This window comes from Brassica napus, unplaced genomic scaffold (assembly GCF_020379485.1).
Source record: "Brassica napus cultivar Da-Ae unplaced genomic scaffold, Da-Ae ScsIHWf_1271;HRSCAF=1816, whole genome shotgun sequence".
NCBI classification, from domain to species: domain Eukaryota; kingdom Viridiplantae; phylum Streptophyta; class Magnoliopsida; order Brassicales; family Brassicaceae; genus Brassica; species Brassica napus.
This window is the reverse complement of record NW_026014690.1, coordinates 309,426-381,514: the sequence shown is the minus strand read 5'-3', so window position 1 is coordinate 381,514 and position 72,089 is coordinate 309,426. Positions and strand designations below refer to the sequence as shown.

At 42.4% G+C, this 72,089-nt stretch overlaps 1 protein-coding gene across 1 annotated transcript; it reads right to left on the bottom strand.

Annotated features, from left to right (window-relative positions):
* Positions 1-22,786: 22,786 nt before the first annotated feature.
* On the bottom strand, positions 22,787-30,731 carry LOC125596742. Its single transcript, XM_048771789.1, has 2 exons — positions 30,635-30,731; positions 22,787-23,687 (listed from the first exon to the last, which is right to left on the bottom strand). The coding sequence occupies exon 2, from the start codon at positions 23,657-23,659 to the stop codon at positions 23,039-23,041; it is 621 nt and encodes a 206-aa protein (XP_048627746.1). The 5' UTR covers positions 23,660-23,687; positions 30,635-30,731; the 3' UTR covers positions 22,787-23,038.
* Positions 30,732-72,089: the final 41,358 nt, after the last annotated feature.

The window sequence follows — 72,089 nt, the reverse complement described above, 5'->3', positions numbered from 1 at the left end:
CTCAAAATTTTAATCTTAGCATGATAATGGTTAGTTACATAAGTTTGAAAGTTCCTAAATGCATCAAGTACCCTATCTTTGGTCTGAATTAAGGTTAACCAGGTGTATTTGGATTTTTCATCAATGAATGTGACAAAATACTTATAACTATCTCTAGATAAGCAAGGGGCAGTCCACACATCTGAGTGAATTAGATCAAAGCAATTATCATAAACGGTAGTAGACTTTTGAAACACAGTTCTACAATGCTTGCCTAAAATACAAGCTTCACAATCCTTGTTCTCAAACACAACACCTGGTACCATTAAGTTCAAAGCTTTAACATGAGGGTGTCCTACTCTAGCATGCCACAATGCATTTTTATTCAACAAAGAAGCAGAAGTAAACGAGCAACTATAATCAGGAACAGAAGTGAGTTCTTCAAGCATATAGAGATCTCCCTTAGTCACCCCTTTCCCAATCAATCTGCTGCTCTCAATATCCTGAAACTTCACATCATTAGGACTAAAGATAACATTGCATTGTAAATCATTAGTACATTTCTTCACTGATAATAGGTTTGATGTGAATTCAGGCATGTAAAAAGCTCTAGATTCTTTGTTAAACAGCTTAAGCTTTCCTATTCCTCTAATGGGTATCTTATCCCCATTTGCTATCATCACATGCCCATGTGTAGGTTCTATATCCTTAATCAAGTTTTCATCACTTATCATATGATGTGATGCACCAGAATCAACAATCAATGGTTTATTTACTCGTTTAGCATTATGGCATAGATTACTAAGTGATGGATGCATCTTATCAGTTCTAGCAATGTGAGTGTTGAGTTGAGTTGATTATATTGGTATGGAGAGAAGAGGAGTTGAAGAGGAGAAGAGATGGAGAAGCTTAGGGGGTTTGGGTGTGAATGGTACGGACGTCCGTACAAGGCCGTACATGGCCGTACCGTCCGTACCAAAGGCCTCGACCAAAACTTACCCAACTCGACCAAGTGAAACGGTAACAAGGGAGGGTTACCTTGGGGACTTAAGGAGAAGGGATTAGACCGTTGAGTGGATAAGGGAAGAGCGTGCCAGGCTGGAACAGGCTGTAAAGAGGCAAAGCGTGTGAGCCTTACCATCCAATCATCCGGAAAGCAACCTTGACTCTACATGCTTCAATAGTGCCCATTTCGCCTCTTGTAAACCCTAATGTCTTCTATATAAATATGTAACCTCACTCATTAATAAGATCAGCTAGTTCGAGTCTCTCTAATCTCTTAGACTATGGTTTTCTCTTAGACACTAAACGGCTCTTCCTAGTCTCTTAATCTTTCACAAACTTCTCTTAATCACTTCCTAAACACTCTCTTTACTCTAATCACTCTAAAGATCTCTTAATCTCATATGGTATCAGAGCCAGGTTCATTTGAATCTGGGGTTTGATCTTTAGAGAGTTACAAGCTGAACGTCTTTGAAGCTACACGCGAGTAGTCTTGAAGGTGTTGAAGCTGTGGTTCGTTCTAGTTGAAGCTGTGCTACGTTCTGTGGGTTTGCGTGATTCTAGACTCAAGGTTGGTGTGTACAAGATCCAAGATACAAGTTTTCAAGTCAAGCAAAGATGGAACAGGGGATGAACATGAGGATGAAGGTAGCGGTTACTTTCAAAGGTAGCAACTACCTTGTGTGGTCTCGGATGGTGAAGACTGCGGTGGGAAGTAAGGGTTTGTGGGGGCACATCACAACAGGGGAGGCTCCGAAACTCATTACTCAGGGAGGAGATCAAGAAGAGGTCTCCAATGAAGCGGCTGTGGAGAAATGGCAACAAGAAGACATGCTGGTGATGACGGTTCTACACGCATCCTTGGACCCAGCTATCTTGGATGCCTACAGCTACTGTGAATCAGCCAAGGAGCTGTGGGACACGCTGAAGAAGGTGTATGGGAACATTTCCAACCTCAGCCGTGTGTTTGAAGTGAAGCTAGCGATCAACCGTCTGGCACAAGAGGACATGGAGTTCACTAAGCACTTGGGGAGGTTCAGGTCCTTATGGTCAGAGCTGGAGATGCTGAGGCCGAGCACAACTGATCCAGATCAGTTGAATGAGAGGCGCGAGCAAGACAAGGTCTTTGGTCTGCTTCTCACACTGAACCCGGCCTACACCCAGCTCATCCAGCACATGTTAAGGTCAGACAAGCTTCCGGACCTTGAGGAGGTGTGTGCACAAATCCAAAGGGAGCAGGGATCTATGGGTTTGTTTGGAGGAAAGGGGGAGCTCTCTCTTGCCAATCAAGCAGCTCATGAGGATTCAACCGAGGCTCCACAAGCAAACAAGGCGGCTCACGGGAAGTACGAGGACAGGAAGTTCAATGGCAACTGTGATCATTGCAAGAAGCATGGTCATAAGAAGAGCCAATGCTGGATACTGCACCCACACCTCAAGCCGGCCAAGTTCATGAAGGAGCGTGAGGGAAGGGCAAATGTGACTGAAGGTTCAAGTGGAGCTGGCACCAGCAAGATCAGTGAAGTGGATGGGCTTGGAGGCAATGATGGGAATGGGAAGTCTCTGGTGGCTTACACAGGCGCTTCAAGCTCCCGCAGCAATGATGACTACATCAAGAGATCAGACCTTGATGCCCTCTTCAAAATGCTAAAGGAAAACGGTAACACTTACGGTTATTCCTTTGGAGCTTCTATGATTGCATATAAGGATGATCACTTGATTAGAGAACTAGTAGAACGGTTAGAAGCTAGGAATGGGTATAGACATGCTTACATTGCTAGAACTGATAAGATGCATCCATCACTTAGTAATCTATGCCATAATGCTAAACGAGTAAGTAAACCATTGATTGTTGATTCTGGTGCATCACATCATATGATAAGTGATGAAAACTTGATTAAGGATATAGAACCTACACATGGTCATGTGATGATAGCAAATGGGGATAAGATACCCATTAGAGGAATAGGAAAGCTTAAGCTGTTTAACAAAGAATCTAGAGCTTTTTACATGCCTGAATTCACATCAAACCTATTATCAGTGAAGAAATGTACTAATGATTTACAATGCAATGTTATCTTTAGTCCTAATGATGTGAAGTTTCAGGATATTGAGAGCAGCAGATTGATTGGGAAAGGGGTGACTAAGGGAGATCTCTATATGCTTGAAGAACTCACTTCTGTTCCTGATTATAGTTGCTCGTTTACTTCTGCTTCTTTGTTGAATAAAAATGCATTGTGGCATGCTAGAGTAGGACACCCTCATGTTAAAGCTTTGAACTTAATGGTACCAGGTGTTGTGTTTGAGAACAAGGATTGTGAAGCTTGTATTTTAGGCAAGCATTGTAGAACTGTGTTTCAAAAGTCTACTACCGTTTATGATAATTGCTTTGATCTAATTCACTCTGATGTGTGGACTGCCCCTTGCTTATCTAGAGATAGTTATAAGTACTTTGTCACATTCATTGATGAAAAATCCAAATACACCTGGTTAACCTTAATTCAGACCAAAGATAGGGTACTTGATGCATTTAGGAACTTTCAAACTTATGTAACTAACCATTATCATGCTAAGATTAAAATTTTGAGATCAGATAATGGAGGGGAGTACACGAGTCATGCATTCAAGCAACACCTATCACAACATGGGATCCTACATCAAACAAGCTGTCCTTATACTCCACAGCAAAATGGAGTAGCTGAGAGGAAGAATAGGCATCTCATGGAAGTGGCAAGGTCACTTATGTTTCAGAGTAATGTTCCAAAGAGATTTTGGAGTGATGCGGTTGCCACTGCTTGTTACCTAATAAACAGAACCCCAACCAAAGTTCTGAATGAGAAGGCTCCATTTGAAGTTCTGAACAGGTACAAGCCAGCTCTTGATTATTTGCGAGTCTTTGGGTGCCTATGCTTTGTACTCAAACCAGGAGAGATGATCAACAAGCTAGAAGCAAGGAGTACTAAGGCTGTGTTCATAGGATACTCAACTACACAGAAAGGATACAAATGCTATGATCCTATAGCAAGGAGAGTTCTTGTATCTAGAGATGTGAAGTTCTTGGAAGATAGAGGATACTATGAAGAAAAGAATCAAGAAGACCTGAAGGATTTAACATCAGACAAGGCCACCACCTTGCGGATCATTCTTGAAGGTCTTGGAATCAGTACATCCCAGGATCCAAGGAATCACGCAACTACACCTCCTGAAGTTGGTTCACCATCCCACCTTGATCATGAGGGAGGAGAGGAGCATGAGGAGCCTATGCAAGAGGCCAACCAAGATGAAGGAGGAGTAGAGAATGAAGGAGAAGAGAGCATAGGCTCGGATGGTCATGGACATGATCATGGTGTGACACAAACACCTTCTCAAAATGAAGTGGTAGAAGAACAACAGGAAGAAGAACCGGTTGTGCAGCCACTGAGAAGGAGTACAAGGATAAGGAAGGATCCTTCCAGTTGGGTAAACACGAGAGTGTACTACAATGCCCAAGCTGTGGAGCATCCTTCTCAAGCCGTGTGCTCCTTTACTCAATATCCAGAAGCACATTGCGCTTTCATGGTAAACTTGGATGAGAATCACATCCCAAGAAGCTATGAAGAAGCAATGAAAGATAAAGAATGGAAGGAATCAGTTGGAGATGAGGCAGGAGCAATGATCAAGAATGATACATGGTATGAAAGTGAGTTACCAAAAGGGAAGAAGGCTGTGACTAGTAGATGGATATTCACAATCAAGTACAAAGCGGATGGAAAGATTGAGAGGAAGAAGTCAAGGCTAGTTGCAAGAGGTTTCACTCAAACTTATGGAGAAGACTACATAGAAACCTTTGCACCAGTAGCTAAACTCCACACAATCCGGATTGTACTGAGCTTAGCTGTGAATCTTGGATGGGGGTTATGGCAAATGGATGTGAAGAATGCGTTTCTACAAGGTGAACTTGAGGATGAAGTGTATATGCATCCACCTCCAGGCCTTGAACACTTAGTGAAGAGTGGAAATGTGTTGAGGCTGAAGAAAGCCATCTATGGGCTGAAGCAATCACCAAGAGCTTGGTACAACAAGTTGAGTACTACTCTGAATGGCCGAGGCTTCAAGAAGTCTGAACTAGATCACACCCTCTTCACACTCACGACTCCCTCAGGTATGATTGCACTTCTTGTGTATGTTGATGATATCATTATCACAGGGAGTGATAAGGAAGGTATCATAGCAACCAAGGAGTTTCTTAAATCCATGTTTGAGATTAAAGACTTGGGAGAAATGAAATACTTTCTTGGAATTGAGATATGTAGATCCAAGGAAGGTTTGTTCATGTCCCAAAGGAAGTATACACTTGATCTTTTGAAAGGTGCAGGTGCTTATGGAGGCAAGACAGCAAGGATGCCTATGGAGGATGGCTACAAAGTCCCACGAGAGGGGGAGATTGAAGACAGCAAACCTTATCAGGATCCTAAACTCTATAGAAAACTAGTTGGCAAATTGATTTATCTCACTATAACTAGACCTGACATTTGTTTTGCTGTGAATCAGGTGAGTCAACACATGCAAGTACCTAAGGAACATCATTGGCACATGGTGGAAAGGATCTTGATGTATCTCAACGGCTCACCTGATCAAGGAGTATGGATGGGTTGCAATGGAAGCACTGAAGTGGTGGGATACTGTGATGCGGATTGGGCTGGTGATAGAGCAGACAGGAGATCAACCACAGGCTATTGCACATTCATTGGAGGCAACTTGGTGACTTGGAAGAGTAAGAAGCAGAAGGTGGTGTCTTGCTCAAGTGCAGAAGCTGAGTATAGAGCTATGCTGAAGCTCACCAACGAGTTAGTATGGATCAAAGGCATCTTGAAGCATTTGGAGATTGATCAAGCCACGCCAATGACCATGCATTGTGACAACCAAGCAGCTATCCACATAGCCTCCAACTCGGTGTTCCATGAGAGAACCAAGCACATTGAAGTTGATTGCCACAAGGTGAGGCAGATGATCATCTTAGGAGTCATCTTGCCATGCTACACAAGAAGTGAAGATCAGTTAGCGGATGTGTTCACCAAGGCTGCAAGGCAGAAGACAATGGAGTCCATTCACATACGGTTGGGCCTCATTGATCTTGGGAAGAGAAGGAGCTGATCCCCTTGGCTGTGAGGTCTTTACTCTTTTTCCCTTATCAAGGTTTTATCCCAATGGGTTTTCCTTGGTAAGGTTTTTAATGAGGAAGATCTCATAGCTATCCAAGCTTAGGCTTTCACAAAGCTAAGCTTGAGGGGGAGTGTTGAGTTGAGTTGATTATATTGGTATGGAGAGAAGAGGAGTTGAAGAGGAGAAGAGATGGAGAAGCTTAGGGGGTTTGGGTGTGAATGGTACGGACGTCCGTACAAGGCCGTACATGGCCGTACCGTCCGTACCAAAGGCCTCGACCAAAACTTACCCAACTCGACCAAGTGAAACGGTAACAAGGGAGGGTTACCTTGGGGACTTAAGGAGAAGGGATTAGACCGTTGAGTGGATAAGGGAAGAGCGTGCCAGGCTGGAACAGGCTGTAAAGAGGCAAAGCGTGTGAGCCTTACCATCCAATCATCCGGAAAGCAACCTTGACTCTACATGCTTCAATAGTGCCCATTTCGCCTCTTGTAAACCCTAATGTCTTCTATATAAATATGTAACCTCACTCATTAATAAGATCAGCTAGTTCGAGTCTCTCTAATCTCTTAGACTATGGTTTTCTCTTAGACACTAAACGGCTCTTCCTAGTCTCTTAATCTTTCACAAACTTCTCTTAATCACTTCCTAAACACTCTCTTTACTCTAATCACTCTAAAGATCTCTTAATCTCATAGTGAGCATGTCTATACCCATTCCTAGCTTCTAACCGTTCTACTAGTTCTCTAATCAAGTGATCATCCTTATATGCAATCATAGAAGCTCCAAAGGAATAACCGTAAGTGTTACCGTTTTCCTTTAGCATTTTGAAGAGGGCATCAAGGTCTGATCTCTTGATGTAGTCATCATTGCTGCGGGAGCTTGAGGCGCCTGTGTAAGCCACCAGAGACTTCCCATTCCCATCATTGCCTCCAAGCCCATCCACTTCACTGATCTTGCTGGTGCCAGCTCCACTTGAACCTTCAGTCACATTTGCCCTTCCCTCACGCTCCTTCATGAACTTGGCCGGCTTGAGGTGTGGGTGCAGTATCCAGCATTGGCTCTTCTTATGACCATGCTTCTTGCAATGATCACAGTTGCCATTGAACTTCCTGTCCTCGTACTTCCCGTGAGATGCCTTGTTTGCTTGTGGAGCCTCGGTTGAATCCTCATGAGCTGCTTGATTGGCAAGAGAGAGCTCCCCCTTTCCTCCAAACAAACCCATAGATCCCTGCTCCCTTTGGATTTGTGCACACACCTCCTCAAGGTCCGGAAGCTTGTCTGACCTTAACATGTGCTGGATGAGCTGGGTGTAGGCCGGGTTCAGTGTGAGAAGCAGACCAAAGACCTTGTCTTGCTCGCGCCTCTCATTCAACTGATCTGGATCAGTTGTGCTCGGCCTCAGCATCTCCAGCTCTGACCATAAGGACCTGAACCTCCCCAAGTGCTTAGTGAACTCCATGTCCTCTTGTGCAAGACGGTTGATCGCTAGCTTCACTTCAAACACACGGCTGAGGTTGGAAATGTTCCCATACACCTTCTTCAGCGTGTCCCACAGCTCCTTGGCTGATTCACAGTAGCTGTAGGCATCCAAGATAGCTGGGTCCAAGGATGCGTGTAGAACCGTCATCACCAGCATGTCTTCTTGTTGCCATTTCTCCACAGCCGCTTCATTGGAGACCTCTTCTTGATCTCCTCCCTGAGTAATGAGTTTCGGAGCCTCCCCTGTTGTGATGTGCCCCCACAAACCCTTACTTCCCACCGCAGTCTTCACCATCCGAGACCACACAAGGTAGTTGCTACCTTTGAAAGTAACCGCTACCTTCATCCTCATGTTCATCCCCTGTTCCATTTTTGCTTGACTTGAAAACTTGAATCTTGGATCTCGTACACACCAACCTTGAGTCTAGAATCACGCAAACCCACAGAACGCAGTACAGCTTCAACTAGAACGAACCACAGCTTCAACACCTTCAAGACTACTCGCGTGTAGCTTCAAAGACGTTTAGCTTGTAACTCTCTAAAGATCAAACCCCAGATTCAAATGAACCTGGCTCTGATACCATATGAGATTAAGAGATCTTTAGAGTGATTAGAATAAAGAGAGTGTTTAGGAAGTGATTAAGAGAAGTTTGTGAAAGATTAAGAGACTAGAAAGAGCCGTTTAGAGTCTAAGAGAAAACCATAGTCTAAGAGATTAGAGAGACTCGAACTGATTGATCTTATTAATGAGTGAGGTTACATATTTATATAGAAAGCATTAGGGTTTACAAGAGGCGAAATGGGCACTATTGAAGCATGTAGAGTCAAGGTTGCTTTCCGGATGATTGGATGGTAAGGCTCACACGCTTTGCCTCTTTACAGCCTGTTCCAGCCTGGCACGCTCTTCCCTTATCCACTCAACGGTCTGATCCCTTCTCCTTAAGTCCCCGAGGTAACACTCCCTTGTTACCGTTTCACTTGGTCGAGTTGGGTAAGTTTTGGTCGAGACCTTTGGTACGGACGGTACGGCCATGTACGGCCTTGTACGGACGTCCGTACCATTCACACCCAAACCCCCTAAGCTTCTCCATCTCTTCTCCTCTTCAACTCCTCTTCTCTCCATACCAATATAATCAACTCAACTCAACATTGTGAAGCTTGCATTTTAGGCAAGCATTGTAGAACTGTCTTTACCAAGTCTACTACTGTTTATGAAAAGTGTTTTGATCTTATTCATTCTGATGTTTGGACTGCACCTTGCCTATCTAGAGAAAACCATAAGTATTATGTAACTTTCATTGATGAAAAATCCAAATACACCTGGTTAACCTTAATTCCAACCAAAGATAGGGTACTTGATGCATTTAAAAATTTTCAATCCTATGTGACTAACCATTACAATGCCAAGATAAAGATTTTCAGGTCAGATAATGGAGGAGAGTACACGGGACAAGCATTCAAGCTACACCTAGCTCAGTATGGAATTCTTCATCAGACAAGCTGTCCCTATACACCACAACAGAATGGTGTGGCTGAGAGGAAGAACAGGCATTTGATGGAAGTCGCCAGGTCCATGATGTTTCAATCCAATGTGCCTAAGAAGTTTTGGAGTGATGCTGTTGCTACGGCGTGTTATCTCATCAACAGGACACCAACTCTGATTCTTCAAGGACAATCACCATTTGAGGTACTGAATCAGTACAAGCCTTCTCTCGAGCATATGAAGGTCTTTGGGTGTTTGTGTTTTGTGATGGTGCCTGGAGAGATAAGAAACAAGCTAGAAGCTAAGAGTTCAAAGGCAATGTTCATTGGATACTCATCAAGTCAGAAAGGATACAAGTGCTATGATCCTAACACAAGGAGAGTGTTAGTATCTAGAGAAGTGAAGTTTGTTGAAGAGAAAGGATATTATGAGGAACAGATTCAAGAAGACTTGAAGGATCTTACCTCTGATAGAGCTGAAACCTTGAGGATTATCCTAGAAGGCCTTGGAATCAACATGAATCAAGGACATCAAGGGGGGCGAAGCACTACCCCAGTCCCGGATCATCAGACTTCCAACCTTGAGCATGAGGGGGGGAATAAAACAAGAACTCCAAACCGTGAAGAAACAAGTAGAGAAGAGAGTTCTGGCTCTCATGATCAAGCTGTGGAATCAGATGATCAAGAAGAAGGAGCTGAAGAGAGTCAGCTAAGGGAAGAAGGAGCTGAAGCAAGTCAGCTAGGAGAAGAAAGATCTGAAACAAGTGTGCTGCCACAAGAAGAACAAGAGATGGCGCAAGAAGGGCCAGTATTGAGAAGAAGTACAAGGCTGAGAAAGGATCCTTCCAGTTGGGTAAACACAAGAGTGTACTACAATGCCCAAGCTGTGAAGCATCCTACTCAGGCCGTGTGTTCTTTTGCTCAATATCCAGAAGCACATTGCGCATTCATGGTAAACTTGGATGAGAATCACATTCCAAGAAGCTATGAAGAGGCAATGGAGGATAAGGAATGGAAGGAATCAGTAGGAGCCGAGGCAGGAGCTATGATAAAGAATGATACATGGTATGAGAGTGAACTACCAAAAGGGAAGAAAGCTGTGTCTAGTAGATGGATCTTTACAATCAAGTACAAGGCTGATGGGTCGATTGAGAGGAAGAAGACTAGACTAGTAGCAAGAGGGTTCACTCAGACATATGGAGAGGATTACATTGAAACATTTGCACCAGTGGCCAAGCTACACACCATTAGGATTGTTTTAAGCTTGGCTGTGAACCTTGGATGGGGATTGTGGCAAATGGATGTAAAGAACGCATTTCTACAAGGAGAACTTGAGGATGAAGTCTATATGTATCCTCCATCAGGCCTGGAACATTTAGTAAAGAGAGGGAATGTACTGAGGTTGAAGAAAGCTATTTATGGGTTGAAGCAATCACCAAGAGCTTGGTATAACAAGTTGAGCACAACCTTAAACAGCCGAGGCTTCAAGAAGTCAGAGTTGGATCACACTCTGTTTACACTCACGACACCCTCAGGTATGGTTGCTCTCCTTGTGTATGTGGATGATATCATTATCACAGGAAGTGATAAGGAAGGTATCAAAGCAACCAAGGAGTTTCTAAAGACTATGTTTGAAATCAAAGACTTGGGAGAAATGAAATACTTCCTTGGAATTGAGATTTGTAGATCCAAGGAAGGTTTGTTCATGTCCCAAAGAAAGTATACACTTGATCTTTTGAAAGATGCAGGTGCTTATGGAGGCAAGACAGCAAGGATGCCAATGGAGGATGGCTACAAAGTACCAAGAGAGGGGGAGATTGAAGACAGCAAGCCATTTCATGATCCTAAACTCTATAGAAAACTTGTTGGCAAATTGATTTATCTTACCATCACAAGACCTGATATATGCTTTGCTGTGAATCAGGTGAGTCAACACATGCAGCTTCCCAAGGAACATCATTGGCGTATGGTGGAGAGGCTGCTGATGTATCTAAATGGCTCGCCGGATCAAGGGGTTTGGATGGGATGCAATGGAAGCTCAGAAGTGGTGGGCTATTGTGATGCTGATTGGGCAGGAGATAGAGCTGATAGGAGATCAACTACCGGCTATTGCACTTTCATTGGAGGCAACTTGGTGACTTGGAAAAGCAAGAAGCAGAAGGTGGTGTCATGTTCAAGTGCTGAAGCTGAGTATAGAGCCATGCTGAAGCTGACAAACGAGTTGGTGTGGATCAAAGGCATCTTGAAGCACTTGGAGATTGATCAAGCCACTCCAATGACAATGCATTGTGACAACCAAGCTGCCATTCACATTGCATCCAACTCGGTGTTCCATGAGAGAACCAAGCACATTGAGGTTGATTGCCACAAGGTGAGACAGATGATTGTGCTTGGAGTGATCTTACCTTGCTATACGAGAAGTGAAGATCAGTTGGCTGATGTGTTCACCAAGGCGGCAAGACAAAAGACTATGGAGTCCATTCACATTAGATTGGGACTCATAGATCTTGGGAAGAGAAGGAGCTGATCCCCTTAGCTGTGAGATCTTTACTCTTTTTCCCTCATTAAGGTTTTATCCCAATGGGTTTTCCTTAGTGAGGTTTTTAATGAGGAAGATCTCATGGCTGTCCAAGCTTAGGCTTTCACAAAGCTAAGCTTGAGGGGGAGTGTTGAGAAGAGTGCACTATAATATGAAGAAGAAGTCCAAGAGGGTGTAGAAGTGTTGAGGAGTTAATAAGCAAGTAAGAGAAGGAGCATGTACGGACAGACAGTACGGATAGGGAGAGCAGTACGGACGCAGGCCGTACCAACGACCATCCGCAAGAAGTAACTCGGCCAAGGTGAAATGTAAACAGGCTGGAGTTACTTTACCTTACTTACCGTGAACCTGAAGTTGAGCTGAACATTAGAAGGATAAGGGAGGCGCGTCTGACAGCCTGTCATAGGCTGGAAAGGTAAAGGCATATTCAAAGATGCCTTACACATGTGGAGACTCTCATTGGAAGGATTCAAAAGAGCTCTTAGCTGGTTATTGACCTCACATGCTTTCTACTTTATGTAATCGAAACCCTAGTGTCTTAAGCTTCCTATATAAGTGTAAACTCTCTCATTATTAATGTTAAGCAAGTTATGAGTCTCTCTTAGTCTCTCTCTAGTTCGTTCTTAGACTCTTAATCTCATTTTATACTTTAATCTTCTCTAAATCTCTTCTAATCTTTCCTAAATACTCAGATCACTCTAAACATCACTAAAAGTGATAATAGCTTCTTCATCCTAACTCCTATGAGATTTATTCAACTTCCTAGTGATTCTCCATAACTTTATATAACAAAATCAAGCTTCTTACATCGTGATTCATCCTGGTTTGATTAGAATGACAAAGAAGCTGTCATATTCCCAAACAGGAAAAGTGGGATCACCTGATTTGAAAGTGGGATAGCTTCTTCATCCTAACTCCTATGAAATTTATTCAACTTCCTAGTGATTCTCCATTACTATATGTATCAAAATCAAGCTTCTTACATCGCGATTCATCCTGTTTTGATTAGAATGACAAGGAAGCTGTCATATTCCCAAACAGGAAAACTGGGATCACCTGATTTGAAAGTGGGATAGCTTCTTCATCCTAACTCCTATGAGATTTATTCAATTTCCTAGTGATTCTCCATTACTTTATGTGTCAAAATCAAGCTTTTTACATCGTGATTCATCTTGGTTTGATTAGAATGACAAGGAAGCTGTCATATTCCCAAACAGGAAAACTGGGATCACCTGATTTGAAAGTGGGATAGCTTCTTCATCCTAACTCCTATGAGATTTATTCAACTTCCTAATGGTTCTCCTCTACTTTATGTATCCAATTCAAGCTTCTTACATCATGATTCATCCTGGTTTGATTAGAATGACAAAGAAGCTGTCATATTCCCAAACAGGAAAATTGGGATCACCTGATTTGAAAGTGGGACAGCTTCTTCATCCTAACTCCTATGAAATTTATTCAACTTCCTATGATTTTTAAAGAGATCTCTACTCTGGTAGTATGTGTGTGTGTATAAGCTTCAATGAAGAATGATTAGAGCTTGTTCTAGGTGATATATAGAAAAGGATTAGTGAGAGTGTTTATGAGTATGTGAGAGACTTAAGAACAGAGATTAAGAGACTTAAGAGACTAGAGAGAAACTGAGAGAACAAGAGACTGAAGATTAGAGAAGGAGAAGGGAAACCCCCTTACTCACTTAGTCTTTACAAATCGACATCCTTAAGCCTTTATACTAGCATTACAACTTAGAAAACCCTAGCTAAGAGATAAGGTAATAAGGGTGGAGATCTTCTGGTTTGAATTGGATGCTTCAGATCACTCTTGGTGCTTTACTAGCTGTTTGTATGCGCCTGATTGGATGAGGGAAAGTATGGTGAGGAGAGCTTGTGTATCTGCCCTCTTAACTGTCCAGATACACAACCTTGCTTGCTCTTCCTTTCCAGCTGTAGCCAGCCTGTCGTGGACCATTCTAACCAATCCATACTTCCTATACTTGGCGCCAACTCTTGTTTGAATCTTCTTGCCACCAAAGCATCTTCTTGATTCCATTTGATGCTTCTTACTATCCCGGACTTTGCACATTCATATTAGAGCTTCTCCTTGGCTGTACGGACTTGCCATAACCGTACACCAATGCCCTATATTTGTACAGCCCTCAAATAGCTTCAAATGGTCGAGTCCATCAGTCTTGAGTTGATCATGTCCGTACAGGCCGTACCATCCGTACGGCCGTCCGTACCGGCCTCGCCCTTAAGCTCCCAAACTCCTCCAAAGATCTCCCAACACTGATTACTACTCTTCTTGATCACTATCTTATCTTTGTACTGACTTCACATCTCTTCTGAAGCTTCATAGAACTCTTCTTAACATCTTCTAGAGCTTGCCCTATTATTGTACAAGCTCCATCTTCTCTTCAGTTCAACACTCCCCCTCAAGCTTTGACTTTAGGAGAAAAACCTTACAAGGAAAACCCATTGGGACAAAACCTTGCAAGGGAAAAAGAGTAGAGCTCTTCAAAGCCTAGGGATTAGCCAGTGAGCTCTTGTGCCTTAGAACCAGTGTGGTTGGACACAAGAAGCTCTGGATCACGGCCTAACAGGTGCAGCAACACTTCACAGCTTTGCGCACACTTCACACTTCACACTTCAGCTTCACCTCTTCATGGAACCGGTTTGAAGTCTCCCCCTCTCAACTGACTTCACAGCCATCTTAGAGAAGCTAGGACACGACCAGATCATCTTCAAAACACTAGTGAGGCTGAAGCAATGGTACCTGATACATTATCCCAAAGGTGCATCAGTACCTATCAAAAACAAGAAAATGAATATCCTGCATCACACTTGATGCACACAATCTCACAATCATAATCATCTTAAGTATCTTTTCAAGCACAAGCAATGAATAAGATGAATGAAAAAGATTGAAAAGAGTTTTAAAAGTCTAAGGGAACTTCCCTTGTGTTTTTGTGAGTTTCCAAACTCTCTCAATGCACCATCTTCATGGCATCATCAACTTCTTGGAAAGGCAGAATGGATTCATCAGCTTCTCCTCAATCACCTCTCATTGAAGCTGCATTGATGGAGAGCCTTCTTCCTCACTTGCCAAGGCTGCTCTGAACAGCCTCTTGCCTAGACACGCCACTGACTTGGTCCGGTTGATGATCCTTGTAGAAGCCTTTGCAACGACTTGTTACTGACCATGGATCATATGCATTAAGACTCCCCCTCAAGCTTAGAACCTAGACTAGAAGGAGCTAAGCTTGTGATGATCCTAAGCATCTCCATGGTCTAATAACTATCATCTTTTTTTTTTTTTTTTTTATGATAGCTTTCTTCTTGTGAGTTTTCTCTCTTCCTTAACCAGGAATTAGGGTGTTTGAATCACCATAGAGAGTCTCACAAGACACATCTCTCATTGCATAATAACCCATGCTACACTTCCTGTAGACTAAGGACTGGATATGTCCAATGGTATTATGCAATGGCTATCTCTCATTGCATACTCAATCACACTACACTTCCTGTAGATTATGGACTAACATGTCCTAGTGATGATATGCAATGGCACAAGACCTTTGTCTCTACATTCTTGGTTGATGGCGAGTTACATACTTCCCTTGTGTACCTAACACCACCAAAACTCAATGCAAGATCAGATCATCCCATTGGGATCAAACCAAGATCATCCATCCTGTTTGATCACCAATGCCACAATAATATATGATACTTGAAACAAGCTAGACAATCAAGACAATCAAGCAAAGACAATCAATTCAGTTTTTTTTTTTTTTAAATGCAACAATAGATGAATGCATTAGGTTACACTAACTATATGAATGAAACAGATTCAATCCAAAATGGAACACAAGTCTAGATGATACTTCTGCAATTAAGGCGACAAGAGTGACACAATTCAAGCTTATGCTCACTAGTTTATCAAGGCCAATGATTCAAGTAGCTTAGACATACTTCTAAATGCTTATAAGACATCACTGATGGATTTAACTATGGCATAGCAACAATCAGAACAGATTGAGTCGAGACAAGCAGATTTCAATTTCTAACAATGACAATGCACGTTCTATACAGTTCTCTAAATGCAAAGCTTATATCAGGACATTTGCAATTTAGGCTCATTTTTAAATGCATTACTACATGAATGCACAATCTTAAAACATTAGCTATATGAATGCAACGGGTTCAATCCATGAGTAATATTAAAGCACTGCACAACAGTTTCAATCAGAACCAATGATGCAAGCAACTTAGACAATTTCTAATTGATGCAAGACTTTCATTGATGGATTAAACATAGGCAATAGCATCAGAGAACACTAGGTTTGAACTTAGACAGTATGAGATATGCTTATGTATGCAAAAGAACTTATCAATCATGATGCAAGCAGCAGAGACATTCTACTCAATTCTACAACACATTCATGATGATTCAAGCTATGACAACACTCAAGACAATGCAATAAACAAAACATGAGATTCTGGGACTCTAGACACCACTCACAGCACAATAAATAAAGACACAAGCTCTTATTAAGGGTTAAGAGGTTTGCTTACAAACAAGAGATCCGAGCTGATCTCTTGAACCTCCATGGGCACGGTTCGCTTGAACTTGGCAGGTTTGATGCTTGGATTCAGTATCCAACACCTTTCCTTGGTGTGCCCATCCCTCTTGCAATGCTCACTCTCCAAGCATCTCACACCAGAAGCTTATTGAGTAGCTTTCTTCTTCCCTCTACTTCGGCTGGATCACTCCTCACACCAGAAGCTTAAGACCGAGAATGAGCCTCAATGAACTTCAAGACCAGGAGCACATCACCCTAACAGCTGCGCTTAAATCACTGATCCATCCTTTTACTTTAAGCTTCAAGTACCCTCAGATCACCGGCCTTCCTCATGGCATAGGTGGTGACCTTCTTCTTCTTGTGTGCCTCGAACCAGGAGCTCAACAACCTCGTGGCCTGCGCTTCTTAAACCGGCTTCTACACACAAGAACCTTCCCATTGCTCCACACAATGGTTGGTCTTCCGCTTGTATGTCTTGAACCAGGAGCTCAACAACCTCGTGGCCTGCGCTTCTTAAACCAGCTTCTACACACAAGTATCTTCCCATTGCTCCACACAATGGTTCAAGTCTTCCTCTTGTCTTGGATAGGTGGTGAGCAGAGAACACTTCTTGTGAACCTGAAACACCACTCAAACTCCAGCAAGGATAAGACACAAGAGTATTGGGATCAATCCTTGATTAATCATCAGGTTTGATTCCCAATCTCACAAGCAATGCAACAGATAGACACAAGGCATTATCAAGTTCTATTCTTTGCAAGCTAGCTCTCTAAGAACAAGCAAGATCCTAACAGATTCAAGACAAGTTACTTAGGCACTTTTAAAAGCTTCTTTACTCAGCACTCTAGACATAAATCTAATGCTTCAATGTAAGACAGCCACAAGACTATATGCAACAGCTTTAAATTCAGTTTCAATCCATGTATGCAAGCAGATTCAGTTAATCACTCTAAGCATCACTATGAAACGAAGCTAAGCATATTAATCACATTCAGTCACCAAACAAAGCTCTTAAAGTATCCTGGGACAGATTCTTAAACATTTTAATTTATCAATCTTTAACAGTCCTCAGGTTTTCAATCACATCACACAATACAACCAGTCAACAACACAAGCTCATTATCAAGAGGGTTTTAAAATCGCTTACACAAGGAACCAGGTTGGTTCCTTAAACCTCCAAGGGGACTGGCCATGGCTTTTGTTGAATCTGAGAGTCTGGATAGTCACCCACCTCCTACTCCTTCAGTTCATGGCCACCTTCTTGTTTCTCCAACTCAAAGACTCCTCCTTTCTTCAAGTCTTCTAGGCGCCATCATCTTGACAGCTTTCATGATGAACCGGGTGAAGAAAGCTCTTGGAGGAGGCGCCTTGGATGAGGTTCGTGAGTCCTCTCCATACACTTCTGCTTCCAATGAGTCTCTCCATCAGTATAGACAGGAGAAAGGATAAGAGACACGCCCTTCAGTCTTCTTCTCATGGAGAAACTGAACTCGGATGGGAATGTCTTCAAGGGTTGGATTTGAGCTGAGGGTAGAGCTTGTGTTGTGCGGAAGCTACAGCTCAGGTTCTGATGAACCTGGCTCTGATACCATATGATTTTTAAAGAGATCTCTACTCTGGTAGTATGTGTGTGTGTATAAGCTTCAATGAAGAATGATTAGAGCTTGTTCTAGGTGATATATAGAAAAGGATTAGTGAGAGTGTTTATGAGTATGTGAGAGACTTAAGAACAGAGATTAAGAGACTTAAGAGACTAGAGAGAAACTGAGAGAACAAGAGACTGAAGATTAGAGAAGGAGAAGGGAAACCCCCTTACTCACTTAGTCTTTACAAATCGACATCCTTAAGCCTTTATACTAGCATTACAACTTAGAAAACCCTAGCTAAGAGATAAGGTAATAAGGGTGGAGATCTTCTGGTTTGAATTGGATGCTTCAGATCACTCTTGGTGCTTTACTAGCTGTTTGTATGCGCCTGATTGGATGAGGGAAAGTATGGTGAGGAGAGCTTGTGTATCTGCCCTCTTAACTGTCCAGATACACAACCTTGCTTGCTCTTCCTTTCCAGCTGTAGCCAGCCTGTCGTGGACCATTCTAACCAATCCATACTTCCCATACTTGGCGCCAACTCTTGTTTGAATCTTCTTGCCACCAAAGCATCTTCTTGATTCCATTTGATGCTTCTTACTATCCCGGACTTTGCACATTCATATTAGGGCTTCTCCTTGGCTGTACGGACTTGCCATAACCGTACACCAATGCCCTATATTTGTACAGCCCTCAAATAGCTTCAAATGGTCGAGTCCATCAGTCTTGAGTTGATCATGTCCGTACAGGCCGTACCATCCGTACGGCCGTCCGTACCGGCCTCGCCCTTAAGCTCCCAAACTCCTCCAAAGATCTCCCAACACTGATTACTACTCTTCTTGATCACTATCTTATCTTTGTACTGACTTCACATCTCTTCTGAAGCTTCATAGAACTCTTCTTAACATCTTCTAGAGCTTGCCCTATTATTGTACAAGCTCCATCTTCTCTTCAGTTCAACACTTCCTAATGATTCTCCATTACTTTATGTATCAAAATCAAGCTTCTTACGTCGCGATTCATCCTGGTTTGATTAGAATGACAAGGAAGCTGTCATATTCCCAAACAGGAAAACTGGGATCACCTGATTTGAAAGTGGGATAGCTTCTTCATCCTAACTCCTATGAGATTTATTCAACTTCCTAGTGATTCTCCATTACTTTATATATCAAAATCAAGCTTCTTATGACTTTAGAGAATATGAAAGGTATTGAGAAGTCTAAGAGAGATTCAAGAGAGATTATAGTGTTTAAGAGAAAGTGTATGAGATTATCATGATGAACTAGAGAGAGAGAGACTCATAAACTCGTGTATATTATTAATCAATCAGATTACAAGTTATATAGTAAGGGAGAGAGACACTAGGTTAAACATTAGGGAAAGCATAAGCATGTGGAGTCAAAGGGGAAGAGGAGCGTCCATTTGAAATGATCCAATGGGAGAGCTTACACGCTTTGGTATCTTGGCATCTAAGACCAAGATGCTGTTTGCTTTACAGCCTGGAACAGCTAGAGACGCGCTGGTCTTCTTCCCTCAACGGACTGATCAGGATAAGGCTGTAACAAGGTTAATCTCTCACGGTAACTCCACTTGGGTAACTTTAGGATGATCCTCTTTCCCTAAGTGTACGGCCTCACTTGTACGGCCTTGGCTTGTACGGACATCCCTCATGTACTGATTCCTTATTCAGAATCCTCTCATCCCTTCATGCCTTCACCTTGATGTCTCTTCTCTCCTTTTATTTAACACTCCCCCTCAAGCTTAGACTCTTGCAAAGCTAAGCTTGGAAAGGCCATGAGATCTTCCTCATTAAAAACCTCACCAAAGAAAACCCATTGGGACAAAACTTTGATGAGGGAAAAAGAGTGAAGAACTCATGGCTAAGGGGACTCAGCCACTTGGTGTGAGATCCAGGAGTCCTAGCCTGATGTGAATGGACTCCATGGTCTTCTGTCTCGCGGCTTTGGTAAAGACATCAGCTAACTGATCCTCACTCCTTGTATAGCATGGCAAGATTACTCCCAAGACAATCATCTGCCTCACCTTGTGACAATCAACTTCAATGTGCTTGGTTCTCTCATGGAAGACTGAGTTGGTTGCAATGTGTATAGCCGCTTGATTGTCACAATGCATAGTCATTGGAGTTGCTTGCTCTATCTCCAAATGCTTCAAGATCCCTTTGATCCATACCAACTCATTGGTAAGCTTCAGCATTGCTCTATACTCAGCTTCAGCACTTGAACAAGACACCACTTTCTGCTTCTTGCTCTTCCAAGTCACCAAGTTGCCTCCAATGAATGTACAGTAGCCAGTGGTTGATCTTCTGTCTGCTCTATCTCCAGCCCAATCCGCATCACAATATCCCACTACTTCAGTACTCTTGTTGCATCCCATCCAAACTCCAAGGCTTGATGTCCCGTTCAGATACAAGAGCAGTCTCTCCACCATGCGCCAGTGATGATCCTTTGGAACTTGCATATGCTGGCTCACTTGGTTCACAGCAAAGCAAATGTCTGGTCTTGTGATGGTGAGGTAGATGAGCTTCCCTACTAGCTTCCTGTATAGCTTTGGATCATGAAAGGCCTTGCTATCTTCAATCTCCCCCTCACGTGGAATCTTGTATCCATCTTCAAGAGGCATCTTTGCTGTCTTATCTCCTTGTATACCTGCATCTTTCAAAAGATCAAGTGTGTACTTCCTTTGGGAAATGAACAATCCTTCCTTAGATCTACACAACTCAATTCCAAGGAAGTATTTCATTTCTCCTAAGTCTTTGATTTCAAACACAGATTTCAAAAACTCCTTTGTGGCTTTTATACCAGCCTTATCACTACCTGTTATGATAATGTCATCAACATATACAAGTAGACAGATGATACCTGAGGGTGTAGTGAGAGTGAAGAGAGTGTGATCCAATTCAGACTTCTTGAACCCACGCCCATTTAAGGTAGTGCTCAGCTTGTTATACCATGCTCTAGGAGATTGCTTCAGCCCATAGATAGCCTTCTTGAGTCTCAATACATTTCCAGGTTTCACAAGGTGCTCTAGACCCGGTGGTGGATACATATACACTTCATCCTCTAGCTCTCCTTGAAGAAAGGCATTCTTCACATCCATCTGCCAAAGCTCCCACTCAAGATTCACAGCAAGAGATAGTACAATTCCTATGGTATGGAGTTTGGCAACAGGGGCAAAGGTATCAATGTAGTCTTCCCCATATGTTTGAGTGTATCCTCTAGCCACCAGTCTTGTCTTCTTCCTCTCAATAGTTCCATCAGGTAGATACTTGATAGTGAATATCCACTTGCTTGTTACTGCCTTCTTCCCTCTTGGTAACTCACTTTCAAACCAAGTGTCATTCTTTATCATAGCATTTGCTTCATCACCCACTGATTCTTTCCAATCTTCATGTAACATTGCTTCTTCATATGATCTTGGTACACTGCTCTCATCTAAGCTTGTAATGAATGCACAATGTTCCTTTGGGTAGCTCGCAAATGAGCACACAGCCTGAGAGGGATGCTTCACAGCTTGAGCATTGTAGTACACTCTCGTGTTTACCCAGTTGGAAGCATCTCTCTTCAGCCGTGTGCTTCTCCTTAATGGGGCTTGTTCCACCTCCACCACCGTAGGCTGCACCACCGTAGGCTGAACTGCTTCTCTTTCTACTTCATTTGGTTCAATTGGTTCCACATGATCTTCTTGTATGGATTCTTCCTCTCTTTGTATCACACCTTGACCATGACTATCTGAGTCTTGATCCTCATGATCTTCAGGCTCAGCCTCATTTCCCCCCTCATGATCATGGTGTGATGGTTCTTCAGCTTCATTCTCCTTTGATGGTTGCTGATCCTGGGACATGTTGATTCCAAGTCCTTCCAGTACACGCCTAAGACTTGTAGCTCGATCAGATGGTTGAGACAAATCTTCAAGATCTTCCCACTTTCTATCTCCATAAAAGCTCTTATCCTCCAAGAACTTCACATCTCTAGACACAAGAACTCTCCTGGCTTCTGAATCATAGCATTTGTATCCCTTTTGTGACGTTGAGTAGCCAATGAACATGGCTCTTGTGCTCTTTGCTTCTAGCTTATTCCTTAGCTCCCCGGGTACAAGTACAAAGCACACGCATCCAAAGACTCTTAAGTGATCCAGCACAGGTTTGCTTCTGTTTAAAACTTCATAAGGAGCTTGATCTTCCAGGATCTTGGTTGGTATCCTATTGATTAGATAACAAGCCGAGATCACAGCATCACTCCAGAATCTCTTAGGCACACTTGTATGAAACATCATAGACCTTGCCACCTCCATTAGGTGTCTATTCTTTCTCTCAGCTACACCGTTCTGTTGAGGAGTGTATGGACAACTTGTCTGATATAGAATCCCATGTTGAGCTAGGTGACTCTTGAATGCATTGCCAGTATATTCTCCACCATTATCAGACCTGAAAATCTTAATCTTGGCATTATACTGGTTAGATACATAAGATTGGAAGTTTTTAAATGCATCAAGAACCCTATCCTTTGTTTTAATGAGTGTTATCCAGGTGTATTTAGATTTCTCATCTATAAATGTGACAAAGTACTTGTAATTATCTCTAGATAAGCAGGGAGCAGTCCATACATCAGAGTGAACAAGATCAAAACACTTATCATAGATAGTAGTAGATCTTTTAAAGACAGTCTTACAATGTTTTCCCAAAATACAAGCCTCACAATCATTATTTTTAAACATGACACCTGGAAACATTAAGCTTAAGGCTCTAACATGTGGATGTCCTAGCCTAGAATGCCATAATGCACCTTTACTTAAAACAGAACTCAGCAAACAACTAGAAATGGGGTTAATGTCTTCAAGTACATAAAGATCCCCCTTGGTTACTCCTTGTCCGATCAACTTATTGCTCTCAATATCCTGAAATGTCACATTGTTAGGACTAAAAATAACATTGCATTGTAGATCATTGGTACATCTTTTAACAGATAAGAGATTAGAAGTAAAATCAGGCATGTAAAATGCTTTAGAGTTCTTATCAAATAGCTTTAAGTCTCCTACACCTTTAATGGGAATTCTATCTCCATTTGCAATCATTACATGACCATGAGCAGGTTCTATGTTTTTGATCAAGCTATCATCACTAATCATGTGATGAGATGCACCAGAGTCAACAATCAATGGTTTTATGCCTCTAGCAAGATGAGTTCTAGGTGATTCATTTCTCAGTTTTAATTTCTCAATGATATCTATTTACCTATTCTCATTCCTAGGCATCATATGAGCAGTATAAGAGTAACCAAGAGTGTTTCCGAATGTACCAGACTCCTTAAGAGCTTTGATGAGGGCATCAATGTCAGATTTGCGGATCACTTCATGCTCCAAACTCTTTGCGGCCGTGTAGTGAGTTGCCATTGCCTTGCCTGCGCTTTCACCCACTTGTGCACTTGAGCCTGCTCCTGATGGACCGGCTTCACTTGCTTCAGTAGACAGGTTAGCTCTGGCTTCTCGATCCTTGTTGAACTTGGCCGGCTTGAGATGGGGATGAAGGATCCAGCACTGGCTCCTCTTGTGTCCCGGCTTCTTGCAGTGATCACAGTTGCCTCCAAACCTCCTCTCATCACCATACTTCCTCTCATCAGTCTTGTATGCTGCACGGTTAGCTTGCGCTCCTTCCTCAGCCTTGTTGGCTAGAGCTAAGTCTCCCTTGCTTCCGAAGAGACCAAGAGATCCTTCCTCCTTCTGGAGCTGCGCACACACTTCCTCCATGGATGGAAGACTTGGCATCCTCAACATGTGTTTGATCACATCATTGAACGGAGGATCCAAAGTCAACAGCAATCCAAACACCTGATCCTGCTCCCTCCTCTCCATGAGTAGCTCTTGATCAGCCGTGCTTGGCCTCTGATGAGGACATTCAACCAGAGCCGGAACCAGACTTAACTGAACCTGATATCCAGGACATGATCAGCAACATAACCAAATCAGAGCCAGTCCAAGAAGTGCCAGTACCAACCGTATTCAAGGGAGCTATCACTAGACAAAGAGCTAAGGTTCTTCAACATAAATTTAATGAGAGCATGATACTTGCTTCTGATCTTGGACAGGTTAAACTGGCTGATGAACCAAGCTTGAAGCAAGATGAACTAAAGGGTGCAGAACCGGTTAAGGAGAAGCAAGCATCAAGTGAGGATATGTGGCCACTCATCCCGGAGCAATGCCACACCAACCTGATGATCATTACCATGGAAGATCAACTTGCCTAGCAAGTCTCTTGGACGAATCTAGCAGCTAGGCCAAGCTCTTTGTGTGTGCTCTTTTTCCCTTACTCTTGGTTTTGTCCCAAATGGGTTTTCCAGGGAAGGTTTTTAACGAGGCCACAACTTGCTTCACACTTATCCTAAGTGCCAAGTTCGATCCAAGGCTAAGAAGCCTCATGACCTTATTTCATGTTTTACATTATAGTTTGTTTCCTTATTTGTACTTTCGTGACTTAAGTGGAGCCTGTTCCCTTAGTCCTATTTATATGTTTTCGCAAGCCCACTTTTGGGGCAGACTTTGAATAATCATAAACTTTTCTTCTAAAGAAAACCCTAGAGCTCTCAAGCTAGAACTCGCCTCCTTCTCTTTGCCTTGTGAGACCAGCACCTCCACGGCCTAGAGGAACCTTGTGTTGTATCACGAGCCTCCCATCTCTCGTGTGGTGCACTTCATCCCATCATACAGTTCCAGTTCAGATCCCTTGGTTGATTAGATCAGTCCATCCGGATCACCCTTGTGTTAGATCGGCTCCTTCTCTCTCTTGCTTGGGAACGTACAGCCTTTGATAGCTTAGGCTTGTATCATTTCTGGTATCAGAGCTGAAGTTCCTTCAGCATCAGGTTATATCTATCCTTGTCTCTTTTATTTGCATCCGATTTGTGATCCATTGTTTCTGCTTTCATGAAATCATAAACCAAATAAAGAGATCGCGTTTCATTGTTGCACTTAGTTGTTTTCTTCACATCTTGCTTGCATCCGATTGTTACATCCTGTCCTGCTTAGTTTTAATCTTCATAAAGTCAAAAAAAAAAATAAAAACGTGTTGCTAGGATTGCATATTTTGGTTTCCAATTGTTTGATCGACAGGTTTATTCGGTTTCCATATTTGCAAAGAGTTTTCAAATTATTTCCTTCCCGGTCGATCACTTTCTCCAAGTCTTTCCAATTCTAATTCTACTACAGCTTTTATTAGTGTTTTTGCCTATTCGAATTTATAAAAAAAAAAAAAAAGGAAATTTGTATCTTTTCTTTCTTGTTTTCTTTCTTATTTACCTATTGAAAAGCTAAGGCATCTCTTGTTTATCTTGCAAGGTACAACTCAACCGCATACATGGGAGAAGCGAGTGAGCAAGCTACCATGATGCAAGTCCTCAACGCTTTGAGAGAAGAGATGAGGGTTATGCGGCAAGACCTTGGGGAAAGGATGACTAGAGTTGAGCAAAGGCCTCCTCCTTTGCAACCAGTACGGAACGTTGATAGGTTCTTGAACCCAAACAACAGAAGATATGGAGTGCCCGTCCATGACAACCCGGAGACTAGCACCCGGAACCAGCAGACTGATGAAGACACGGGGCAGCAGCACGGTCCAATACCAAACCAGAGAGCAGGGTTGCAACCAGATGACTATGGTGAAGAAGAAGAGGAGGAAGGGTTTGCACCTCAACCCAGAGCTCCACGCAGGCAAAACCGGCACCAAGGATTTGAAGAAGAGGAACTCCTACCTCAACACAGAGCCCCACGCCAACAAAACTATAACCAAGGGCCTGAGCACATCAAGATGAATGCTCCCGGCTATGCGGGAAAGGTTGATCCAGAAGCTTACCTAGACTGGGAGAAAAGGATGGATCACATTTTTGCCTACTATAACCACCCTGGTCCTAAAAGAGTTGCTTTGGCAGTAGCTCAGCTCACGGACAATGCACTTTCCTGGTGGGATAGATTGTGCTCTGATAGGAGAAGGAACGGCCTGAGGCAACTAGACTCTTGGCTAGACATGAAAGATGCGATGAAGCAACGGTTTGTGCCTCAACACTTTCACAGAGACTTGCAAAGGAAGTTGCGGGCACTCAAGCAAGGCAGCAAGTCAGTGGAAGAGTACTATGAAGAGTTTGAGAAACTAAGAAATCGTTTGGACCTTAATGAAGATGAGGAAGCTACCATGGCTCAGTTCCTTGATGGTTTACAGGAGAGGTTAAGCTGCAAGGTGGAGAGACATGTATATGCTGACATGAAGGACCTGTTCCATCTAGCTATCCAAGCTGAACAACACATCAAGAAGAAGAGCTCCAAGGGCAAGTCTCAAGTTTCTTGGAATTCAAGCAATAGCAACTACAACAAGTCGGTGGACAAAGGAAAAGGGGTTGAAGGAGACAGCCGGCCTAAGCCTCGCACCACCGAACCCACGAAGGACAACAAAACCGAGCCAGCCAAAACTACCAACCCCCAACGTGCCAGAGACATCACCTGTTTCAAATGTAGAGGCCGAGGGCACATGGCAAGAGAGTGCCCAAACCAGAGGGTTATGCTACTCACCGATGATGGCTATGAATCTCGTGATGAAGGAGACGTACCTGAGATTCAAGAAGAGTATGGAGAAGTTGAATATGCTGATGTGGGAGAGAACTTGATGATCCGACGTGTGCTTAGCGTCTTAGTTCAACCCGCCGAGACGATCCAAAGAGAAAACATATTCCACAGCCGTTGCACCATAAAAGGCAAGGTATGTAACCTTATTATAGATGGTGGGTCTTGTACCAATGCTGCTAGCGCTTACATGGTAGAAAAACTTGGTTTAGAAAAGACAAAGCATCCGCATCCATATAGGCTAAGGTGGTTAGATGATAAGGTTGAGCTTAAAATTAAGGAACAAGTGAGCATTCCATTTAGCATTGGTAAGTATCAAGATGAAGTAGTTTGTGACGTAGTCCCTATGCAAGCTGGACATGTATTGCTAGGAAGACCATGGCAGTGGGATAGAGAAACTAAGCATGATGGTAGAACTAATATGTATACATTCATGCATGATAAGCGTAAGATAAGCTTAGCGCCTCTCACTCCAACACAAGTTCATGAAATTCATTTGCAAATGGTTAAGGAAAAGGAAAAGTCTGTTAAATCAAACTTTCTTATCCGTTCTAGCTGTATAAGAAAGGCTGCTACTACCAAACACACAATGCTACTAATGATCTTTAAGGAGCTTTTGAGTGCAGGTTCTGATGAGTTAACTCTTCATCCAGAGATTACTAAGCTTCTTGACATGTTCAAAGATGTGTTTCCAGAGGAGATTCCGCACGGTTTACCCCCACTCCGAGGCATTGAGCACCAGATAGATTTTGTGCCAGGAGCTGCCCTGCCAAACAAACCGGCTTATAGGGTGAACCCGGAAGAGACTAAGGAGTTGGAGAGACAAGTACAGGACCTATTAGACAAAGGATACGTGAGGGAGAGTCTCAGTCCTTGCGCTGTGCCTGTCTTACTTGTACCAAAGAAGGACGGGACATGGAGAATGTGTGTAGACTGCCGAGCCATCAACAACATCACCATCAAGTATAGACACCCCATCCCACGGCTTGATGACATGTTAGATGAGCTAAGCGGAGCCACCATCTTCTCCAAGATTGATCTTAAGAGTGGATACCATCAGGTAAGAATGAAAGAGGGAGATGAGTGGAAGACAGCTTTTAAAACAAAGCAAGGTCTATATGAATGGTTGGTGATGCCATTTGGACTTAGCAATGCTCCTAGTACTTTCATGCGTCTCATGAACCACATCCTTAGGCCATACATCAGTAAGTTTGTTGTGGTTTATTTTGATGACATTTTAATTTACAGTACTAGTTTACTTGATCATGTGACACATCTTGAGCAAGTACTAGAGACACTTCGACAAGAAGGGCTTTATGCAAACCTCAAGAAGTGCACATTCTGCACTGATAAACTTGTCTTCCTAGGTTTTGTTGTGAGTTCACAGGGCTTACAGGTTGATGAAGAGAAGGTTAAGGCCATTCAAGAGTGGCCGACTCCAACAAACATCAGCCAAGTTAGAAGTTTCCATGGCCTAGCTAGCTTCTACAGGCGGTTTGTCAAGGATTTCAGTAGTATAGCTGCACCCCTTACTGCTGTGGTGAAGAAGAGTATTGGGTTCATTTGGGAAAAAGCTCAACAGGAAGCTTTTCAAACCTTGAAGTATCGCCTGACCCATGCACCAGTACTGGTCTTACCCGACTTCAATAAGACCTTTGAAGTAGAATGTGATGCATCAGGGATTGGGATAGGGGCAGTTCTTATTCAAGAAGGAAAACCCGTGGCTTACTTCAGTGAGAAGCTTGGTGGAGCAGCTCTTAATTATCCGACCTATGATAAAGAGTTGTATGCCTTGGTGAGAGCTTTGGAGACATGGCAGCACTACCTGCTGTCTAAAGAATTCGTGGTACACACTGACCATGAAACCCTTAAACATCTAAGAGGGCAAACCAATCTCAAAAGGAGGCATGCTCGCTGGTTAGAGTTTATTGAGACATTTCCCTACATTATCAAGTATAAGAAGGGCAAGGAGAACATTGTAGCAGATGCCCTCTCCAGGAGATATGCTTTGATTGCCACCATGGAAGCAAAGGTGTTGGGATTTGAGTTCATCAAAAGTTTGTACGGAGAAGATCCGGATCTTGCTGCTATCTACTCAAGTTGCACCAAAGGACCACAAGGAAAGTTCTACTTGCATGAGGGATTTCTTTTCAAGGGCAGGAGATTATGCATTCCTCAATGCTCCTTGAGAGATCTAATCACTAGAGAGGCTCACGGAGGAGGGCTCATGGGTCACTTTGGAGTAGATAAGACACTTGCTGTGGTCAGGGAACATTTCTATTGGCCGCATCTTAAGAAATCAGTAGAATCTCATTGCGCCAGATGTGTGACTTGCAAGAAGGCTAAGTCTAGAGTCCAGCCTCATGGCCTTTACATGCCACTGCCGATTCCTACAGCTCCTTGGGTAGACATCTCCATGGATTTTGTCCTAGGATTACCAAAAATTCATCACAAGGATTCAATCTTTGTTGTCGTGGACAGATTCTCCAAAATGGCACACTTCATACCTTGTGCCAAGGTGAATGATGCGTCCAAAACTGCTGATCTGTTCTTTAAGGAGGTGGTGCGCTTACATGGGGTGCCAAGGACTATTGTATCTGACCGAGACACCAAGTTCCTCAGCCACTTTTGGAGAACACTATGGAAGAAGTTGGGTACAAAGTTGCTATTCTCTACTACTTGCCATCCCCAAACTGATGGGCAGACTGAAGTTGTCAATAGGACGCTCTCTACGCTGCTTAGGGCAACCATTGGGAAGAACATGAAGAATTGGGTTGATTGTATTCCATTCATCGAATTTGCATACAACCGAGCTCAGCATTCAGCCACTAAGATGTCCCCCTTTGAGGCAGCCTATGGGTTCAACCCGAAAACCCCTTTGGATCTTAAACCATTACCTCCAGCTGAAGTTGTCAGTCTTACCGGGGAAGCTAAAGCTGCTTATGTCAAAGAACTCCATCAGAAGGTTCAAGAGAATTTAGAGAAGAGGACTGAGCAGTACACTAAACATGCCAACAAGGGCCGCAAGGACATTGTATTTGAACCAGGGGAGTGGGTTTGGTTACACATGCGGCAAGAAAGGTTTCCTAACCAGAGAAGTTCCAAGCTGAAGCCAAGAGGGGACGGCCCATTTCAAGTTGTTGAGAGGATCAACAACAATGCCTACCGTCTTGATCTGCCAGGTGAGTTGAATGTGTCTTCTACTTTCAATGTTACTGATCTATCTCCTTGTTTTGCAGATGAACCAGTTTTGAGGTCAAAACCTTTTGAAGAGGGAGGGAATGATGAGGACATTCAACCAGAGCCGGAACCAGACTTAACTGAACCTGATATCCAGGACATGATCAGCAACATAACCAAATCAGAGACAGTCCAAGAAGTGCCAGTACCAACCGTATTCAAGGGAGCTATCACTAGACAAAGAGCTAAGGTACTTCAACATAAATTTAATGAGAGCATGATACTTGCTTCTGATCTTGGACAGGTTAAACTGGCTGATGAACCAAGCTTGAAGCAAGATGAACTAAAGGGTGCAGAACCGGTTAAGGAGAAGCAAGCATCAAGTGAGGATATGTGGCCATTCATCCCGGAGCAATGCCACACCAACCTGATGATCATTACCATGGAAGATCAACTTGCCTAGCAAGTCTCTTGGACGAATCTAGCAACTAGGCCAAGCTCTTTGTGTGTGCTCTTTTTCCCTTACTCTTGGTTTTGTCCCAAATGGGTTTTCCAGGGAAGGTTTTTAACGAGGCCACAACTTGCTTCACACTTATCCTAAGTGCCAAGTTCGATCCAAGGCTAAGAAGCCTCATGACCTTATTTCATGTTTTACATTATAGTTTGTTTCCTTATTTGTACTTTCGTGACTTAAGTGGAGCCTGTTCCCTTAGTCCTATTTATATGTTTTCGCAAGCCCACTTTTGGGGCAGACTTTGAATAATCATAAACTTTTCTTCTAAAGAAAACCCTAGAGCTCTCAAGCTAGAACTCGCCTCCTTCTCTTTGCCTTGTGAGACCAGCACCTCCACGGCCTAGAGGAACCTTGTGTTGTATCACGAGCCTCCCATCTCTCGTGTGGTGCACTTCATCCCATCATACAGTTCCAGTTCAGATCCCTTGGTTGATTAGATCAGTCCATCCGGATCACCCTTGTGTTAGATCGGCTCCTTCTCTCTCTTGCTTGGGAACGTACAGCCTTTGATAGCTTAGGCTTGTATCAGCCTCAATGATTCAAGCTCAGACCACAAGGATCTATACTTGCCCAAATGCTTGGTGAACTCCTCTCCATCTTGTACCAGTGTGTTGATAGCTTTCTTGATCTCATACACACGGTTCAGATTGGTAACGTTCCCAAAAGTCTTTTGGAGTACCTCCCACAGGTGTTTTGGAGTCTCACAGTAGCTGTAGGCTTCCAAGAGATGTTCTTCAAGAGATCCTTGCAGCACAGATAGCACCATCAAGTCATCTTGAATCCACTTCTTTCCATCAGCAACCGCGAGCTCTCTTCCACCTTCTTCCTCACTGGCCACTGGTGCTGGAGCTTCATCTGTGATGTGACCCCATAACCCTAGCCTCCCAATGGCTGTCTTCACAAGCCTAGACCACAACAGGTAGTTTCCCCCACCCTTGAGTGAAATCGGAACCGTAATCACCTTGTTTCCTCCCATCTTGATTTGCTTGGACTTGGTTTAGAATCTCACAAGAAAGAACTTTTATCTGAAGCTGAAGAACACACGATCTCAATACCACAGCCAACCTGGCTCTGATACCATATGACTTTAGAGAATATGAAAGGTATTGAGAAGTCTAAGAGAGATTCAAGAGAGATTAGAGTGTTTAAGAGAAAGTGTATGAGATTATCATGATGAACTAGAGAGAGAGAGACTCATAAACTCGTGTATATTATTAATCAATCAGATTACAAGTTATATAGTAAGGGAGAGAGACACTAGGTTAAACATTAGGGAAAGCATAAGCATGTGGAGTCAAAGGGGAAGAGGAGCGTCCATTTGAAATGATCCAATGGGAGAGCTTACACGCTTTGGTATCTTGGCATCTAAGACCAAGATGCTGTTTGCTTTACAGCCTGGAACAGCTAGAGACGCGCTGGTCTTCTTCCCTCAACGGACTGATCAGGATAAGGCTGTAACAAGGTTAATCTCTCACGGTAACTCCACTTGGGTAACTTTAGGATGATCCTATTAGATTTTGTGATTTAAAGAGTGATTAAGTTTAATCTGAGAATTAAAGAGATTAGAGATTAAGAACAAGAGAGAGACTAGAGAGAGAGACTCAAAACTCCATTAATTAATACTGATGAGGGTTTACAAGTATATAAAGAGAGAGCAACAAGGGATTTCGAAATGTATAAGCATGTGTAGTCAAAGGACAGGCTGGAACTCCTTTTGAATCACTTGGCTGTGCTTTCTCACATGCTTGCACTAGTAGAAAAGCATCCTCTCCTTTCCAGCATCATACAGGCTGTCAAAGGCTCCCTTATCCTTCCTTATCCTCTTTGGTCGAGTTTACTCTCTTCCCTTCACTAAGTTACCTTCTCATGCCATCAGATAACTTCCCAAGTTGTTACTGTGGTTAAACTAAAGTTACCACAGTAAAACTCCAAAGTTACTGTCTACTCCAACTCTCTTCCTCTCTCAATATATCAACCATTTATTCTCTCATCTCAACACTCCCCCTCAAGCTTGACCATGTGGAACAAGTCAAGCTTGGAAGGACCATGAGATCTCCCTCATTAAAACCTCATTAAGGAAAACCCATTGGGACAAAACCTTAATGAGGAAAAAGAGTAGAGATCACATGATCAGGAGAGTGTATAGACTAGCCCTTAGGCGAGAGATCAATGAGTCCTAACCTGATGTGTATGGACTCCATTGTCTTTTGCCTTGCTGCCTTTGTGAACACATCTGCTAACTGATCCTCACTCCGAGTATAACAAGGTAGAATCACCCCAAGAATCATCATCTGCCTCACCTTGTGACAATCAACCTCAATGTGCTTTGTTCTCTCATGGAACACAGAGTTAGATGCAATGTGGATAGCTGCTTGATTATCACAATGCATTGTCATTGGCGTTGCTTGAATAATCTCCAGATGCTTCAAAATCCCTTTTATCCACACTAGCTCATTTGTAAGCTTCAGCATTGCTCTATACTCGGCCTCAGCACTGGAACAAGACACTACCTTCTGCTTCTTACTCTTCCAAGTGACCAAGTTACCACCAATGAATGTACAATAGCCTGTGGTTGATCTTCTATCTGCTCTATCACCAGCCCAATCCGCATCACAGTAGCCTACAACCTCAGTACTCTTGTTACATCCCATCCATACTCCAAGACCAGTAGTTCCATTCAGATACATCAAGATCCTTTCCACCATCCGCCAGTGGTGCTCCTTAGGAACTTGCATGTGTTGACTGACTTGATTCACCGCAAAGCATACATCAGGTCTAGTAATGGTAAGATAAATCAACTTCCCCACTAGCTTCCTATACAGCTTAGGATCATGGAATGGCTTGCTATCCTCAATCTCCCCCTCACGTGGAACCTTGTACCCATCCTCCATTGGCATCTTGGCTGTCTTTCCTCCATAGGCATCTGCTCCCTTCAATAGATCAATCACATACTTCCTTTGAGACATGAACAATCCTTCCTTTGATCTGCATATCTCAATCCCAAGAAAATACTTCATTTCCCCCAAGTCTTTAATCTCAAAGCTTGCCTTGAGATACTCCTTTGTAGCCTTGATGCCTTCCTTATCACTGCCTGTGATGATGATATCATCCACATACACAAGTAATACCACAATACCAGATGAGGTGATTAGGGTAAAGAGAGTGTGATCCAATTCTGACTTTCTGAACCCTCTCCCATTCAGTGTAGTACTCAACTTGTTGTACCACGCCCTTGGAGACTGCTTGAGACCATAGATAGCTTTCCTCAACCTCAACACATTACCCTTCTTTACTAGATGTTCAAGACCTGGTGGTGGATGCATGTATACTTCATCTTCCAACTCTCCTTGAAGGAATGCATTCTTCACATCCATTTGCCACAAATCCCACTCAAGATTCACAGCTAAAGATAATACAATCCTGATAGTATGAAGTTTAGCCACAGGAGCAAAGGTCTCAACATAGTCCTCACCATATGTCTGAGTAAATCCTCTTGCCACCAACCTAGACTTGCGCCTCTCTATTCTTCCATCAGGATGAAACTTGATTGTGAACACCCATTTACTAGTCACTGCCTTCTTCCCTTTAGGCAGCTCACTCTCATACCATGTTTCATTCTTAATCATGGCTCCGGACTCATCAGCAACTGAATCTCTCCACTCCTTTAAAGCCATAGCTTCTTCATATGTCCTTGGAATATAGCTCTCATCCAAGCTTACTGTGAAGGCTATATGCTCGTCTGGAAACTCTGCAAAGGAACACATAGCTTGAGAAGGATGCTCCACAGCCTGGGCATTGTAGTACACTCTCGTGTTTACCCAGTTGGAAGCATCTCTCTTCACCCTTGTGCTCCTCCTCAGCTCCTGAACTTGTTCTTCTTGTGGCTCTTGCCCATCTTCACTTGATTGAGCACCACTCTCATTTGACCCATCAGGATCCACTTCCCAATCTCCACTAGACTGAGTACCACTCTCATCTGAGCCATTAGACTCTCTTTGCCCATCTCCACTAGACTGAGCACCACTCTCTACTTCCTGTGTCACCTCTTGATTATGCTGGCCTGAATCTTGATTATGCACTTGCTCATGAGATTCAGTTCCATTCCCCCTCTCATGATCAAGAGGAGTTGTTCTTTCAGCTTCACTAGTCGGATTGGAAGACTCTCTTCTTCCAGATTCCTGATCCTGGGATAACCCTATCCCTAGCTTCTCCAACAGCACCCTCAGTGTTGTTGCTCTATCAGATGGAGCTTGAGACAAATCCTTCAGATTTTCCCACTCCTTTTCTTCATAATACCCTTTTGATTCAATAAACTTCACTTCTCTAGATACCATCACTCTCCTTGCTTCAGGATCATAGCACTTGTATCCCTTCTGAGTGATAGAGTATCCAATGAACATAGCCTTAGTGCTCTTTGCCTCCAGCTTGTTTCTCTGTTCTCCTGGACTCATGACATAGCATACACACCCAAATACCCGTAGGTGATCAATAAAAGGCTTGCTCTTATTCAGCACCTCAAATGGAGACAGATTCTTCAGTATCTTGGTTGGGATCCGGTTGATGAGATAGCAAGCAGTCTGTACAGCATCTCCCCAAAAACGTTTTGGGACATTTGCATGAAACATCATCGACCTAGCAACCTCCATCAAGTGCCTATTCTTCCTCTCAGCTACACCATTCTGCTGTGGTGTGTAGGGACAACTGGTCTGATGCACAATCCCATGCTTGGCTAGATGACTCTTGAAGGCATTGCTGATGTATTCACCTCCATTGTCTGATCTCAGTACCTTCACAGTAGCATTGTATTGATTAGATACATATGCTTGGAAGTTCATAAACGCTTCTAGCACCTTATCTTTAGATGGAAGCAATGTGAGCCATGTATACTTAGACTTCTCATCAATGAATGTTACAAAGTATTTATGGCTGTCTCTAGACATGCATGGAGCGGTCCACACATCCGAGTGAACTAGATCAAAGCAATGCTCATAAGTAGTCTTAGATGTTGGGAAAACAGTCCTACAATGCTTTCCTAATATGCATGCTTCACAATCCAAGTGATTGAATGACATATTAGGGATTATCAATTCAATGGCACGAGCATGAGGATGTCCTAATCTAGCATGCCAAGTAATACTATCAATCTTCTCAGCAGTACTACTCAAGCAAATAGAATCAAAGGGATTAGAGGTCTTAGCCAAGTCGAGGTGGTATAGCTGATTCTTGCTGTCTCCTCTGCCAATGACTCTCCCAGTCTTCAAATCTTGAAACTCAACTTCATCAGGTCTGAATACTACTTGACAATCAAGATCAATGGTAGCTTTCTTCACAGATAATAGATTTGAAGTGAACTGAGGCATGTAGAAGGCAGCCGTGTCCTTCTCAAACAGTCTGAGCTTTCCCACTCCTTCTATTGGGATCATAGCACCATTAGCTATCCTAACACTCCCTGTTGCAGCCTTGATCTCACTTATAAGCCTCCTATCACTGATCATATGATGACTTGCTCCAGAATCAATCACCATGGGTTTAGAAGCTCCGGATTGTATAGCATGCTTCTTGCTTGCTGCTAAGGCTTGTACATGTTCCATGAACACTCTCCATTCCTTCCTGGTGATGCGATCATCAGCTCCACTCCCTTTCTCCTGCTCTCTTAACACCCCACTGTCTTCTACTGATTCCCCCATGTAGGCTGAGTAAGAACACTCTCCCACAACTCTCTTCCTACCCTTTCCTATGTTGACATAAGCTTTGGATAGCATTCTGCACCTCCTCCTCTTCCGGAAGCCCTCACTCCTACTCCCGGTTAGCCTCCATGAGCCCTCACTCCTACTCATGGTTAGCTTCTGGAAGCTCTCACTCCTACTCCCATTTGGCTTCCATGAGCTCTCACTCCTACTCATGGTTAGCCTCTCATCATCTCTCATTATCTCATACGCCCTTCTTATAAGCACACAGATCTCTTCCATTTCCGGAAGCTGTTCCCCTCTTAGAACCATCTCCACCAGCCACCCATATGATGACTCCATGCTCGCCAAGAGCTTCAAGACCATCTCTTGCTCTGGTGTAGCATCCCCATCCACATGGGATCTCAACCCTTGTAGTTCAACCCACAAGTGTTGTAGCTTCCTCACATGGTTATTGAACTCTTCTCTTCCTTGCTTAGCTTCACTGATCACCTTCTTGACTTCACACACTCTCCTAAGATTGATCTTGTTCTCATAAACATCTTCAATCTTCTCAAGCAGTATACTTTCTTCAAGACTAAAGCAATCTCCACTTGTTTCTCTTGCTGTCTGATCTTTCTCAGCAGCTTTACCCTTCAAAGACTCTTCCTTCTCATGGTTTCTCCAAACTCCACACCTTTTCAGAGTTGTTTTCATTTGTGAGAACCACCCCCACTCATTCCCTCTCTCTTTCTTCTCTTCACGCCTTGTTGTACCAGATTGAAGCAGCTCCATTTCCTTTAGCCTAAAGCAACAACCTTTAGCCTAAAGCAACAACCTTTAGCCTAGATCTTCCCCCAAATGCTTCTAATCTCACACGCCAAGCTTAACCACAAACTAGACCCCTCTTCTGACCTTGTCAAACACCTAAAGGGACTCCCTTGAGGCTGACTCTCCAAAAGAAACACCAACAGACACCAACTTGACTTTTAAAGGATCTAGCTCTTGACAAACTCTCAAGAACTCTCAAGAACACTCAAGAACACTCAAGGACATTTAGAAAACGAAATCACTCTCTCCTTTTAAAGGAACCTGGCTCTGATACCATATTAGATTTTGTGATTTAAAGAGTGATTAAGTTTAATCTGAGAATTAAAGAGATTAGAGATTAAGAACAAGAGAGAGACTAGAGAGAGAGACTCAAAACTCCATTAATTAATACTGATGAGGGTTTACAAGTATATAAAGAGAGAGCAACAAGGGATTTCGAAATGTATAAGCATGTGTAGTCAAAGGACAGGCTGGAACTCCTTTTGAATCACTTGGCTGTGCTTTCTCACATGCTTGCACTAGTAGAAAAGCATCCTCTCCTTTCCAGCATCATACAGGCTGTCAAAGGCTCCCTTATCCTTCCTTATCCTCTTTGGTCGAGTTTACTCTCTTCCCTTCACTAAGTTACCTTCTCATGCCATCAGATAACTTCCCAAGTTGTTACTGTGGTTAAACTAAAGTTACCACAGTAAAACTCCAAAGTTACTGTCTACTCCAACTCTCTTCCTCTCTCAATATATCAACCATTTATTCTCTCATCTCAACAGATCCTCTTTCCCTAAGTGTACGGCCTCACTTGTACGGCCTTGGCTTGTACGGACATCCCTCATGTACTGATTCCTTATTCAGAATCCTCTCATCCCTTCATGCCTTCACCTTGATGTCTCTTCTCTCCTTTTATTTAACACTTCTTCCATCGTGATTCATCCTGGTTTGATTAGAATGACAAAGAAGCTGTCATATTCCCAAACAGGAAAAATGGGATCACCTGATTTGAAAGTGGGATAGCTTCTTCATCCTAACTCCTATGAAATTTATTCAACTTCCTAGTGATTCTCCATTACTATATGTATCAAAATCAAGCTTCTTACATCGCGATTCATCCTGTTTTGATTAGAATGACAAGGAAGCTGTCATATTCCCAAACAGGAAAACTGGGATTACCTGATTTGAAAGTGGGATAGCTTCTTCATCCTAACTCCTATGAGATTTATTGAACTTCCTAGTGATTCTCCATTACTTTATATAACAAAATCAAGCTTCTTACATCGCGATTCATCCTGGTTTGATTAGAATGACAAAGAAGCTGTCATATTCCCAAACATGAAAAGTGGGATCACCTGATTTGAAAGTGGGATAGCTTCTTCATCCTAACTCCTATGAAATTTATTCAACTTCCTAGTGATTCTCCATTACTATATGTATCAAAATCAAGCTTCTTACATCGCGATTCATCCTGTTTTGATTAGAATGACAAGGAAGCTGTCATATTCCCAAACAGGAAAACTAGGATCACCTGATTTGAAAGTGGGATAGCTTCTTCATCCTAACTCCTATGAGATTTATTCAACTTCCTAGTGATTCTCCATAACTTTATATAACAAAATCAAGCTTCTTACATCGTCATTCATCCTGGTTTGATTAGAATGACAAGGAAGCTGTCATATTCCCAAACAGGAAAACTGGGATCACCTAATTTGAAAGTGGGATAGCTTCTTCATCCTAACTCCTATGAGATTTATTCTACTTCCTAATGGTTCTCCACTACTTTATGTATCCAATTCAAGCTTCTTAGATCACGATTCATCCTGGTTTGATTAGAATGACAAAGAAGCTGTCATATTCCCAAACGGGAAAACTGGGATCACCTGATTTTGAAAGTGGGATAGCTTCTTCATCCTAACTCCTATGAGATTTATTCAACTTCCTAGTGATTCTCCATTACTTTATGTATCAAAATCAAGCTTCTTACATCGCGATTCATCCTGGTTCGATTAGAATGACAAGCAAGCTGTTATATTCCCAAACAGGAAAACTAGAATCACATGATTTGAAAGTGGGATAGCTTCTTCATCCTAACTCCTATGAGATTTATTCAACTTCCTAGTGATTCTCCATTACATTATATATCAAAATCAAGCTTCTTACATCGCGATTCATCCTGGTTTGATTAGAATAACAAGGATGCTGTCATATTCCCAAACAGGAAAACTGGGATCACCTGATTTGAAAGTGGGATAGCTTCTTCATCCTAACTCCTATGAGATTTATTCAACTTCCTAGTGATTCTCCATAACTTTATATAACAAAATCAAGCTTCTTACTATGAGATTTGTAGAGTTCTCTTCTCTTGTTGTATGTGTGCGTGAATACTCCAATGGAGAAAGATGAGAGCTTGTTCTAGGTGATTTATGAAGAGAGATTGATGAGAGTGTTTATGAGAGAATAAGAGACTTAGGAACAAAGATTAAGAGACTGAGAGATTAGGAGAATAAGAGATTAGAGATTAGGGTTTGAGATTCAAGAACAAGTTTATCATTTATGAAGTGGAGAGGGGAAATCCCCCTTACTCCCTTAAGTCTTTACAAAATCGCCATCTAAGACTTATATATGAGTTTTACATTTGCAATCTCATAACCTAAATCTAATGGTTGATAAAGGACTTGAAGATGGACGATCAGGATCTGGTCTTGGAGTGGTCTTGTGCAAGCTGTAAAGTGGAGAAGATCAGATAAGGAATCAATGGCTGGATTTGCTTAGTTTGAATTGGACAGCCAAGATTGTCTTCATGTGTGGTCCTGCTCCAAAAGGTGCTTCACCTTTTGGCCAGCCTGTCACAAGCTGTCTCACGCCCACTTGCTTCTCCAACGGTCACAAGATCACGCCCTAAGCTTCCTTGTGCCCTAACTGAACCAAACTCCAATTCTGGTCGATCCGGGTACGTCTGGTACGGCCACTTGCTTTGTACGGTCGTTGGTACGGACATGCCGTCCGTACCTCGCCCTAACTTTGCACCATTGCCTATCTTACTCCACATGATGTCTAACCCCTTCTTGGACTTAATCCCTATCTTTGCACAACCTTATCTTTACCCAAGACCCAAACTCCTCCAAACCACTCCTTTGGCTCCATTTCTTTCTTCAAGTTAACACTCCCCCTCAAGCTTGACTTTAGGAGATCCTAAGCCAAGCTTGGAACTCTGAAGAGTCTCCCTCATTAAAAACCTTACAAGGAAAACCCATTGGGACAAAACCTTGCAAGGGAAAAAGAGTAGAGCTCTCCAAAGCCTAGGGATTGGCCAGTGAGCTCTTGTGCCTTAGAACCAATATGGTTGGACACAAGAAGCTCTGGATCACGGCCTAATAGGTGCAGCAACTTTTCTCAGCTTTGCGCACACTTCACATCTCAGCTTCACCTCTTCATGGAACCGGTTTGAAGTCTCCCCCTCTCAACTGACTTCACAGTCATCTTAGAGAAGCTAGGACACGGCCAGATCATTTTCAAAACACCAGTGAGGCTGATCAACACTTCACACATGGCTTGCCCTCTTCATAGAACTGGTTTGGATCTCCCCCTCTCAACAGACTTCTCAGCCATCTTAGAGAAGCTAGGAACTGACCAGGAACATCTTTAGTGAGGCTCAAGCAATGGTACCTGATACATTATCCCAAAGGTGCATCAGTACCTATCAAAAACAAGAAAAATGAATATCCTGCATCACATTTGATGCACACAATCTCACAATTCAATCATAATCATCTTAAGTATCTTTTCAAGCACAAGCAATGAATAAGATGAATGAAAAAGATTGAAAGGAGTTTTAAAGTCTAAGGGAACTTCCCTTGTGTTTTTGTGAGTTTCCAAACTCGACCAATGCACCATCTTCATGGCATCATCAACTTCTTGGAAAGGCAGAATGGATTCATCAGCTTCTCCTCAATCACCTCTCATTGACGCCGCATTGATGGAGAGCCTTCTTCCTCACTTGCCAAGGCTGCTCTGAACAGCCTCTTGCCGCAATCACGCCACTGACTTGGTCCGGTTGATGATCCTTGTAGAAGCATTTGCAAAAGACTTGTTACTGACCATGGATCATATGCATTAAGACTCCCCCTCAAGCTTAGAACCGAGACTAGAAGGAGCTAAGCTTGTGATGATCCTATGCATCTCCATGGTCTAATAACGATCATCTTTCATGATAGCTTTCTTCTTGTGAGTTTACTCTCTTCCTTAACCAGGAACTAGGGTGTTTGAATCACCATAGAGAGTCTCACAAGACACACTTCTCATTGCATAATGACCCATGCTACACTTCCTGTAGACTAAGGACTAGATATGTCCAATGGTATTATGCAATGGCCATCTCTCATTGCATACTCAATCACACTACACTTCCTGTAGATTATGGACTAACATGTCCTAGTGATGATATGCAATGGCACAAGACCTTTGTCTTTACATTCTTGGTTGTTGGCGAGTTACATGTATCACATTCCTTGTGTACCTAACACCATCACAACTCAATGCAAGATCAGATCATCCCATTGGGATCAAACCAAGATTATCCATCCTGTTTGATCACCAATGCCACAGCAAATATAAACCTTGAAACAAGCCAATCAATCAAGGCAAGAACAAGCAGTTTTCAATCTCTAAAATGACAATGCAAGCTTTAAACAATACATTGACAATTTAGGCTTATTTTTAAATGTATCAATACATGAATGCACAATCCTAAAGCATTAACTATATGAATGCCACAGGTTCAATCCATTAGACATATTAATCAAGACCAATGATGCAAGCAACTTAGACAATTTCTAAGGGTTAGGAGGTTTGCTTACAAACAAGAGATCCGAGCTGATCTCTTGAACCTCCATGGGCACGGTTCACTTGAACTTGGCAGGTTTGAGGCTTGGATTCAATATCCAACACCTCTCCTTGGTGTGCCCATCCCTCTTGCAATGTTCACACTTCAGACCTCTCCTATCCCCCTTCTTGTAAGGCGCCTTGTTGGGCTGAGAGCTTCTTTCAGCTTGAGAAGCAAAGGAGAGTGTTTCCTTTGTTCCAAACAACCCGATTGTTCCTATTGGACGTGGGAACACACTTCTTCAAGTGTTGGGAGCTTCTCAGACCTCAAGATATGTTGAATCAAGGCGCTGTAGGCAGGGCTAAGGGCGAGTAATAGGCCAAACACCTTGTCTTGCTCCCTTCTTTCAATCAACACCTCCGGATCAACAGATTGGGGTCTAAGCATCTCTAGCTCAGACCAAAGGGCTCTGAACTTGCCTAGATGCACAGTGAACTCCTCATCTTCTTGGGATAGGATGTTGATGAACTTCTTGATCTCAAATACTCGACAGAGGTTGGAGATGTACCCATATATCTTGTTAAGTGTACTCCAAAGGTCTTTAGCACTCTCACAGTATGAGTATGCTTCAAGGATGGATGGAGACATTGAGCTATGGAGAATGGATAAGACCTTGAGGTCTTCTTGTTCCCACTTCTCCTCAGATACGGATTTGGAACCGGATTCACCATCTGCTGAGCTTTCATTTGAACCGGCAGCCTTGGAGAGCTTTGGAGCATCCGTGAGGCAATGGCTCCATAAGCCTCTCCCTCCTAGAGCTGTCTTTACCATGCGTGACCAGATGGTCTTGGTTTAAATTGCCTCACCCTCCTGGTGATGCTCTTCTTTGTATGTCAACTGTCCTCTCTACACTCATCTGATGTGTAGGCTATGGTGACTGAACCACCATGGACAGAACAACAAGTCATCTCTCCATTGTCACAACATCCTCTCTACCCTCTTTGGAGCAGGCTGTGGACTTCCCACAGAATGTTGGCAACAGGCTTCATTTTATCATTCTATTGTAATGATAAGGAGGAAACAGGTCTTGAACTTTAGCTCTTCAGGTTGCTCATTTGAATATTTAGCACCGCAAGCTTGAGACCGAGAATAGGTGAGATCCAAGCTTGAAATGAGCCTCAATGAACTTCAAGACCAGGAGCACATCACCCTAACAGCTGCGCTTAAATCACTGATCCACCCTTTTGCCTTTAGCTTCAAGTACCCTCAGATCACCGGCCTTCCTCATGGCTTAGGTGGTGACCTTCTTCTTCTTGTGTGTCTTGAACCAGGAGCTCAACAACCTCGTGGCCTGCGCTTCTTAAACCGGCTTCTACACACAAGAACCTTCCCATTGCTCCACACAATGGTTGGTCTTCCGCTTGTATGTCTTGAACCAGGAGCTCAACAACCTCGTGGCCTGCGCTTCTTAAACCAGCTTCTACACACAAGTATCTTCCCATTGCTCCACACAATGGTTCAAGTCTTCCTCTTGTCTTGGATAGGAGGTGAGCAGAGAACACTTCTTGTGAACCTGAAACACCACTCAAACTCCAGCAAGGATAAGACACAAGAGTATTGGGATCAATCCTTGATTAATCATCAAGTTTGATTCCCAATCTCACAAGCATTGCAACGAATTAAAACAAGTCATTTTCAAGTTCTATCTTTGCAAGCAATCTCTCTAAGCACAAGCATTTTCTTTTTCAGTTTATGCAAGCTACTTAGGCATTTTAAAGCTTCTTTACTCAGCATTTAGACATGAATCTAATGCTTCAATGTAAGACAGCCACAAGACTATATGCAACAGCTTTCAATTCGGTTTCAATCCATGTATGCAAGCAGATTCAATCAATCACAACAAGCATCATTATGAACCGGAGATAAGCATATTAACATACCTAGTAATCCTAGTAATACTGTTAAATTACTAGTCCTTTTAAAGCGCTTACACAACTGCTAGTAAACTTAGTATAACTAGTACACTTAAAGGATTACTAGGGAACCAAGCTCTTTAAGCATCCTGGGACAGATTCTAAATTCATTTTATTTCATTTAGTAATCTTTTAAACAGTCCTCAGGTTTTCAATCACATCACAACATCACAACCAGTCAACAACACAAGCTCATTATCAAGATGGTTTATAGAATTGCTTACAACAAGGAACCAGGTTGATTCCTTTTGCATTTTGTGAAACCGGCCATGACTGTTGTTGGAACTGAGAGTCTAGATCATCACCCACCTCCTTCTCCTTCAGTTCATGGCCACCATCTTGTACCATCAACTCAAAAGACCCCTCCTTTCTTCAGAACATCTAGGCGCCAAGCTCTTGGCACCATACTCTTTTAGCCTGATGTGGAACTTCTCTTGGACAAGGAGCTTTGGAGTCAGGTTAGTTAGGCCTCTCCATACACCTTTGCCTCCAAGGATAATCTCCATCTGAGCAGGTAGAGAACAGGATGAGGAACCAAGGGAACTCGCCAAGCTTCAGCCTTCTTCTTCATAAGGGACTGAACTGGATGGGAAAGCATCAATGGTTTGGTTTTGAGCTGAGGCGTGAGCTGTGGACTTGCGGAAGCTTCAGCTCAGGTTCTGATGAACCTGGCTCTGATACCATATGAGATTTGTAGAGTTCTCTTCTCTTGTTGTATGTGTGCGTGAATACTCCAATGGAGAAAGATGAGAGCTTGTTCTAGGTGATTTATGAAGAGAGATTGATGAGAGTGTTTATGAGAGAATAAGAGACTTAGGAACAAAGATTAAGAGACTGAGAGATTAGGAGAATAAGAGATTAGAGATTAGGGTTTGAGATTCAAGAACAAGTTTATCATTTATGAAGTGGAGAGGGGAAATCCCCCTTACTCCCTTAAGTCTTTACAAAATCGCCATCTAAGACTTATATATGAGTTTTACATTTGCAATCTCATAACCTAAATCTAATGGTTGATAAAGGACTTGAAGATGGACGATCAGGATCTGGTCTTGGAGTGGTCTTGTGCAAGCTGTAAACTGGAGAAGATCAGATAAGGAATCAATGGCTGGATTTGCTTAGTTTGAATTGGACAGCCAAGATTGTCTTCATGTGTGGTCCTGCTCCAAAAGGTGCTTCACCTTTTGGCCAGCCTGTCACAAGCTGTCTCACGCCCACTTGCTTCTCCAACGGTCACAAGATCACGCCCTAAGCTTCCTTGTGCCCTAACTGAACCAAACTCCAATTCTGGTCGATCCGGGTACGTCTGGTACGGCCACTTGCTTTGTACGGTCGTTGGTACGGACATGCCGTCCGTACCTCGCCCTAACTTTGCACCATTGCCTATCTTACTCCACATGATGTCTAACCCCTTCTTGGACTTAATCCCTATCTTTGCACAACCTTATCTTTACCCAAGACCCAAACTCCTCCAAACCACTCCTTTGGCTCCATTTCTTTCTTCAAGTTAACACTTACATCGTGATTCATCCTGGTTTGATTAGAATGACAAAGAAGCTGTCATATTCCCAAACAAGAAAAATGGGATCACCTGATTTGAAAGTGGGATAGCTTCTTCATCCTAACTCCTATGAAATTTATTCAACTTCCTAGTGATTCTCCATTACTATATGTATCAAAATCAAGCTTCTTACATCGCGATTCATCCTGTTTTGATTAGAATGACAAGGAAGCTGTCATATTCCCAAACAGGAAAACTGGGATCACCTGATTTGAAAGTGGGATAGCTTCTTCATCCTAACTCCTATGAGATTTATTCAATTTCCTAGTGATTCTCCATTACTTTATGTGTCAAAATCAAGCTTCTTACATCGTGATTCATCTTGGTTTGATTAGAATGACAAGGAAGCTGTCATATTCCCAAACAGGAAAACTGGGATCACCTGATTTGAAAGTGGGATAGCTTCTTCATCCTAACTCCTATGAAATTTATTCAACTTCCTAGTGATTCTCCATTACTATATGTATCAAAATCAAGCTTCTTACATCGCGATTCATCCTGTTTTGATTAGAATGACAAGGAAGCTGTCATATTCCCAAACAGGAAAACTAGGATAACCTGATTTGAAAGTGGGATAGCTTCTTCATCCTAACTCCTATGAGATTTATTCAACTTCCTAGTGATTCTCCATTACTTTATGTGTCAAAATCAAGCTTCTTACATCGTGATTCATCTTGGTTTGATTAGAATGACAAGGAAGCTGTCATATTCCCAAACAGGAAAACTGGGATCACCTGATTTGAAAGTGGGATAGCTTCTTCATCCTAACTCCTATGAGATTTATTCAACTTCCTAATGGTTCTCCACTACTTTATGTATCCAATTCAAGCTTCTTACATCATGATTCATCCTGGTTTGATTAGAATGACAAAGAAGCTGTCATATTCCCAAACAGGAAAATTGGGATCACCTGATTTGAAAGTGGGACAGCTTCTTCATCCTAACTCCTATGATATTTATTCAACTTCCTAATGATTCTCCATTACTTTATGTATCAAAATCAAGCTTCTTACGTCGCGATTCATCCTGGTTTGATTAGAATGACAAGGAAGCTGTCATATTCCCAAATAGGAAAACTGGGATCACCTGATTTGAAAGTGGGATAGCTTCTTCATCCTAACTCCTATGAGATTTATTCAACTTCTTAGTGATTCTCCATTACTTTATATATCAAAATCAAGCTTCTTCCATCGTGATTCATCCTGGTTTGATTAGAATGACAAAGAAGCTGTCATATTCCCAAACAGGAAAAATGGGATCACCTGATTTGAAAGTGGGATAGCTTCTTCATCCTAACTCCTATGAAATTTATTCAACTTCCTAGTGATTCTCCATTACTATATGTATCAAAATCAAGCTTCTTACATCGCGATTCATCCTGTTTTGATTAGAATGACAAGGAAGCTGTCATATTCCCAAACAGGAAAACTGGGATCACCTGATTTGAAAGTGGGATAGCTTCTTCATCCTAACTCCTATGAGATTTATTGAACTTCCTAGTGATTCTCCATTACTTTATATAACAAAATCAAGCTTCTTACATCGCGATTCATCCTGGTTTGATTAGAATGACAAAGAAGCTGTCATATTCCCAAACAGGAAAAGTGGGATCACCTGATTTGAAAGTGGGATAGCTTCTTCATCCTAACTCCTATGAAATTTATTCAACTTCCTAGTGATTCTCCATTACTATATGTATCAAAATCAAGCTTCTTACATCGCGATTCATCCTGTTTTGATTAGAATGACAAAGAAGCTGTCATATTCCCAAACAAGAAAACTGGGATCACCTGATTTTGAAAGTGGGATAGCTTCTTCATCCTAACTCCTATGAGATTTATTCAACTTCCTAGTGATTCTCCATTACTTTATGTATCAAAATCAAGCTTCTTACATCGCGATTCATCCTGGTTTGATTAGAATGACAAAGAAGCTGTCATATTCCCAAACAGGAAAACTAGAATCACATGATTTGAAAGTGGGATAGCTTCTTCATCCTAACTCCTATGAAATTTATTCAACTTCCTAGTGATTCTCCATTACTATATGTATCAAAATCAAGCTTCTTACATCGCGATTCATCCTGTTTTGATTAGAATGACAAGGAAGCTGTCATATTCCCAAACAGGAAAACTGGGATCACCTGATTTGAAAGTGGGATAGCTTCTTCATCCTAACTCCTATGAGATTTATTCAATTTCCTAGTGATTCTCCATTACTTTATGTGTCAAAATCAAGCTTCTTACATCGTGATTCATCTTGGTTTGATTAGAATAACAATAATGAGATCCTAGGATGATGCTCTGGAACAGATGGGATAATCCTTGCAGAAACGAATCAAAAGACTCAAGCTTCTCAAGGTATGTGGATCGAATGGTGACACAAGAGGCTGCGGAAAGGCTTCTTGATACTCCTAGGCTTAGATCGGATATGACACACCTCTCTAAAGCCCTTGGGCGTTGGATATTACACACCAACAGACTGGATATTACACACCAGACACTCACTCACGACAAGAGAGAAAAGAACCAAAAGGTTTTGATAAAAGATTGCATAATGATAAAAGAAGATGGCTACAAGCTTATATAGAGAAGGCTGGAACAGGCTCCACTTCTCGAATTCATTAAAGGGAACAGGCTCCCTTGGTAATCTAAAAACAAGACTAAGACTTATTCAAATTTTAAAAGAGTTTCGAAATTTAAAAACATGAAATAAAAATCATAGTCTAAATATAACATAAGATAGATATGCATCCGAGATGCACCCATGATACATCATCTAGGAGATATGTAAGTGAACTTGATGCCTCATTAAAAACCTTGATTGGAAAACCCAGTGGGACAAAACCAATCAAGGGAAAAAGAGTACACACAAGCTACTTGCCTAGATGATGATCAGCTTGAGTGTAGAGTAGCTTGAATGTAGATCGAGTTGTCTTTGATGATAGAAGCTTTATTTCGGCTCAGACATTCTTCAAGTGTAGGTTCGTCAACAGCTACAAGCTCTCCATGATCAGGTTCATGATTCCATTCCTTGGTGCTTTCCATGATCATATCATCCCCTCCCACTTCAAAAAGATTTGTCCTCAAATCTGTGTTACCTGCAATAGAAGGGACCAAGTCAGTAACATGAGAGTTTATAATCAGATTACACTTACCTTGCAAGCCTCTTTGATAGGCATTGTCGTTGACTGGTTCTATTAGGTAGAAGGGACTGATCCATTTGTCTTTTCTCACTCCTGAGGCATTACTTAAACCTGATACATTGAAACAAGACAAGTTAACACAAGCAAAATCATCATAGAGTAAGAGTCTTATCCCAAAGTTGTCTTTTCTCGGTTTTGGCTTGTATGCTGCATCTGGAGGTGCTTCTTTGATGAGGATGAAGCAATTGTCGTCCTGATGTCTCTCCTGGCTTAGATCAGGCGGCTTGAAACGTTTGTCTTCCTCACGCTTGTTCTTTCTTTTTGCATGCTTCAAAGCTTTCATATAATCTGCACATGACTCTTTTGGCAAAAACAAGTGCATCATATCGGTGTAATCAATAAAAGAACTCTTGAAAACATGATTAGTTACCTTACCATGCTCACCTGGTCGCCATAGATAGGATTGAGATGTTCTGAACTTAGAAAAGTTCAGACAAAGTAAACACAGAATCACCCGTCTTGTAGAACCCATAACTCTTTCATTTGAGAAGCTTTGGTCATGATTCCAGTTCGACGTGAGACCCTGATGAGTGTAGTTTCCATTGCAGTTGAGTTTGTTGCTTAATTCCTTCTGGTTGCTGAGATATGATCCTCGGACTGCTCCTATGTCAAAGTTGGCGGCTAGACAGCTTCCAAGATTTGATTGTTGCATCTCCAACTTAGCCAAGTATCCATTCTTGATACTCTGATCATTACTATAGCCTCTCTTTTCGAAAATTCTAGCACTCAAAACTGTTTGTCCTGTACCAATAGAAAGCAAATCAGGTTTCATGCGTTTCTTTGAGTGTAGATAATTACCTCGGGTTTGTTTATTTGAAGTTTGATGTAGACTGAGTCCATCTGGTGGTTTCTCCTTGATTTGGGAAGAAAACATGAGTCCTCCTCCTGCTCCAGTAATCACTTCACCATTTTCTTTAGTGAAATCTCCATTTCCACTCTTGGTTTGACAGTCTCTGAAATGGTATTGAAGCTTTTGCAAATCTGGTGGCTTCCACACTTTGACATTATCAAGAAGCAAAACATTTTGATCAGCTTCCAACTCCTTATAACCCCAGCTGGTTTTAGCACGAGCAGAGCACTCTCCAAGGATGATAAGTGTGCTGTCATATGCTCCAGGTTTCCACAAGTAGATCTGTAACCTTCCAGCCCAATCTGATATAAGCAGCTCACAGAATTTGGCTAAACCGATATGTTTTGCGGAATTGACAATATCTTGATGATCAGGTGGCCATTTGCTGCGTTTTCCGGTTTGTTGGATCCAGGAAAGAGTGGGTAACATTCTCCAATTGGTTTCGTAGTGAAAATCTTGCTGAGCTGAGACGTGCATCCCTTTAGCTTCAGAGGGTAAAAGATCACCAAAAACAATTGTTGTTGCTGCCGATTTCTTCTCAATCACTATGGGATTGTTCCTGTGATTCCACAACTCTCCTCCAGGCTCAAATACAACATGTTCCATGCCCAGTTCGTGTCTTGAAAGCTCTACTGCTCTGGTCTTGTTCCACACAAAAGGAGTGATGAGAAAAGTACCCAAGAATGTCCTTTGGAAACCGTTTGAATCAGTGACAAATAGATGCTCTACTCTACTGTCTGATTTTGATTCCTTGAGTGCCTCCTCTTCTATTACATCCTGTTTGAAGAGAATCAGGTCGTCCTTGATGGGTTGATCATCTTTCTGAATGGTGATTGTTGGAATCTCGGTTTGATCTTCTTGAACTAGTGCAGCCAAGTCTGATTGTGCAACTGAGTCTGGTTCTACATCTTTGAGTTCTGAGACAGTTGAGGAAGGCGCTTGGTTCTGTACTTCTAAGGATGGAGATATAGTCTTGGACAGTTTAAGTTGTTTCTCCACATCCCTAAACGCTTGTGAAATTGCCTTCCTTATGCTATCTTCAAAAGAATGGGTTGATGTTTTGCTTGATGAAACCAGGTTACTCGATGGACTTGATCTCTTGCTGTCTGATTGTTTCTGAACTGATAATGAAGAACATAGCTTTGTCTCAGGCTGCTTTTGAATAACTTCCTTGTGGTACTGTCTTGGAACGTACTCTCTACGCATCAAAACCCTCAGCTTAAGCCATGTTTCCACTGGTTCTTTTCCATCAAGTCTTCTGCACTTTATCAACTGATTCCACCATCTTAAAGCATGACCACAAAACTCAGCAGTAGTCATTTGAATCTTCTTCCTTTCAGCATAGTGTTGACTACTGAAAATCAACTCAATCTTCTTTTCCCACTTCACATAAGCTTCAGGATCCGCCTTGCCTTGGAATGGAGGGATTTGAAATTCATATCCAGCATGCTTCCGGTTCCTGTCAAACTGATCAAACTCTTTTTGCCTGTACTCATCTCTGGTTGATCTTGAGCATTCTCTATTCTTCTTTGGCTGATGTTTTCCTTTGTGCTCCTTCTCCATTGGTACCTGAGACACAAATAAAACAGAAACCAGTAACTAGTTCTAAGAGAAACAACACTCAGAATTAACAACAGATCAAATTTTATAACGACAAGCAAATCAAATAAAACAGTTTGATAATCAGAACAATTCACCAACACAATATGATCGATCAATCTTAAACAGAGACAATTTAAATTCGAAATCTAATCAACCAAACAAGATAGTTTATATTCAAAGCAATAAGAACAGATCGGAATCACACAAATCCAAAACAGAAACAGATTAAGCAAATCGATTACTTCTGCAACAAGAATGTGAAAAGTTTTTATAAGAAACGAGATCAACAAGCTTGAATCTATTAATAACTCAACAACACAATCATAGATCAATCAAAACTAGTGAGAATAAGAATAGATCGACAGGTTTTTAACAAACACAAACGGATTTATCAGATTTAAACGCCAAGAACACAGATCAGATCAAGCAATCGGATAACTTGATAAACAAGGATCCGATCAGTCTAATACCCAAAACAAGATCTAATTAACCCAAGTTCGATAGATTCTTACACAAGAAACACAGATTAACACGAAATCAAAGAGTATATGAAGAGACTTCACCAGATTCGTGATCAAAAACACTTAGATCTAACAGATTTCAACAATAGAAACTTAGATCGATCAAAATCTCAACAGAATATGAAGAGATCAAATCGAAAAACAGATAGAAATCAAAACACTTCCCTTCCAGAGTTGCTCTGATACCACTTAATGAGATCCTAGGATGATGCTCTGGAACAGATGGGATAATCCTTGCAGAAACGAATCAAAAGACTCAAGCTTCTCAAGGTATGTGGATCGAATGGTGACACAAGAGGCTGCGGAAAGGCTTCTTGATACTCCTAGGCTTAGATCGGATATGACACACCTCTCTAAAGCCCTTGGGCGTTGGATATTACACACCAACAGACTGGATATTACACACCAGACACTCACTCACGACAAGAGAGAAAAGAACCAAAAGGTTTTGATAAAAGATTGCATAATGATAAAAGAAGATGGCTACAAGCTTATATAGAGAAGGCTGGAACAGGCTCCACTTCTCGAATTCATTAAAGGGAACAGGCTCCCTTGGTAATCTAAAAACAAGACTAAGACTTATTCAAATTTTAAAAGAGTTTCGAAATTTAAAAACATGAAATAAAAATCATAGTCTAAATATAACATAAGATAGATATGCATCCGAGATGCACCCATGATACATCATCTAGGAGATATGTAAGTGAACTTGATGCCTCATTAAAAACCTTGATTGGAAAACCCAGTGGGACAAAACCAATCAAGGGAAAAAGAGTACACACAAGCTACTTGCCTAGATGATGATCAGCTTGAGTGTAGAGTAGCTTGAATGTAGATCGAGTTGTCTTTGATGATAGAAGCTTTATTTCGGCTCAGACATTCTTCAAGTGTAGGTTCGTCAACAGCTACAAGCTCTCCATGATCAGGTTCATGATTCCATTCCTTGGTGCTTTCCATGATCATATCAAACAAGGAAGCTGTCATATTCCCAAACAGGAAAACTGGGATCACCTGATTTGAAAGTGGGATAGCTTCTTCATCCTAACTCCTATGAGATTTATTCAACTTCCTAATGGTTCTCCTCTACTTTATGTATCCAATTCAAGCTTCTTACATCATGATTCATCCTGGTTTGATTAGAATGACAAAGAAGCTGTCATATTCCCAAACAGGAAAATTGGGATCACCTGATTTGAAAGTGGGACAGCTTCTTCGTCCTAACTCCTATGAAATTTATTCAACTTCCTAATGATTCTCCATTACTTTATGTATCAAAATCAAGCTTCTTACGTCGCGATTCATCCTGGTTTGATTAGAATGACAAGGAAGCTGTCATATTCCCAAACAGGAAAACTGGGATCACCTGATTTGAAAGTTGGATAGCTTCTTCATCCTAACTCCTATGAGATTTATTCAACTTCCTAGTGATTCTCCATTACTTTATATATCAAAATCAAGCTTCTTCCATCGTGATTCATCCTGGTTTGATTAGAATGACAAAGAAGCTGTCATATTCCCAAACAGGAAAAATGGGATCACCTGATTTGAAAGTGGGATAGCTTCTTCATCCTAACTCCTATGAAATTTATTCAACTTCCTAGTGATTCTCCATTACTATATGTATCAAAATCAAGCTTCTTACATCGCGATTCATCCTGTTTTTATTAGAATGACAAGGAAGCTGTCATATTCCCAAACAGGAAAACTGGGATCACCTGATTTGAAAGTGGGATAGCTTCTTCATCCTAACTCCTATGAGATTTATTGAACTTCCTAGTGATTCTCCATTACTTTATATAACAAAATCAAGCTTCTTACATCGCGATTCATCCTGGTTTGATTAGAATGACAAAGAAGCTGTCATATTCCCAAACAGGAAAAGTGGGATCACCTGATTTGAAAGTGGGATAGCTTCTTCATCCTAACTCCTATGAAATTTATTCAACTTCCTAGTGATTCTCCATTACTATATGTATCAAATGTTGAGATGAGGTAATAAAGAGAGGAGACATTGATAGAGAAAGAGGATTGAGGCATACAGTAACTTTGGAGTTTTACCACAGTAACTTTAGTTTTACTGTGGTAACTCAGTTAAAGCTTGGAAAGTGATCTTGCTTCACTTTGGAGAGTTACCCACGACCAAGGAGCCCTTGGATAAGGAAGGAGCAGTCTGGATAAGGTTTCCTCAAGCTAGAGAGGCTGGAGACAGGCTGTAAAGTAGACAGCATCTAGTAAAAGATGCCAAAGGGATCAAGCATGTGAAGACTCCCATTGGATGCTTTTGGATGGCTCTCTTTGACTACACATGCTCTGAATCTCTTTCTTATCTTATGGATTTCGAAATGTATTGTCTCTCACACATAAATATGTTGTAAACCTCATCTTTAATAATTAATGGAGTTTTGAGTCTCTCTCTTTATTCTCTCACTAAAATCTCTTAATCTCTTTAATCTTTTCATCTGATTATCTCTGATTATTTGAATCATGCTCTAATACACAAAAGTGTATATGGTATCAGAGCCAGGTTGGCAAGAGGGGGGTGAGTGTGATTTCTTTTTCTCAAAATCAGAGTGTTCTTGAGTGTTCTTGAGTGTTCTTGGGATTATTGAGGTTTCTGGGTATGTGTGTTGTCTATTCTTTTGTGGCTGGGTTTATTTGAGATTCTCTGGTGGAAACATGGATATGAAGCACGAATCTAGTGGAGTAGTGAAGATTCAAGAAGAAAACAAGTGGGTTTGGCCAAGATGGGTAAAGACAGCTTTGGGAAGCTGTGAGATTTGGAGTAATCAAGTAAAGGGAGAACCTTTAATGGAGAGAGCTGCTGATGGGGGTCAGACAGCAAGGTTGAAATGTGAAGATCAGTTGAGTCTTGAAGAAAGTATATCTCTATGAGATTAAGAGATCCTTAGAGTAAACAGAATAAAGAGAGTGTTTAGGAAGTGATTAAGAGAAGTTTGTGAAAGATTAGGAGACTAGATAGAGCCGTTTAGTGTCTAAGAGAAAAGCATAGTGTCTAAGAGATTAGAGAGACTCAAACTGCATAATCTTCATTAGGGTGGATGAGTTACAATATATAGAGAGAGCATACAAGGGTTTTCGAAATCAAGAGAAGACTAAAGCATGTGAGGTCAATCAGGAGAGGATAAGCTCATTTGGACTAGCCAATTAGCTTCTCCACATGCGCGGAGTATCTGGCATCTTGGACCGAGATGCTCTTGCCTTTCCAGCTGTTCCAGCCTGTCAAGGCGCGCTCTACCTTATCCCTAAACGGTCTGATGCCTCAAGGTAAGTTCCTTCCCTTTACCTTAGTTACCGTGTTACTTGGCTGATGCAAGGTAAGTCTTGGTCGATGCTGGATGGTACGGACTGTACGGCTTGTACGGCCTTGTACGGACGTCCGTACCATGCTCTCCCTAAACTCTCTCAAGCTTCCTCATCTCCTTTCCTCTTCAACTCCTTAGCTCTTCATATATATTCAGCTCAACTCAACACTCCCCCTCAAGCTTAGCTTTGTATAAGTCTAAGCTTGGACAGCCACAAGATCTTCCTCATTAAAAACCTCACCAAAGAAAACCCAATGGGATAAAACTTTGATGAGGGAAAAAGAGTAAAGACCTTGCAGCTAAGGGGATTAGCTCCTTCTCTTCCCAAGATCAATGAGGCCCAACCTGATGTGAATGGACTCCATTGTCTTCTGTCTTGCAGCCTTGGTGAACACATCCGCTAGCTGATCTTCACTCCTTGTGTAACATGGCAAGATCACCCCTAGCACAATCATCTGCCTCACCTTGTGACAATCAACTTCAATGTGCTTGGTCCTCTCATGAAACACCGAGTTGGATGCAATGTGGATGGCAGCTTGATTGTCACAATGCATTGTCATTGGAGTTGCTTGATCGATCTCCAAGTGCTTCAAGATGCCTTTGATCCATACCAACTCGTTGGTGAGCTTCAGCATGGCTCTATACTCGGCTTCTGCACTTGAACATGACACTACCTTCTGCTTCTTGCTCTTCCAAGTCACCAAGTTGCCTCCAATGAATGTGCAATAGCCTGTGGTTGATCTCCTGTCTGCTCTATCACCAGCCCAATCCGCATCACAATATCCCACCACTTCAGTGCTTCCATTGCAGCCCATCCATACTCCTTGATCAGGTGAGCCGTTGAGATACATCAAGATCCTCTCCACCATGTGCCAGTGATGTTCCTTAGGCACTTGCATGTGTTGACTCACCTGATTCACAGCAAAGCAGATGTCAGGTCTAGTTATAGTAAGATAAATCAATTTGCCAACTAGTTTTCTATAGAGTTTAGGATCCTGATAAGGTTTGCTGTCTTCAATCTCCCCCTCTCGTGGGACTTTGTAGCCATCCTCCATAGGCATCCTTGCTGTCTTGCCTCCATAAGCACCTGCACCTTTCAAAAGATCAAGTGTATATTTCCTTTGGGACATGAACAAACCTTCCTTGGATCTACATATCTCAATTCCAAGGAAGTATTTCATTTCTCCCAAGTCTTTAATCTCAAACATGGATTTAAGAAACTCCTTGGTTGCTATGATACCTTCCTTATCACTCCCTGTGATAATGATATCATCAACATACACAAGGAGAGCAATCATACCTGAGGGAGTCGTGAGAGTGAAGAGAGTGTGATCTAGTTCAGACTTCTTGAAGCCTCGGCCATTCAGAGTAGTGCTCAACTTGTTGTACCAAGCCCTTGGTGATTGCTTCAGTCCATAGATGGCTTTCTTCAATCTCAGTACATTCCCACTCTTTACTAAGTGTTCAAGGCCTGGAGGTGGATGCATATACACTTCATCCTCAAGTTCACCTTGTAGAAACGCATTCTTCACATCCATTTGCCATAACCCCCATCCAAGATTCACAGCCAAGCTTAGTACAATCCGGATTGTGTGGAGTTTAGCTACTGGTGCAAAGGTTTCTATGTAATCTTCTCCATAAGTTTGAGTGAACCCTCTTGCAACTAGTCTTGACTTCTTCCTCTCAACCTTTCCATCCGCTTTGTACTTGATTGTGAATATCCATCTACTAGTCACAGCCTTCTTCCCTTTTGGTAACTCACTCTCATACCATGTATCATTCTTGATCATCGCTCCTGCCTCATCTCCAACTGATTCCTTCCATTCTTTATCTTTCATTGCTTCTTCATAGCTTCTTGGGATGTGATTCTCATCCAAGTTTACCATGAACGCGCAATGTGCTTCTGGATATTGAGCAAAGGAGCACACGGCTTGAGAAGGATGCTCCACAGCTTGGGCATTGTAGTACACTCTCGTGTTTACCCAACTGGAAGGATCCTTCCTTATCCTTGTACTCCTTCTTAGTGGCTGCACAACTGGTTCTTCTTCCTGTTGTTCTTCTACCACTTCATCTTGAGAAGGTGTTTGTGTCACACCATGATCATGTCCATGACCATCCGAGCCTATGCTCTCTTCTCCTTCATTCTCTACTCCTCCTTCATCTTGGTTGGCCTCTTGCATAGGCTCCTCATGCTCCTCTCCTCCCTCATGATCAAGGTGGGATGGTGAACCAACTTCAGGAGGTGTAGTTGCGTGATTCCTCGGATCCTGGGATGTACTGATTCCAAGACCTTCAAGAATGATCCGCAAGGTGGTGGCCTTGTCTGATGTTAAGTCCTTCAGGTCTTCTTGATTCTTTTCTTCATAGTATCCTCTATCTTCCAAGAACTTCACATCTCTAGATACAAGAACTCTCCTTGCTATAGGATCATAGCATTTGTATCCTTTCTGTGTAGCTGAGTATCCTATGAACACAGCCTTAGTGCTTCTTGCTTCTAGCTTGTTGATCATCTCTCCTGGTTTGAGGACAAAGCATAGGCATCCAAAGACTCGCAAGTAATCAAGAGCTGGCTTGTACCTGTTCAGAACTTCAAATGGAGCCTTCTCATTCAGAACTTTGGTTGGAGTTCTGTTTATCAGGTAACAAGCAGTGGCAACCGCATCACTCCAAAATCTCTTTGGAACATTACTCTGAAACATAAGTGACCTTGCCACTTCCATGAGATGCCTATTCTTCCTCTCAGCCACTCCATTTTGCTGTGGAGTATAAGGACAGCTTGTTTGATGTAGAATCCCATGTTGTGATAGGTGTTGCTTGAATGCATGACTCGTGTACTCTCCTCCATTATCTGATCTCAAAATTTTAATCTTAGCATGATAATGGTTAGTTACATAAGTTTGAAAATTCCTAAATGCATCAAGTACCCTATCTTTGGTCTGAATTAAGGTTAACCAGGTGTATTTGGATTTTTCATCAATGAATGTGACAAAATACTTATAACTATCTCTAGATAAGCAAGGGGCAGTCCATACATCTGAATGAATTAGATCAAAGCAATTATCATAAACAGTAGTAGACTTTTGAAACACAGTTCTACAATGCTTGCCTAAAATGCAAGCTTCACAATCCTTATTCTCAAACACAACACCTGGTACCATTAAGTTCAAAGCTTTAACATGAGGGTGTCCTACTCTAGCATGCCACAATGCATTTTTATTCAACAAAGAAGCAGAAGTAAACGAGCAACTATAATCAGGAACAGAAGTGAGTTCTTCAAGCATATAGAGATCTCCCTTAGTCACCCCTTTCCCAATCAACCTGCTGCTCTCAATATCCTGAAACTTCACATCATTAGGACTAAAGATAACATTGCATTGTAAATCATTAGTACATTTCTTCACTGATAATAGGTTTGATGTGAATTCAGGCATGTAAAAAGCTCTAGATTCTTTGTTAAACAGCTTAAGCTTTCCTATTCCTCTAATGGGTATCTTATCCCCATTTGCTATCATCACATGCCCATGTGTAGGTTCTATATCCTTAATCAAGTTTTCATCACTTATCATATGATGTGATGCACCAGAATCAACAATCAATGGTTTACCTACTCGTTTAGCATTATGGCATAGATTACTAAGTGATGAATGCATCTTATCAGTTCTAGCAATGTAAGCATGCCTATACTCATTCCTAGCTTCTAACCGTTCTACTAGTTCTCTAATCAAGTGATCATCCTTATATGCAATCATAGAAGCTCCAAAGGAATAACCGTAAGTGTTACCGTTTTCCTTTAGCATTTTGAAGAGGGCATCAAGGTCTGATCTCTTGATGTAGTCATCATTGCTGCGGGAGCTTGAGGCGCCTGTGTAAGCCACCAGAGACTTCCCATTCCCATCATTGCCTCCAAGCCCATCCACTTCACTGATCTTGCTGGTGCCAGCTCCGCTTGAACCTTCAGTCACATTTGCCCTTCCCTCACGCTCCTTCATGAACTTGGCCGGCTTGAGGTGTGGGTGCAGTATCCAGCATTGGCTCTTCTTATGACCATGCTTCTTGCAATGATCACAGTTGCCATTGAACTTCCTGTCCTCGTACTTCCCGTGAGATGCCTTGTTTGCTTGTGGAGCCTCGGTTGAATCCTCATGAGCTGCTTGATTGGCAAGAGAGAGCTCCCCCTTTCCTCCAAACAAACCCATGGATCCCTGCTCCCTTTGGATTTGTGCACACACCTCCTCAAGGTCCGGAAGCTTGTCTGACCTTAACATGTGCTGGATGAGCTGGGTGTAGGCCGGGTTCAGTGTGAGAAGCAGCCCAAAGACCTTGTCTTGCTCGCGCCTCTCATTCAGCTGATCTGGATCAGTTGTGCTCGGCCTCAGCATCTCCAGCTCTGACCATAAGGACCTGAACCTCCCCAAGTGCTTAGTGAACTCCATGTCCTCTTGTGCAAGACGGTTGATCGCTAGCTTCACTTCAAACACACGGCTGAGGTTGGAAGTGTTCCCATACACCTTCTTCAGCGTGTCCCACAGCTCCTTGGCTGATTCACAGTAGCTGTAGGCATCCAAGATAGCTGGGTCCAAGGATGCGTGTAGAACCGTCATCACCAGCATGTCTTCTTGTTGCCATTTCTCCACAGCCGCTTCATTGGAGACCTCTTCTTGATCTCCTCCCTGAGTAATGAGTTTCGGAGCCTCCCCTGTTGTGATGTGCCCCCACAAACCCTTACTTCCCACAGCAGTCTTCACCATCCGAGACCACACAAGGTAGTTGCTACCTTTGAAAGTAACCGCTACCTTCATCCTCATGTTCATCCCATGTTCCATCTTTGCTTGACTTGAAAACTTGGATCTTGGATTTCGTACACACCAACCTTGAGTCTAGAATCACGCAAACCAACAGAACGTAGCACAGCTTCAACTAGAACGGACCACAGCTTCAACACCTTCAAGACTACTCGCGTGTAGCTTCAAAGACGTTTAGCTTGTAACTCTCTAAAGATCAAACCCCAGATTCAAATGAACCTGGCTCTGATACCATATGAGATTAAGAGATCCTTAGAGTAAACAGAATAAAGAGAGTGTTTAGGAAGTGATTAAGAGAAGTTTGTGAAAGATTAGGAGACTAGATAGAGCCGTTTAGTGTCTAAGAGAAAAGCATAGTGTCTAAGAGATTAGAGAGACTCAAACTGCATAATCTTCATTAGGGTGGATGAGTTACAATATATAGAGAGAGTGTTGAGTTGAGCTGAATATATATGTATGAAGAGCTAAGGAGTTGAAGAGGAAAGGAGATGAGGAAGCTTGAGAGAGTTTAGGGAGAGCATGGTACGGACGTCCGTACAAGGCCGTACAAGCCGTACAGTCCGTACCATCCAGCATCGACCAAGACTTACCTTGCATCAGCCAAGTAACACGGTAACTAAGGTAAAGGGAAGGAACTTACCTTGAGGCATCAGACCGTTTAGGGATAAGGTAGAGCGCGCCTTGACAGGCTGGAACAGCTGGAAAGGCAAGAGCATCTCGGTCCAAGATGCCAGATACTCCGCGCATGTGGAGAAGCTAATTGGCTAGTCCAAATGAGCTTATCCTCTCCTGATTGACCTCACATGCTTTAGTCTTCTCTTGATTTCGAAAACCCTTGTATGCTCTCTCTATATATTGTAACTCATCAACCCTAATGAAGATTATGCAGTTTGAGTCTCTCTAATCTCTTAGACACTATGCTTTTCTCTTAGACACTAAACGGCTCTATCTAGTCTCCTAATCTTTCACAAACTTCTCTTAATCACTTCCTAAACACTCTCTTTATTCTGTTTACTCTAAGGATCTCTTAATCTCATATGGTATCAGAGCCAGGTTCATTTGAATCTGGGGTTTGATCTTTAGAGAGTTACAAGCTAAACGTCTTTGAAGCTACACGCGAGTAGTCTTGAAGGTGTTGAAGCTGTGGTCCGTTCTAGTTGAAGCTGTGCTACGTTCTGTTGGTTTGCGTGATTCTAGACTCAAGGTTGGTGTGTACGAAATCCAAGATCCAAGTTTTCAAGTCAAGCAAAGATGGAACATGGGATGAACATGAGGATGAAGGTAGCGGTTACTTTCAAAGGTAGCAACTACCTTGTGTGGTCTCGGATGGTGAAGACTGCTGTGGGAAGTAAGGGTTTGTGGGGGCACATCACAACAGGGGAGGCTCCGAAACTCATTACTCAGGGAGGAGATCAAGAAGAGGTCTCCAATGAAGCGGCTGTGGAGAAATGGCAACAAGAAGACATGCTGGTGATGACGGTTCTACACGCATCCTTGGACCCAGCTATCTTGGATGCCTACAGCTACTGTGAATCAGCCAAGGAGCTGTGGGACACGCTGAAGAAGGTGTATGGGAACACTTCCAACCTCAGCCGTGTGTTTGAAGTGAAGCTAGCGATCAACCGTCTTGCACAAGAGGACATGGAGTTCACTAAGCACTTGGGGAGGTTCAGGTCCTTATGGTCAGAGCTGGAGATGCTGAGGCCGAGCACAACTGATCCAGATCAGCTGAATGAGAGGCGCGAGCAAGACAAGGTCTTTGGGCTGCTTCTCACACTGAACCCGGCCTACACCCAGCTCATCCAGCACATGTTAAGGTCAGACAAGCTTCCGGACCTTGAGGAGGTGTGTGCACAAATCCAAAGGGAGCAGGGATCCATGGGTTTGTTTGGAGGAAAGGGGGAGCTCTCTCTTGCCAATCAAGCAGCTCATGAGGATTCAACCGAGGCTCCACAAGCAAACAAGGCATCTCACGGGAAGTACGAGGACAGGAAGTTCAATGGCAACTGTGATCATTGCAAGAAGCATGGTCATAAGAAGAGCCAATGCTGGATACTGCACCCACACCTCAAGCCGGCCAAGTTCATGAAGGAGCGTGAGGGAAGGGCAAATGTGACTGAAGGTTCAAGCGGAGCTGGCACCAGCAAGATCAGTGAAGTGGATGGGCTTGGAGGCAATGATGGGAATGGGAAGTCTCTGGTGGCTTACACAGGCGCCTCAAGCTCCCGCAGCAATGATGACTACATCAAGAGATCAGACCTTGATGCCCTCTTCAAAATGCTAAAGGAAAACGGTAACACTTACGGTTATTCCTTTGGAGCTTCTATGATTGCATATAAGGATGATCACTTGATTAGAGAACTAGTAGAACGGTTAGAAGCTAGGAATGAGTATAGGCATGCTTACATTGCTAGAACTGATAAGATGCATTCATCACTTAGTAATCTATGCCATAATGCTAAACGAGTAGGTAAACCATTGATTGTTGATTCTGGTGCATCACATCATATGATAAGTGATGAAAACTTGATTAAGGATATAGAACCTACACATGGGCATGTGATGATAGCAAATGGGGATAAGATACCCATTAGAGGAATAGGAAAGCTTAAGCTGTTTAACAAAGAATCTAGAGCTTTTTACATGCCTGAATTCACATCAAACCTATTATCAGTGAAGAAATGTACTAATGATTTACAATGCAATGTTATCTTTAGTCCTAATGATGTGAAGTTTCAGGATATTGAGAGCAGCAGGTTGATTGGGAAAGGGGTGACTAAGGGAGATCTCTATATGCTTGAAGAACTCACTTCTGTTCCTGATTATAGTTGCTCGTTTACTTCTGCTTCTTTGTTGAATAAAAATGCATTGTGGCATGCTAGAGTAGGACACCCTCATGTTAAAGCTTTGAACTTAATGGTACCAGGTGTTGTGTTTGAGAATAAGGATTGTGAAGCTTGCATTTTAGGCAAGCATTGTAGAACTGTGTTTCAAAAGTCTACTACTGTTTATGATAATTGCTTTGATCTAATTCATTCAGATGTATGGACTGCCCCTTGCTTATCTAGAGATAGTTATAAGTATTTTGTCACATTCATTGATGAAAAATCCAAATACACCTGGTTAACCTTAATTCAGACCAAAGATAGGGTACTTGATGCATTTAGGAATTTTCAAACTTATGTAACTAACCATTATCATGCTAAGATTAAAATTTTGAGATCAGATAATGGAGGAGAGTACACGAGTCATGCATTCAAGCAACACCTATCACAACATGGGATTCTACATCAAACAAGCTGTCCTTATACTCCACAGCAAAATGGAGTGGCTGAGAGGAAGAATAGGCATCTCATGGAAGTGGCAAGGTCACTTATGTTTCAGAGTAATGTTCCAAAGAGATTTTGGAGTGATGCGGTTGCCACTGCTTGTTACCTGATAAACAGAACTCCAACCAAAGTTCTGAATGAGAAGGCTCCATTTGAAGTTCTGAACAGGTACAAGCCAGCTCTTGATTACTTGCGAGTCTTTGGATGCCTATGCTTTGTCCTCAAACCAGGAGAGATGATCAACAAGCTAGAAGCAAGAAGCACTAAGGCTGTGTTCATAGGATACTCAGCTACACAGAAAGGATACAAATGCTATGATCCTATAGCAAGGAGAGTTCTTGTATCTAGAGATGTGAAGTTCTTGGAAGATAGAGGATACTATGAAGAAAAGAATCAAGAAGACCTGAAGGACTTAACATCAGACAAGGCCACCACCTTGCGGATCATTCTTGAAGGTCTTGGAATCAGTACATCCCAGGATCCGAGGAATCACGCAACTACACCTCCTGAAGTTGGTTCACCATCCCACCTTGATCATGAGGGAGGAGAGGAGCATGAGGAGCCTATGCAAGAGGCCAACCAAGATGAAGGAGGAGTAGAGAATGAAGGAGAAGAGAGCATAGGCTCGGATGGTCATGGACATGATCATGGTGTGACACAAACACCTTCTCAAGATGAAGTGGTAGAAGAACAACAGGAAGAAGAACCAGTTGTGCAGCCACTAAGAAGGAGTACAAGGATAAGGAAGGATCCTTCCAGTTGGGTAAACACGAGAGTGTACTACAATGCCCAAGCTGTGGAGCATCCTTCTCAAGCCGTGTGCTCCTTTGCTCAATATCCAGAAGCACATTGCGCGTTCATGGTAAACTTGGATGAGAATCACATCCCAAGAAGCTATGAAGAAGCAATGAAAGATAAAGAATGGAAGGAATCAGTTGGAGATGAGGCAGGAGCGATGATCAAGAATGATACATGGTATGAGAGTGAGTTACCAAAAGGGAAGAAGGCTGTGACTAGTAGATGGATATTCACAATCAAGTACAAAGCGGATGGAAAGGTTGAGAGGAAGAAGTCAAGACTAGTTGCAAGAGGGTTCACTCAAACTTATGGAGAAGATTACATAGAAACCTTTGCACCAGTAGCTAAACTCCACACAATCCGGATTGTACTAAGCTTGGCTGTGAATCTTGGATGGGGGTTATGGCAAATGGATGTGAAGAATGCGTTTCTACAAGGTGAACTTGAGGATGAAGTGTATATGCATCCACCTCCAGGCCTTGAACACTTAGTAAAGAGTGGGAATGTACTGAGATTGAAGAAAGCCATCTATGGACTGAAGCAATCACCAAGGGCTTGGTACAACAAGTTGAGCACTACTCTGAATGGCCGAGGCTTCAAGAAGTCTGAACTAGATCACACTCTCTTCACTCTCACGACTCCCTCAGGTATGATTGCTCTCCTTGTGTATGTTGATGATATCATTATCACAGGGAGTGATAAGGAAGGTATCATAGCAACCAAGGAGTTTCTTAAATCCATGTTTGAGATTAAAGACTTGGGAGAAATGAAATACTTCCTTGGAATTGAGATATGTAGATCCAAGGAAGGTTTGTTCATGTCCCAAAGGAAATATACACTTGATCTTTTGAAAGGTGCAGGTGCTTATGGAGGCAAGACAGCAAGGATGCCTATGGAGGATGGCTACAAAGTCCCACGAGAGGGGGAGATTGAAGACAGCAAACCTTATCAGGATCCTAAACTCTATAGAAAACTAGTTGGCAAATTGATTTATCTTACTATAACTAGACCTGACATCTGCTTTGCTGTGAATCAGGTGAGTCAACACATGCAAGTGCCTAAGGAACATCACTGGCACATGGTGGAGAGGATCTTGATGTATCTCAACGGCTCACCTGATCAAGGAGTATGGATGGGCTGCAATGGAAGCACTGAAGTGGTGGGATATTGTGATGCGGATTGGGCTGGTGATAGAGCAGACAGGAGATCAACCACAGGCTATTGCACATTCATTGGAGGCAACTTGGTGACTTGGAAGAGCAAGAAGCAGAAGGTAGTGTCATGTTCAAGTGCAGAAGCCGAGTATAGAGCCATGCTGAAGCTCACCAACGAGTTGGTATGGATCAAAGGCATCTTGAAGCACTTGGAGATCGATCAAGCAACTCCAATGACAATGCATTGTGACAATCAAGCTGCCATCCACATTGCATCCAACTCGGTGTTTCATGAGAGGACCAAGCACATTGAAGTTGATTGTCACAAGGTGAGGCAGATGATTGTGCTAGGGGTGATCTTGCCATGTTACACAAGGAGTGAAGATCAGCTAGCGGATGTGTTCACCAAGGCTGCAAGACAGAAGACAATGGAGTCCATTCACATCAGGTTGGGCCTCATTGATCTTGGGAAGAGAAGGAGCTAATCCCCTTAGCTGCAAGGTCTTTACTCTTTTTCCCTCATCAAAGTTTTATCCCATTGGGTTTTCTTTGGTGAGGTTTTTAATGAGGAAGATCTTGTGGCTGTCCAAGCTTAGACTTATACAAAGCTAAGCTTGAGGGGGAGTGTTGAGTTGAGCTGAATATATATGTATGAAGAGCTAAGGAGTTGAAGAGGAAAGGAGATGAGGAAGCTTGAGAGAGTTTAGGGAGAGCATGGTACGGACGTCCGTACAAGGCCGTACAAGCCGTACAGTCCGTACCATCCAGCATCGACCAAGACTTACCTTGCATCAGCCAAGTAACACGGTAACTAAGGTAAAGGGAAGGAACTTACCTTGAGGCATCAGACCGTTTAGGGATAAGGTAGAGCGCGCCTTGACAGGCTGGAACAGCTGGAAAGGCAAGAGCATCTCGGTCCAAGATGCCAGATACTCCGCGCATGTGGAGAAGCTAATTGGCTAGTCCAAATGAGCTTATCCTCTCCTGATTGACCTCACATGCTTTAGTCTTCTCTTGATTTCGAAAACCCTTGTATGCTCTCTCTATATATTGTAACTCATCAACCCTAATGAAGATTATGCAGTTTGAGTCTCTCTAATCTCTTAGACACTATGCTTTTCTCTTAGACACTAAACGGCTCTATCTAGTCTCCTAATCTTTCACAAACTTCTCTTAATCACTTCCTAAACACTCTCTTTATTCTGTTTACTCTAAGGATCTCTTAATCTCATAGAGAGCATACAAGGGTTTTCGAAATCAAGAGAAGACTAAAGCATGTGAGGTCAATCAGGAGAGGATAAGCTCATTTGGACTAGCCAATTAGCTTCTCCACATGCGCGGAGTATCTGGCATCTTGGACCGAGATGCTCTTGCCTTTCCAGCTGTTTAATACGTCCCTAGATTGCTTCTCTGGATAGTATGGGATAGATCCTTGCTAGAACGAATCAAAGACTCAAGCTCTACAAGGTTGTGGATCGATTGGTGACACAAGAGGCTGCGGAAAGGCTCCTTGATACTCCTAAGTGACTAGATCGGATATGACACACCGAGATAGACACTCTTAGGTTGTTGGATACTACACACCAACAAGAACACTCAACAACTCGCGGACAAGCAGTAGAGAGAACAAAGAAAAGGTTTATGATAAAAGATAATTGATTATTGATAAGGGGTTCAAAGTACACTTATATAAGAGAAGTTGGAACAGACTCCAAGCTTCTCGAAAACTATCAAGAGAGTAAAGTCACACGCTCTCTTGAAAATAGAAACAAAAGACAAGTTTGAAAACATGAAATGAAAGACATAATATAACATAAGGTTGATCCGGGATAAGGTTGGTTCGAGATCATCAACTAAGAGATTTGAGAAGCAAATCTATGGCCTCGTTAAAAACCTATCTTTGGAAAACCCATTGGGACAAAACCAAAGATAGGGAAAAAGAGCACACATAGTTTGCTTGCTTAGTTGATGATCAGCTTGATGGTGAAGTAGCTTGAATGGTGATAAGTGTGTCTTGGTTGATCAAGCTTCTACCAAGACATTCCTCTTGCTTCCATGACCTCTTAACCAATCCTCCAATAACTTGCGTGAGCTTCCTTGATCTTGATCGAGTCATAGGTCCTTTAGGCAAGACTAGAACATCTCCATCAGTCGGCTTATCCAGATCCTCATCATCTCCATTAGATAGTTGGTCCATGATCACATCATCCCCTCCCTCTTGAAAAGGATTTGACCTCAAATCTGGCTCATCTGCAACAAAAGGGATCAAGTCAGTAACATTGAAGCTATCACTTATGTCGTACTTACCTTGCAGATCAAGTTTGTAGGCATTGTCATTGATCCTCTTGGTGACTTCAAAAGGGCCATCAATCCTTGGCATTAGCTTAGACTTCCTCTCTTTTGGAAACCTTTCTTTCCTCAAGTGAACCCATACTTGATCTCCAACTTCAAAGATCATCTCACGCCTTCCCTTGTTGGCTTGTTTGGCGTATTGCTTAGTTTTCTCTTCTAGATTGCGCTTAGCTTGCTCATGAATCTGCTGAACCATCTCAGCTTTCTTTTTTCCATCCATACTAACCCTTTCACACTCAGGTAAAGGTATTAGATCCAAAGGTGAGATGGGATTGAACCCATAAACAATTTCAAACGGAGAAAACTTAGAAGCAGAATGCATAGCATGATTGTATGCAAATTCACAATGAGGTAAATAATCTTCCCATGATTTCAAGTTCTTTTTAATGAATGCACGCAGGAGAGTACCTAAGGTTCTATTAACTACTTCAGTTTGCCCATCAGTTTGTGGATGACAAGTAGTAGAAAACAATAGCTTAGTTCCTAGTTTAGACCACAATGTTTTCCAAAAGTAGCTAAGGAATTTAGTATCTCTATCTGAAACTATAGTCCTAGGCATCCCATGCAAACGTACCACTTCTTTAAAGAACAAATTAGCTACATGTAATGCATCATCAGTCTTATTGCAAGCTATGAAATGTGCCATTTTAGAGAATCTATCAACAACCACAAAGATAGAATCCTTTCCAGTCCTAGTTCTAGGCAAACCCATAACAAAGTCCATAGATATATCATTCCAAGGATGAGTAGGAATAGGCAAAGGAGTATACAAACCGTGAGGTTGAACCTTAGACTTTGCAAGCTTGCAAGTTGTGCACCTTCCACAGATTCTCTCCACATCTCTTTTCATATGCGGCCAATAGAAGTGATCCTGCAAAACTTTAAGGGTTTTTGCTATACCAAAATGACCCATCAAGCTTCCTCCATGGGATTCCCTGACAAATAGATCTCTTAAAGAGCAATTAGGCACACATAAACGATTGTCATAGAATAAGAATCCATCATGCCTAAAATAATGTCCTGAAGCATACTTAGCACATGATTTATAAGCTTCTTGAAAGTCAGGATCAGATTCATACATTTCTTTAATCTGCTCAAAGCCTAGCAACTTAGCATCAAGAGTAGTTAAGAGGACATACCTTCGGGATAGTGCATCAGCAACTATATTCTCCTTACCTTGTTTGTATTTGATCACATATGGGAAGGTTTCAATGAATTCTACCCATCTAGCATGTCTCTTGCTGAGCTTACTTTGTCCTTTGAGATACTTGATGTTGAGTTGAGCTGAATATATATGTATGAAGAGCTAAGGAGTTGAAGAGGAAAGGAGATGAGGAAGCTTGAGAGAGTTTAGGGAGAGCATGGTACGGACGTCCGTACAAGGCCGTACAAGCCGTACAGTCCGTACCATCCAGCATCGACCAAGACTTACCTTGCATCAGCCAAGTAACACGGTAACTAAGGTAAAGGGAAGGAACTTACCTTGAGGCATCAGACCGTTTAGGGATAAGGTAGAGCGCGCCTTGACAGGCTGGAACAGCTGGAAAGGCAAGAGCATCTCGGTCCAAGATGCCAGATACTCCGCGCATGTGGAGAAGCTAATTGGCTAGTCCAAATGAGCTTATCCTCTCCTGATTGACCTCACATGCTTTAGTCTTCTCTTGATTTCGAAAACCCTTGTATGCTCTCTCTATATATTGTAACTCATCAACCCTAATGAAGATTATGCAGTTTGAGTCTCTCTAATCTCTTAGACACTATGCTTTTCTCTTAGACACTAAACGGCTCTATCTAGTCTCCTAATCTTTCACAAACTTCTCTTAATCACTTCCTAAACACTCTCTTTATTCTGTTTACTCTAAGGATCTCTTAATCTCATATGGTATCAGAGCCAGGTTCATTTGAATCTGGGGTTTGATCTTTAGAGAGTTACAAGCTAAACGTCTTTGAAGCTACACGCGAGTAGTCTTGAAGGTGTTGAAGCTGTGGTCCGTTCTAGTTGAAGCTGTGCTACGTTCTGTTGGTTTGCGTGATTCTAGACTCAAGGTTGGTGTGTACGAAATCCAAGATCCAAGTTTTCAAGTCAAGCAAAGATGGAACATGGGATGAACATGAGGATGAAGGTAGCGGTTACTTTCAAAGGTAGCAACTACCTTGTGTGGTCTCGGATGGTGAAGACTGCTGTGGGAAGTAAGGGTTTGTGGGGGCACATCACAACAGGGGAGGCTCCGAAACTCATTACTCAGGGAGGAGATCAAGAAGAGGTCTCCAATGAAGCGGCTGTGGAGAAATGGCAACAAGAAGACATGCTGGTGATGACGGTTCTACACGCATCCTTGGACCCAGCTATCTTGGATGCCTACAGCTACTGTGAATCAGCCAAGGAGCTGTGGGACACGCTGAAGAAGGTGTATGGGAACACTTCCAACCTCAGCCGTGTGTTTGAAGTGAAGCTAGCGATCAACCGTCTTGCACAAGAGGACATGGAGTTCACTAAGCACTTGGGGAGGTTCAGGTCCTTATGGTCAGAGCTGGAGATGCTGAGGCCGAGCACAACTGATCCAGATCAGCTGAATGAGAGGCGCGAGCAAGACAAGGTCTTTGGGCTGCTTCTCACACTGAACCCGGCCTACACCCAGCTCATCCAGCACATGTTAAGGTCAGACAAGCTTCCGGACCTTGAGGAGGTGTGTGCACAAATCCAAAGGGAGCAGGGATCCATGGGTTTGTTTGGAGGAAAGGGGGAGCTCTCTCTTGCCAATCAAGCAGCTCATGAGGATTCAACCGAGGCTCCACAAGCAAACAAGGCATCTCACGGGAAGTACGAGGACAGGAAGTTCAATGGCAACTGTGATCATTGCAAGAAGCATGGTCATAAGAAGAGCCAATGCTGGATACTGCACCCACACCTCAAGCCGGCCAAGTTCATGAAGGAGCGTGAGGGAAGGGCAAATGTGACTGAAGGTTCAAGCGGAGCTGGCACCAGCAAGATCAGTGAAGTGGATGGGCTTGGAGGCAATGATGGGAATGGGAAGTCTCTGGTGGCTTACACAGGCGCCTCAAGCTCCCGCAGCAATGATGACTACATCAAGAGATCAGACCTTGATGCCCTCTTCAAAATGCTAAAGGAAAACGGTAACACTTACGGTTATTCCTTTGGAGCTTCTATGATTGCATATAAGGATGATCACTTGATTAGAGAACTAGTAGAACGGTTAGAAGCTAGGAATGAGTATAGGCATGCTTACATTGCTAGAACTGATAAGATGCATTCATCACTTAGTAATCTATGCCATAATGCTAAACGAGTAGGTAAACCATTGATTGTTGATTCTGGTGCATCACATCATATGATAAGTGATGAAAACTTGATTAAGGATATAGAACCTACACATGGGCATGTGATGATAGCAAATGGGGATAAGATACCCATTAGAGGAATAGGAAAGCTTAAGCTGTTTAACAAAGAATCTAGAGCTTTTTACATGCCTGAATTCACATCAAACCTATTATCAGTGAAGAAATGTACTAATGATTTACAATGCAATGTTATCTTTAGTCCTAATGATGTGAAGTTTCAGGATATTGAGAGCAGCAGGTTGATTGGGAAAGGGGTGACTAAGGGAGATCTCTATATGCTTGAAGAACTCACTTCTGTTCCTGATTATAGTTGCTCGTTTACTTCTGCTTCTTTGTTGAATAAAAATGCATTGTGGCATGCTAGAGTAGGACACCCTCATGTTAAAGCTTTGAACTTAATGGTACCAGGTGTTGTGTTTGAGAATAAGGATTGTGAAGCTTGCATTTTAGGCAAGCATTGTAGAACTGTGTTTCAAAAGTCTACTACTGTTTATGATAATTGCTTTGATCTAATTCATTCAGATGTATGGACTGCCCCTTGCTTATCTAGAGATAGTTATAAGTATTTTGTCACATTCATTGATGAAAAATCCAAATACACCTGGTTAACCTTAATTCAGACCAAAGATAGGGTACTTGATGCATTTAGGAATTTTCAAACTTATGTAACTAACCATTATCATGCTAAGATTAAAATTTTGAGATCAGATAATGGAGGAGAGTACACGAGTCATGCATTCAAGCAACACCTATCACAACATGGGATTCTACATCAAACAAGCTGTCCTTATACTCCACAGCAAAATGGAGTGGCTGAGAGGAAGAATAGGCATCTCATGGAAGTGGCAAGGTCACTTATGTTTCAGAGTAATGTTCCAAAGAGATTTTGGAGTGATGCGGTTGCCACTGCTTGTTACCTGATAAACAGAACTCCAACCAAAGTTCTGAATGAGAAGGCTCCATTTGAAGTTCTGAACAGGTACAAGCCAGCTCTTGATTACTTGCGAGTCTTTGGATGCCTATGCTTTGTCCTCAAACCAGGAGAGATGATCAACAAGCTAGAAGCAAGAAGCACTAAGGCTGTGTTCATAGGATACTCAGCTACACAGAAAGGATACAAATGCTATGATCCTATAGCAAGGAGAGTTCTTGTATCTAGAGATGTGAAGTTCTTGGAAGATAGAGGATACTATGAAGAAAAGAATCAAGAAGACCTGAAGGACTTAACATCAGACAAGGCCACCACCTTGCGGATCATTCTTGAAGGTCTTGGAATCAGTACATCCCAGGATCCGAGGAATCACGCAACTACACCTCCTGAAGTTGGTTCACCATCCCACCTTGATCATGAGGGAGGAGAGGAGCATGAGGAGCCTATGCAAGAGGCCAACCAAGATGAAGGAGGAGTAGAGAATGAAGGAGAAGAGAGCATAGGCTCGGATGGTCATGGACATGATCATGGTGTGACACAAACACCTTCTCAAGATGAAGTGGTAGAAGAACAACAGGAAGAAGAACCAGTTGTGCAGCCACTAAGAAGGAGTACAAGGATAAGGAAGGATCCTTCCAGTTGGGTAAACACGAGAGTGTACTACAATGCCCAAGCTGTGGAGCATCCTTCTCAAGCCGTGTGCTCCTTTGCTCAATATCCAGAAGCACATTGCGCGTTCATGGTAAACTTGGATGAGAATCACATCCCAAGAAGCTATGAAGAAGCAATGAAAGATAAAGAATGGAAGGAATCAGTTGGAGATGAGGCAGGAGCGATGATCAAGAATGATACATGGTATGAGAGTGAGTTACCAAAAGGGAAGAAGGCTGTGACTAGTAGATGGATATTCACAATCAAGT

Coding starts and splice junctions, on each gene's coding strand:
- LOC125596742 (XM_048771789.1), bottom strand. CDS start 23,659: ATGGAGAGGAGGGAGCAGGATCAGGTGTTTGGATTGCTGTTGACTTTG.